The sequence below is a fragment of the Gasterosteus aculeatus genome, chromosome 16, assembly GCF_964276395.1.
Source record: "Gasterosteus aculeatus chromosome 16, fGasAcu3.hap1.1, whole genome shotgun sequence".
NCBI classification, from domain to species: Eukaryota; Metazoa; Chordata; class Actinopteri; order Perciformes; family Gasterosteidae; genus Gasterosteus; species Gasterosteus aculeatus.
The window spans coordinates 1,022,431-1,094,519 of NC_135704.1; the positions used below are offsets into that span (position 1 = coordinate 1,022,431).

Below are 72,089 nucleotides of genomic sequence, written 5' to 3' on the forward strand. Positions count from 1 at the left end.
GCAAGAATACAATATAACATTTTAAAGAATTGTTTGATGGTATTCTTTATTTCAGTTCATTGAGACTCAACAGTGGGTACAATTAATTATTTTAAAAATCACATTCGATCAACCGCAGGAAGTAAAATAAAACCTGGTAGTACTAGTTAGCGATCCTTGCTTACTAACGGACACATTTAAGTCACCCGAGTAAAGTAATGAGCAACGTATGGAATGCGTGAGGTGTGACGGTTCCCTTGCTTCTGATAGATGAGAGGCTTGTTGTTTTTGCATCGATTCGTTGCGTTTAGGGTATGCAGCACTGTTGTTCTGTGTTGTCAGTGTTTTTCTGATGGTCTATGGGACAGCTTGTGACTCATGCATCTCTAGATTTGAAGTGTAAATACTGTATTTTTTTTGTGTGTATGGCAATGGGAACCTGCCAGTGTGTGTGTGTGTGTGTGTGTGTTGTGTGTTCCTGTATGCCTTGCTGTGTGTGGGCTAGTGGGAACCTAAGTGTGCGATAGTCTCCATGCTAATTTCTCCTCCCTGTGACCTCACTCTCGTCGGTCCCCTCCGCAACGACAGCACTTCCTCAGGCAACAAAAGGACTATTTTAGACCACAATGATCTTCCTATGACGGAGACACAGAGGGTTAGAGAGAAAAAGTCAGACGGAGTGGAGTTAAAAAAAAGTTTAAAAAAGTAATTGATCTCAGAATAGCTGATCAGATTGATTGATTGATTGATTGATAAAACAATGGCTAATTAATTTTGAAACAAAAATAGATTAAATAAACCATGCATAAACCACTCTTGGTATTTCAATACTTCAATGTTCCTATACCATTAAACATTGAAGCGTGGCAGTGCCCTTGCAGTGCAGTAGCTATCGCTATCAGTATATGCATTTGTGCAATCCATGACGCATGATTATAATGTGGGGTTCTGATTGCAGGTTTTGAGAATGCAAAGTTGCACACACAGAGACGCGTGTGCATGCGCACACACACACACAACTACACTCGCTCACACCAACACGTACATCCCCACACACACATACATACACACACAGAGGTCTCAAAATATTGCTTTGCCCTTTGACTAATAAAAACAAGTTTTTGTTGAAGAAACAAAAAGTAGAGTTATTAATCATGTGAATCTGGCTCTTGAGGAGTACGGGCCGGCAAGGGGGGATGGTTCATTCTCCCACAATGCAACTCTCTGCTAGGGACTCAGAGAGCAAGAAATGGAGGACTGGGTGTTGCTCCTCAGTACAGGGATGGACACAGTGTTTGTGTTCTTTTTCCCAGAGGCTGCTATATTTATATCTATTGTTTTGGACAGTGAGCTCCACCATGTCTTTGTGTGTGTGAGTGTGTTTCTGTATGTGTGTGTGCGTGTTTCCACTGTCTGCGTGCGTTGCCAGCTGGCAAGAGTCCAGTGATGAAAACAACATGTTGAGCAAAGGATGACTGCGGCGTCTGAAGATGACAACGGTGACTTTCTTTCTCTGTACTTTGTTTTTATGGGAGTGAGACTGTGAGATTCCCACCATAGGTCACTGCAAGCTGACAGGCAGGAAAACAATGGCCAGTTAAGACCCCTGGAAGCAGTTTTCCTATGTGTGTGTGTGTTGTTTTTGGGGTCTATGCAAGGGCGTAACCATGCATTCTTTGGGGGGGTAGCGTCCCCTAAATAGAAAAAAAGACCTGAAAGTGAAAATATCAGTTTTGAATCTGAAAATATATGATTTGAATCTGAAAATATAAAATCTGCAACCGAAAAATATAATAGAGTGAATATCCCCAAAAATATATAAGTGAAGATTGAAAAAAAATATTTTATTGAAAAAATATATGAAACTGAGTCAAAACTATATTCATCCCGAAAATATTTTTCGTCTACTTATTTTTATTATGAATACATTGTTGTATTTTTCAATGTTCAACAATAAAACTTTTGATCTGGACACTTGAGTGTGAGACCTGAGGATATCCTAAAATGAACACTGTATCGCTGGCTTATCTCATGGGAACTCTGTGGGAATGAGAAACAGTCCACATTCAATGCATAAACACTTTTCCTCAAGAATGAGCTGTAAATACTTGAAAACCCATTTGTGACAACCCTATACTTACATTTAATATAGCATATGTGGCTTTTACACATGTAAAGTGCTCTATAATACATATGCATACATATTTAAAATACTTATCTGTTTATTGTTCATTATTGCTTGTATATTTTTATCTGTTTGTACTTTATCATATTTTATTCTGACATTGCACCAATCGCCAAGACAAATTCCTTTATGTGTGGCAATAAATAGCTTCTGATTCTGAAGTCCAATATTCATTCTCCGTCTCCACTATGCTCAATAAAGGCTATTCAAAGCATGTTAACAGAAACCCAGCGTGTATGTAACGGCGGTGCAAAAGTTGAGGTATAAAAAGGCTACAGATTTTATTCTGTTGTTTGATAGGGTTTCGGGGGGGAAATCTTTTTTTGAAAGGATATAGGATGTTGGACCAGTTTTTAAGCCTCCGAGGCCAGTTTAGTAATTGCAACATAATCAAGGCCATGATAAGAGACATTGGATTGGGTAAAAACATGACCACCCACCTTGATGATGAGCACTGTGTGTATACAGTGAACCACTGAGGGGACCCAACACAGATGTGAGCTGCCAGCCCTCACTGTTGAATGTTATCTCAGGACCCACCCGCCACCTCACACTGTGTCCAGCAGCTCAGCAGGGAATGGCCATGGAGTGGGGGTCTACTCAGAGGTCAAGCAATGGGTTGCCCTAATGGGGAGGACATTATCGTGTTTGTCTAGTTAGCGGGTTATTGTTTCGGGAGGAGCCCATTATCAGATTGGTGAAAACAACATTTTTTTGTGGAGGATGAGGCCATATGATGGCCCAAAGTAGAAACTCCAGGAGGAATGATGCCATCAATATTGCCCTTTAGACCTACATACACAAACAAATGCCTCATGCTGGCTAACTAAGTTAAAAAAGGAGGCAATACTTGAGCTGTGAAACCAAAGTCTAGCCTCTAATTTACTGTTGTGTGTGTGAATGTAAGATATTATCACGATGCATGTTCCCTTCATCCTGATCCGTCTCTCTGGACAGCATGCTGAGCCCCTCTCTATCGACCACTGTTCTTTCACCTCTGCCTGTCCTCCTTTACCCACCAATCTCTCCTTCTTGCATCATCCATTACCTGTTTGCACTTTCTCACTCTTTCATCCCCTCCTCACCAATTCCTCCCTTGATCTTCCCCCTTATTTATTCCTGTCTTGTCTTTGTATCTGCAACAGATAGGTTGTCTTTTTCCTCTGTACTTTCCCCTTTCTCTCCTTCATTACGCTCTCATTTCTCGGTCTATCTTTTTCTCACATGCCTTTTTACATTTCTCATTTTCTGTGAATATACCTTAGCTTTCTCAGCACAGGCCAAATTTAGAACGTTAATGATCTTACAAGAAAAACTTCTCCAATACAATCAATAATGTGACTTAATGCTAGTTAATGTGAGTTAATGCAACTCTGTGTGAAGAAATTCTACAAGCCAGAGGAGGAGGCCAATTGCTGGGTTACCTTCTTTTACCATCTTATCCGATTCCTATGATGACCAGTCTAATGTGAATTACAAGGCGATGCTGTCATCAGTAAGTGATCATCAGCTGTGCGGTAGTCAGACTGATGAGGGAAAAGCTTCAAAGTACATTTTTCAAATATAACTTTGTAGTCCAGTGTTATCTGCATGTCGGAGTTCCACACACTTTTCTTATTGCTAAGGTACCTTGATGTCCGATGAGCGTCTATGAATTGATCTTGTGTTATGCTACTATAATCCTGCTGATAAGCTAAATAGGCGAATCAGAAGATGGAGACCTACCTCATGGGCCTCTCATTTACCATTGGTGGAGTACGCCCACACCACTCGCCCAACATCAGCTACCGGTATGTCCCCATTCCAATGTACGTATGGTTACCTTCCACCTCTGTTTCCGTCCCAGGAGAAGGAACTATCGGCGAGAGACTCTGGGAAGGACCCAATTCCGGGACTAGGACGTTGTGGATCACTAGTGTTTTTGATTTTTGTCACACAGAATAAATATTTTCTGGTTGTACACTACCAATCCAGTCTGCGCTTGGGTCCTGTCTAAGCAAACGGTGACAGTTAACGTCTCTCTCCAGAATAGAGAGGGTTGTTGCTAACAAATACAATGTTCTGGTTGTCAAACAGTGTACAAGATGTTACAATAACTAATTGATGTTGCCCCACAGCTCAGTAGTATTTTACAGATCTTCACTTTCCCTTTCCTATTTCAATTGGCAGTCTTCACCAACACCTGGCTGGGCCACATATATGACTGTGGGAACCTTTTACACTCAAAGTCAAGGATCAACTAGTCGTGCCTTAGACGGACTGAGCGGTTTACCAGCGAGTTCGCAGCCTTTCCCTTACAACTTTAGGGGGCAGAGCAGCCGACAGGGGAGGGAAAGTGGAGGGTGGGGGTAATGCCAGGTGAAAGGATCTGACGATGGGGGCGGGTACTATGTCTGCTGGCCCTCTCTGTCCGCTGCGAGCGACAAGCATAAGTTCCCGCATTACTTGCCATGATGGCAAACAATGCGGGAACTTATGCGTAGGTGAATGGTAGGAGAAACACAGGTTTGATAGAAGAAGCCCCCTCTTCCAGGAGCAGCTACTTTCATTTGAATATGAGTTAGTGCATGGGCCCAGCTACCTCTGTTGTCTGGGTAAGAGAATACCAATGTCTTTCATATCCTGAAGTTAGCACACCTCCGGGGCACCTGTTGATCTCTCCTGTAGCGGGGGGGCAGCAGTGTTGAGATCTTGAAGAGACAACACGTGTCCATACGGATACTCATGAATAAACATGATTAGCCCAATGACAGATCATCAGCAGAATGAGTCACATGAGTTCATACTTGACGGAAGAGGTCATAGAGTCGAAGTTCAGGATCAAAAGCGTGTATTTTCACCAGTTCTGCTTGAGGATTCGTATGTTGACCATTAGGTGTTCTTTGTGGACTGGATTGATCCTCTATGCACCCCAAAAACAGAAACAAAGGGAAAGTTAGATTCATGCAGCGCTTCATTATGATGCCTTCATAGAGACACTTTTATTGCCTTCTGGTATTATCACCTAGAGGAAACCAGCACTCTTAATTAATAGTAATAACAAACACATTTTACTAATTCTATCAAATCTTACAAAACAATTTTTGAAATACCTAAAACCCATTTACATTACTGTTTCAAAATAAAATAAAATACATATTTACATTAAACGGTGTTTCCGTGTCCTATGTGGCTACTGTTTGCTACACACCGAGGCTTACTTCTAATAAGCCTTGACAAAGCGGAAGTTTGAGTCAATGGGTCCAACCTTGACTGAAGAAAGGGGGGGATAGATGGGCGTTGTGTTAAGCAAACTACAACTTCACCTTGAAGACGTGAAGTCAATCTTGTGAGTAACAACATTAAGAGTAACAACATTACCAATAATATGACTGAATATGGCACTTAAACAGTTGCAACATGGTTCTCACATATAGTACCAGCTAAAGTTTGGTCACATTCTCATTCAATGGTTTTTCTTTATTTACATTTTTTTTAATTGCAGATTAATATTGAAGGCATCAAAATGATGAAGGTACACATATTGACTCATCAATTAACGTTATAGTTTGATCACTGCCGCTTCTGTGTCTCCCTGTCTTTCTCTCTCTGACTGTGTCCCTCTACTTTTCCCTCTACCTATCAGAGACTCTTTTAGGCAGCAAAGGAATCCCTCTGCTAGTTTTGCTCAAATTATGGTATAATATTGTTTTTAGAACAATGTTCATGACAATTAACAGTAAACATAACCGTAAACAATACAGGGCTGCCTTTTAAGTATGTAATACGTTATATTACCATTGGCACCACAATGGTCCGTATATTTAACATCATCAAAATGTAGTTTTTATAATGAATACACTTTAGTATCATGATATTGAATAGTGTGCACATTGTTGAGGTATTTCTGTTATAAGAACAATGTTTAGTACAATTAACAGTCATAATGTCTTATTTACAAGAAATAAATGCCAAAATAATTTTCCACACTATATATATAACGTAAATATTGTTGTTTCACTGTCTCTTACTGTGTTGATTTGACAGTTTTTCAATGTAAATTTTGTAGATGTTAATCTTTCTAGATAGTGTAATCTTATTGAGACTCAAGGGAGTTTGTGTTTTCAAGCCTCTTTTCACTCGGCTTGTCTTATAAGTTCTAAGCAAAAACTCATTTTTTTCATTTGTCTCTATCCTCCTGCACGCTTATGGAAGTCATTGACGAGTCTTTCTCTCGACCCATATCTTTCCAGACAACTGGGTAGTGCTGCACTAGGACAAAACGTATAAATTATTTTAAATTGCTTTCCTGTTATTGCGTCGAAGCTTGACACTAGCATTGCATTTTTCAGAAGACCCACCAATGTGACTTTCCAGACTGGTTAAAAGACAAACACTTGTTGTTTGTTCCCTCTATTCGGTCATCCTGCTTGTCTCTACCTCCACTACTCGATCAGCAGCTCTCGCTCACTAAGTTTGCCTATACATTTTGTTTGGATGAAGAGCATGCAATGAAAAAACAAACAATATGAAAATTGACATTGACATGGTGCCTGTGGTGTGGAAAACTTTAACCGACAGTCACTTTGTTATAGTCACAAATAACTATTTAATAGAATTTGGCTGCTATCTGCGTTGGTTTTACTCCCAAACGTAAGGCAAGGCGAGGCAAGCTTTCAACAGCACCAGAGTACTGAAACTGCTCTTGTTAAGGTTTCCAACGAGAGCAGAGTTTCAGTCTTGATCTTAGAGTGGAATTTGTCACAGTCGACCATGAAATACTACTGGACAGACTAATCAACTGGACTCTGGCACGGCACTTAACTGGTTTTAATCCTAATTGAAAGATCAAGAATACTTTCTGTATGTAGCTAATTACACATCAGAGCTGAAGAAAGTGACATGTGAAGATCCCTTAAGGTTCAATACTGGGGCCCCTTCTGTTTAACATTCTGTATGACACACAAATCAACATAACTATATTCCCAATGGACTACAATCCAACGAAAGGGCTGGGTAAACGCATTGCACAAAACAACAACTGAATGTGCCAAAACATTCTTCAATTAAACAAAAATATGTGATGTTAAAAACCAAGCCATAAATCTTGGCTTTATTATAGATTTGGACCTTAACCTGGACAGCCATATCAACAGTTACAAAATCAGCCTTTTATCACTTAAAGAATATATCAAGGATTAGAGGACTTATGTCTCAACATGATTTGGAAAAACTTGTCCATTTGTCTTCACTAGAATCGACTACTGTAATGATGTGTTTACATGTCTCCTTGCATTTTATGCAAATATCTGTATTTTCTACCCCTGACATTTTAAAATAGCCTCATTACTCCTATTTCATTTCGGCTTGTCGTCGTTCAAAAACACACACACCAAAAAAATGAGTGCATTTTGATTGTTGTTGGATGAGTATCCAATAAACATGTACCATCCAGACACTATTGTTTTTTGCGAGATCAGATCAGAGTGAAGTTGTGTGCGAAAAGTGGTTGGTGGCACGTGGCAGGTTCCTTTGTCAGAACGGCAGGTTGGGTGGTCGGTGGCCTGAAAAAACGGATTATTTAGCCAGTGCTTTGATAACCGACTGCTGCCAGTTCAGTGTTTCCCATCATTATAACAGCCCCCCTCCCCCACCCATGAAGATGTAAAACCTAGGGGAGACACTGGGGAGACAACGTGTGTACGTCCTCCCACTCACTTAGCCATCACTGGAAAATGGGTTCTGGTTTTATCTGTTTAAGTTATATAGCCTGCGGGTGGATACATTTTTTTTCTTCTATTTTCCATTACTTTTACTTTTATACTTGTGGAGGACCAGGCATGATGCGGGGAGAGCGGGTAGATAGAGAAAAGGTGGAGACTTTATTCACCCAGCATTGGTAACAGCATCCAACAAAGGGAGAACTTAGACTAACTAAATAAATGGAACATAATTCTAACATGTGTCCGATCTCACGCATGGCGCGTGCCTCCTGAAAAACAAAAACCACGCTGATTTATTCCCAACGGCATCTTCATAGCAGGCTGGCCAGTCCACAGCTAATTGCAGGGTTGCTGGGTTAATTGCCGCCCTTCCTCCTCTGCAGGTTAGAATGCACCGGCCTCCGACAACACCCCTCTTCCGGTTGCAGAGTGGATCATTCCAATAACCCAATTAGGTCATCACAATTTAACATTACTTGCAGCCGCCACAATACTCTAAGTAGTTTTGAAACCAGTACTTTTATACTTTTGCCCAAGGAAAATGCTTGAGTCGATACATCAACTTCTACAAAGGTCTTTTCAAACCCTAGTATGTATACTGCTACTTAAATAATAATAATTAATGTGAATACTTTTGACACCTCTGGAAAGCTACATCAGATCCAGAACGCTGCAGCTTGAGTCCTCACGAGTACCAGGAATGTGGATCACGGAAAATTACAGGTCTGCTAAGTCCCTCAGCTCCTTTAAATCCAGATGAAATACTTTTCTGTTTGCTGCTGCCTTGATTGACAATTTTGGAATTGCCTTGCCTATGTCTCTGTCTCTTTTGGAGTGTTTACTGCCGTTATGCTTAAACGCTTTTTTAGAAATCGAGTTGTAATTGAAAAACGTAACTGATTTTAAAATGTACACTGTGACGAGTGTAACTCAACACAAAGTGATACTGTATTGAATGCTTTACCTTGACAGCACACAGGATGGATTTGTCGGATCATTTGTGGTAGTATCATTTTCAGCTGTGAAAGTTCTGAATGAACACAAAAAAGTGTAAACATATCCCGGAGACAAATGGGTTTGGGACCCGGCAGCTCTATTCAGGTCAACATAGAGGTCCTGAACAATTTAAGGATTCCTCCAGCACACAAGGCCTCCATACATAGCACGCAGGGCCTCCTGCTGTTAGCTGAGGTTCCTCTAGGAGAACCTGGGGAGGCTACTGTTGCCTACTGTCAGTGAGATGGATGAGGGGGGAAACACTGGTAGAGTGAGAGTCCACAAGCCTGTTGACATCTTAGACTGTTTGACACACAAACACACAATCTCTCAACCCTCCCAACTTCACTTGCAATGTGGACATATGGTGTCCCCTAACACTTGAAGACATATGCAAAATAAATTACATTAGCAATGACGAAATTACATCTGTCACACTCTCACGTGGGAATAGCTTTGGCAGAGGCGGATACACACATGTGCACACACACGTGTGTGCAGCACAAAGGTTGTAATTCTTCTCAAAAGAGTAAAGGATGGCACCATACTGTGCCACAGACAGAGTGATGGATATGATGGATCAATCACCAGTTTAATCAGGACATCAGTCACCAAGCTGAAAGGGCAGGATGGGAGTGGAGGTGGGGCTTGGCGTGTGGCGTGTGTGGGGGGCTGGAGAATCTTTAAAACCACATTTAACCATCCAAGAATGTTCGTGGATGAAAGAATGATTGTGTCATGAATTTAAATTGGCAACAAGCCCGAGCTGCTCATGCAGAGGCCTGTCCTGTTAACAAAGGAACATTTAAAAAAAAACTGTTCTCCACAGTCACATAGAAGGTTCGCTATTTTACATCGACGTAGGCAAAAATGATTCTTGCTGGGTTTTTTGTTTGGACTTTTCAAAATCCATCACACTACAGGGAAAGTCATTCCTTCTTTGTTTTGAATGAATTACATTATAATATACAAACTATAAAAAACGTTTTAATTCATAAAATAAGTTCATCACTTTACTTATAGTTTTATTACATGTTGTAAAAAAATGTTTCTGTGTCCAATAGACACGGCTGTGTGAAATCAGGGAAAGACCTGATGGGACTCACCCACGGTCCAATCAAGGGGGAGCGTGAGTGTCTGCATCATCCTTCTCAAATGTCCTCATCTGAGGGGTTCTAAACACAAGTGTGCGGATTTAGCATCCTCCAGCACCTTTCCCACGGTGCCCAAAGATTGTTTAACACTGCCCCAAACTCATGCAGCCCCTCCAGAATCCCGTCCTAAAGACTGGGAGCTGCTCATGTTAACCATCCACGCTGCCAGTGCTGCGTGAGAATGACAGATTGGCTTCATTTCACTTCAAGCTGATGTAGATAACCTGACAAAGACCGTGTTACCTGATCTACTTGCTATTACTCGAAAGATGTCAAACAATTAGAGTCTGAAGTATGAATAATTAGCGCTCATCAACCATGAAGGGATTCCTTGACAGCAGCCAGTACGTCCATATCTAAGAGGCCCTTAAACATGCATTTGCAGTCAGGCTGTATTCCAACGCAGCAAACTAGGGAGCTGCATCTTCCCTTGCAGATTGTTTTCACTATGATCTTAGAAAATTCAAATTGTGTACAGGTTTGTCAAGTTGAGTGAGTGAAGGTTGTGTAAGACCATGGCTCCTCCTATTCTTCGGTTTTTGAGTTTTCACACACAGGCGGCTCATGGGGACCCCAGTTGCAGGAAACTGCCATTGTTGCACTGGGGAACAGCTGTAAGCAAAGCCGAGTGACTTGTGAACGGTGTGTGTTTGGTGGCAGAAGGAGGGTGGGGGGGTTTGATGAATGTGTCCATCTTCCTGTTTGTAGTTTCTCAGGAGTAATCTTTTTTTCCATGCTGTGAATCACACGCACATGCTGCCCTGCCTTCTATGTGCAGGCTGTGGGAGACAAGCAGGCACAAGAAGAAAGAGAGGAGGAAGATGTAAGTGTGTGAGTGTTTGGCTTGTTTGGACCGATAATCCCAACGTCCACAGTGAACGTGGTCCAGTCCATTTGGTTCCAGATGGACTTTTCCCTTTCTGAAGTCACACTTTTTGTTTTAGCTGATCATTGTTCACTCAGTTCTGAATGGAAGGAAGGACCGGAGCTCCACGGAGTGTGGTTGAAAAAATAATATTACCAGCTATTCAGTCTTGAACTAAAATAAAGAATACCGTCAAAAATAACCTGTCTTTAAAATAAGAGAAAGTACTCCATTTCAACCCTTTTGATCATATTTTGATAAACATGAACACAGTAGATACAATTGTCATTGCTGAAAATGTTCAAGTCAAACACAACAATTCACAAGTTGTATCATCATACTGTTGACACAAAGAAATGCTTCTGCTGGTTTTGTGTGTTGGAAGCAACACTAACAGAAATGTCCTGCTGCATCTGGATCAATAGTTCAGCCGTGGAATACGCTACTGGACGAAGTTGCTATGAGTTTGAGAGAGAGAATAGAAGTGTGGTCGGCTGAGGTAAGCCCAAAGTTCGGGCTAGTTTTAGTTCAATAACAGCTTCTTCTTCTGCTTCAGGTGTCCAGGTCAGTTTGTCATGTGAGGACAGGCGTTTACTATGGAACATTGCTAAAAGTGACATTAGTCTACAGTAGCAGAAACGCATTCCTGAGAAAGAGTCTTTCCATGACTGGAGATGCAATGTCCTAAAAATGTTGTCTGTGGCTATACAAGCTGTAACTTAATAAGCCCGGCTTCATGGCCTTCTGCTGCGAGGTGTTTCATGAGTATCACCGTTTCTGTGGAAGGCATGTGTACAGATCTGATGTTACCAATTGCATCACAAGTGACACTTGCTAGTCACATAGTGAGTAAAAAGGGTTGACCTTTCTGCAATTTAATCTCAGTATAAACACACGTGCTCTGTGAAGGCCTCAGAGTTTGTAAGAGAGCGTTACTGAACAAAGAGTATCATGAAGACCGAGGAGCTCACCAAACAGCTTAGAGACAAAGTTGTGGCTACTGTAAGTATATATGAAGCAGTGTTAGGTTATAAAAAAAGATCCTCTCACCTCCCAATGTGGTGTCCAGTCAAATGCAGAAGGAGTTTCCTTCTGCAGGACCAGTTCACGGACCGCTATCAACAATCCTTCAGGGAACCCTGTTTGTAAAAATCATTTACCCTTCATGAACTAAAAGGAAGCATAATGTCAAACACAACTTGTCTTTAAAATGTTATATTGTATTCTTCCAAGATAATGCACAGTACAGAGTCACAAAGATTCTGCAGAGGTGTGCACTATACGGAGTGATCAAGGGTGGGGGTCTGTGCACTGAACAATTCTTAAGGCTTGTGAAGGTGTTATGAGAATATAAAATACACGTAAGCAGGGCCGGCTGGTGGATTCCTTTTGGTAGGGCCAGCCAATCAGTTTCAGTAAACAACAAAAATGATAACGTTTTTTGTTCCTGTCGCTCATAGTGGGGCCACGCCCCATTGCCCTCTATGAACCAGCCGCCACTGCATGTAAGATACCCATCTACATTAAACCAACAGTAAGATAGTAGAAGTATGTATCTTACTTCAGCATTTACACAATATACTAAGTACAAATATGAGTAAGTACAAATTTTTCCTTACCGCTGTGTTGGGAAATCTTAAATAAAAAATATATTACAATGTTCTGTCTCTTACTTGCAAGTTATTAACAAGGCACCGAGACAAGAAGAGAAGCAAAGCTGAGTCTGAGAGGAAGACAAGACTAGATCAGCTTGCCCCACTGGACAATACATCAAGCCTGACCTTTGCCCCCTCCGTTTGACTCTTCATAATCATCTGTCCTCCTCTCCCTCTTTGTCCAGCCCCCCCATGAAACACAATCCTCTGTGCCAGCACTTGCCAAATATACCTGTTGGTGACAACCAATTCCTTCAGTCTTTTGTCCAAGAGGTCAACTTTGAAGCTCTTCTAACACTTAATTATTCTCTGACTGTCCCATGCAAGGCGGACTTGAGTTCTTCGCCAGGCTTGACACAAACAGATCTTCAGATATTTGGAGAATCGTTGGACCCAATTACTGATACATACTGAAACACAGAGAACACAAACCCTGACCGCAATGTGACACACCACCAACCGGCTGCCAATGCAAATCACTACAGGTATGAATGCATTACATAGGCTGCTTTGAGCTGTCTCCTTGGGATTGGATCACCCAAGAAGCATTTTAAGGCCAGGTGTACACATGTATGTCATGTAAGAAACACTGTCACTGTAGAACTTGTTAATAATTAACTTTAGGCGGTAAGTGATAATCATCGCAGTCGTGTGCCGCTTTTGAATCAAAGCTTATCGAACAAATGACAAATTAAAAAATGCTCTATAAAGTGAGTTCTATTATCAGTCTGCAATGTTACAAATCTGAGTCAGACAGCTCAGCTATTTTTTTTTACAAGGGCACTCTATTATGTACGCTAGTTAACTCCCTCCACTTCCTCTTAAACTTTTCCCCGCCCACCACCTTGTCAATATCTTCGCCTTCCCCCAAAACGTCCGGCAGCACCAGCACCCCCTCTGCTCCTCCTTCACCCAGCCTGCAGCCTGAGGTGAAAGGAGTGTTCGCGGGGCAGTGAAGGCAGGGGAGGGGGGGGTGCTTGCTTTCAGGTCTCCTTCCTCAATAGCTCTTTATGCCAGGACCCCTGGGCCATCAACATGACAATGTGACAATGTGGTGGGGCTTTTTAAAGGGGATCCTGTGTTTGATAAGTGTGTTTCCCCCTGAAGACCAACTACGGGGCAGGGTCAGGGGACCTGAAAAGTGTCCGTGAAAGAAGAAGGCCAACTTTGATCACACAATGTGAAAGGGATAGACTTTTGATTAACTTCAGTTACGAGAGCCGGGTTGGCTTTCTTTGGGTTTTAGAGTGGATATGACTCTTTAATTCATTCAAATACTGTCAAAATAATGTCATTACTTACAATTCAAACGGGAATTTGAAATGATAAGAAACTTTTACAAATGTTTGGTGAGACTGGTGAATTTACTGAGGTTTATCTTAATTAATGGATACCACCAACATGCACATAAAGTCCCTGTAAAAGGCCGATTCATACTTTGCACATGTGTCGGCAAGAGTCCGCTTTGGTCCGCGTGATGTTAATGATGTTGGTCCGTCTCCAAAAGGACGTCTGTGTGCAGCTCTAGAAAATGTAGATGGCTTTCTGAGAAGAGACAGCAGACGCGAAGGATAAATGCTGTCCAAACATTATGATGAGGAGGAATGTCAACTTATCTTCACCCCACCCTGAAGATAAGTTGACATTCGTCACATTTCTTTGTAAACACCTTCGCTGTAGTGGATGTTTGTTAACAGGAAGTTCAGTAATCCCGTTACCTGGTTCGTAATGGAATTCATTATAGTGTCTCAATCAGTATCAGCGTCATTGGCTCATGCATTCATGGCATTTGGCTCCGTTTATTTCTTTCATTTATTTCAAAAATCTTTTATTCTGCATCTCCAGATCGGTGGCTTTTTTCTTTCCAACTCTGGAATCCTTTCTACTCTCCCCCATGAGACATTTTCTATTAGGAACGTTAAGCACCTCTCCCTTCCTATTAGACGAGAGAGAAAAAAAAATCTTGTTCTTTAATACCAATTTCCATTCGTGGGAACAGATTTTATACTAAAATAAATCACAACCACAGTTTATAGAAAAATGATTACTTCGCCCCGAGGGAAAGCTGTTCCTATATGGAACCCTCACATTTCTGGCCTAAAGTCACATCATTTCTTTTCCGCTTTAATTCTGAGGGCATTTACATTACTATGGCTGTGGTGCTCACCCTCAACCTGACAATACGTGTATCAATGTGCAGCAACGCAACACAAAGCTTCTTTTCCATCTGTGTGGGTAAAAAAGTGAAAGTGACGCATCTGAAAAATGCATCAGTTCAAAATAACTAAAGGTTTTTTTGATCTACAATTGAAGCTTCACAGCATGACTCTATGTGAACAAATTATTTATTTGACCAAAATTAGTTCAGGAGATGCTGAAAGCTGCAGGTAATTAGAAACAAATGAAATGACAAAAGATCCTTCTGAAGTTGGAGCACGTACATTTTTAGCTTGAGTGCTACGACCTTTTTTTAAGGCTGATTCACAGGGCTTTTGAGTTATGTGCTTTTAAATATAGTAATGGCAGTTTATTTTCAGCGCAGCACCCCGGGAGAGTTATCACAATGGCCTCATTTTGCTAGAGTGGAATGGCAATCTTTGAGTCCGGGACTGTGTCATTGTCAAGTTGTGTGTTTTCTCTCCGTCGTTGTGTCTGATGTTCTTGTTGCTATATTAACATAAGTCAGATCATTTTATCCCTTGAAAACATGCTTAAAAATACCATTAAAAACTGGACAGGCAGTCAAACATAGGTCAAAAATGGACAACTATTGCATTCTTTGTAGTTGTGGCCTGTTGGAAATTAAAAAAGGAGTCCAGTCTAAATAAGTTCTGATATTGAGCAAATTAAATCAGTGACATTTTCTGACACACTCTGACACTATAGTTACTGAACAGTAATTGATTTATACAAGCAGGAGGGCCCAGATGCACTGTACCTGGGAATATGAGGCTAACATTGTATGTGGCGGATTTTGTATCAATGATCTCTGTTTTGTATTTAAATGTAAAAGCTAGAAAAGAAAACAGGATTGAATGGAGAGGAAAATGAGGAAAAAATCACTATTTTGTACAATGATGTAACAAAATCTTTCTGAAATCCTAAATACACTGCAAGCTGCTCATTTAGCTGCTCACGACCATATTGTTGTGTTATCTTTGACATAACTCAAACATCTAATCAATGATGGTTTTCTGTCCTCTTGTTAAGTTGGACAAGACGCAACCATTATAGCATTATAATTATGAAGGGAATGCAGGAGTACAACTGAAAGGACTGCCAGTTTGGAGGACGAAAAATTACTTAAGTATAAATAAATTGAATAAATACAGGAATAAATAAATAAATGAATACATGCTGAAATAAATATGGAAATAAATAAATAAAAGAATAAATAAAGAAAAACATTTTTAAAAAGCAGGATTGGTCACAGCAGTGCGATCGCTCCAGGTCTATAATGCCTTGCACGTGTTGTTGAAGTTAGCTCCTAGTTGTTGTTAGCATTTGGCAAGGTGGTATTTAAATGAAATAATTTTTGTCCTCCATATGCCAGATATGTCGGTTTGAAATTTTTTGAAACGAGCTCCCCCGAAGACCTGCGATGAATGCCGAAACCCGAGGTGGCTTGTGGGAAACTACATATTAGACAAACCGCCATCTTTCTTTTTAGAGAGTTAGCAGGGCAAAATAACAACCAGTTTTGAATGATCATTTATACATAACTGAATCGTCGAAGAAATTCCTCTTCGTCATTTATTGTAAATAATACGTGTAAAGTGCTACGGGTGAAACGGAAGTCCAGATACTGGCCAAACATCAGACACAGTATTTGGGGTAAGCGCTCTGCTAACGCTAGTGGAGGTGGGCAACATGGGCCGATCTCGGAGCCGCAGCTCGTCGCGGTCTAAACACTCCAAAAGCAGCAAGCACAGCAAGAAGCGGAGCCGGTCGCGGTCCAAAGACAGGGAGAGGTCTAAGAAGCGTTCCAAGTCCCGAGAATCAAAAAGGAACCGTCGCAGAGAATCTCGATCCCGCTCCCGGTCCACCACAGCCTCGTCCCGCAGAGAAAGACCAGCCTCGCCGCCCGAGCGCATCGACATCTTCGGCAGGACTCTGAGCAAAAGAAACGCTTTGGACGAGAAGCAGAGGAAGGAGGAGGAGGAAAGAAGGGCAGAAATGGAAAGACACAGGAAGATGTAAGTGGATTTTAAGAAACTCCTTGGGAGCTGGTCGTAAAACGTTACATAAGGTTGTCTGCGTCGAACCGCAGTATGTGCTAAGCTAAATGCTAGGCTAGCTGCATTCGTTTGAGTAGATAACGTTAGCTCGCCACGTTAGCATGCTAGCCGCCAAAGCCTGCTAATGTCAGCGAGGTTCCACAAGTCCTGCGCCGGGACGTTGGAAGGAACGTGATCCTCCGTCACGGCGGACAGACAGACACCGCAGGGCCAGCGCACCTCGTACAGCTGGCGCTTTAGTTTAATCGTAAGGCCATTTGGATTTGAGATAGCTGTTGTTATTATTGGGACTAGAGAGCAGTGGTCGTAGCAGGACAGGCCGCTGGCCCTCAACTCAGTGCTTCAAGTGAGGAAACGTTACTGCGGTTTGCTTCGCTTCCAGCTGCTGTGTAACTGGGTGTAAGTCAGAGTGAAGACGTAGCTCTCAGGGTTTGAATTGAACAAGCAAAACGTTTATAGTGTCCATCCTCAGAAAAACTGTTCCCTTCTACGAATTGACCCATGAACAGGTTTTGAGTGCTTGTCTAATTTTAAAAATCCAATTTCACGCCCTTTACCCTCCATGGCAGTCCTACCCAGATGTGTGTCCCACCAAATGATGGTACACACCGCACTGCATGAAATTGAAAATCTCCTCAGGTTTTCAGTAGTGCATTTGGCCCGATCAAGGGAAGCAGGAAGCAGGTTTTCCTTCTTTGCTACCAGCCTAACTAGACATGCTAGAGCTGCACAGCGTGTCCCACACTGGGGGGACGTAAAGGACACTTTAGATGCTTAATAGTTATGCATGCAAAAAGCATGATTATTTTAAGGCTAAAAGACTTGACAACTGACATTGCAACGTCAGTGTTTGGGGTGTATGAGTTTCACAGAATGTAGTACGCTTTAAAGTTAAATCCATCTCCATTGTGTACTTTGGGAGTGAAACTAGGAGGCTGAATGCCATGCTCTTAAAGCATAACACAACATTGATGGTATCTATATGAACCGTGTGGACTCACCTGAAACACTGTTGGAGGAGGTCACAGTTAATGCACAAGGTGTCTGGTGGGGGCCAAAGAGGATCCTCCCAAACCGGGATGCCATCTCGGAAGTCAAATCCTCCCTGCGCACATCGTTCATGAGTAAAGTTTTATTTGATGTAGCTGTAAGAATATATCCTCCATTGGCATGTTTAGTCATCTGACAGTTACTGCAGGTGGGATTCATCATCTTTGTGTATATACATACATGCTCACACACACACACCCCAGCCACTTTCTTAGGTATGCCCTGCTAGTCAAAGGTTGGACCCCCTTTGCATCACGCAGTTGCTGCAGATCTGTCATCTGGGATGATTGTCCCGTTCCAGCGCGTCCCAGAGGTGCTCTATTGGATCGAGATGTGGTGACTGGAGGTCTTTGGGCTGCAGTGAACTCCTTGTCCTGTTCCATAAAGCAGTTTGAGCTGAGCTTGGTGACGTGCTTCATGATGCTGCTGGACGTGGCCATCAGATGGTACACGGGGTCATAAAGGGACGACCCGGTCGGCCACAATGCTCAGACTGCCCCACACCATTACACCATCAGCACCAGCCCCAATCAAGACCGGGTGCACCCATGCTTTCATGTTGTCTATGCTGGATTACTAATGTGTTGCTCCTCCCATTTGTTATTTCCCTCTCCTGCAGCCGGCAGCAGGAGATCGAGGAGAAGCTGATCGAGGAGGAGACGGCACGGAGAGTGGAGGAGCTGGTTGCCAAGCGGGTGGAGGAGGAACTGGAGAAGCGGAAGGACGAGATCGAGCGGGAGGTGCTCCGGCGCGTGGAGGAGGCGAAGCGCATCATGGAGCGGCAGCTGCTGGAGGAGCTGGAGAGGCAGCGGCAGGCCGAGTTGGCGGCGCAGAAGGCCAGAGAGGTAACGCTTGGTCGTTTGGAAAGCAACCCCCCCATGTCCCTCACAGCTCCCACAACGTTAACCCCTCACCCCATCTCCCACTGGGCTCTCCCTCAGGAACACACGGGGACAGTGGAGGTGGTACATCCCACCCCTCTCAATTTACTTCTCAGAAATCTGGCCATGGTACAAGTTTCACTCTAGGAGGGGGGCACACGCAGGGCCTGGACGGGGCGAACCCTGCAGGGGGAAACGTAACTACAGATTCAATCGTCAGTGTTGATATGGTCATCTCATATGTGAGATGGGAAACTGCAGCACGTCACTGGGGGCCGATTGACCAAGATACCGGAGCGCTGTGCTCTGTGCACAGACGGCATTTTAACCCTACCTGTCCTTTATTGTCATGCAGCCTCCCAACAGCTTGTGCGCTGAGGGAATTTGAGTGTCTTACAGCAGTTGTCATCCCTGAAACTGAAGTGGCAATTTGGGCTTTAAGGACGATGATTGCCTGTTCCACACTCAGAGGTGCAATGTGAATCTCTCCAGCCCTCGTTTTGCCGTCTTTCCTAAAGAGATTTCCTAAATTGCCAGTGAGAGTTTTACCATGGCAGAGTTCACTTTATTGACCGATGTCATTTTTTTCGAATGATTTCTTTCCCTGGTTCAGCTTGATCTTTTACTTTTCTTATCTTTGTTGATACTATGTAATAAACAGTTGTTTTCGTAAACAATGCTCATCACTTTGGCCTTTTGTTAACCAGCCAAATGCCTTTTGTAATATCAGAAACTCTTTTGGTCAGAAAAGTTAGTACAGGACTTTAGTTTCTTTCCTTTTGGCTTTAGAGAGCAGACGCAGACAACCGTCTGCCCCCCACACACCGCCTATTGAGCAGGGGGTTTGTTTATACAGTAATGTTGTATTGTGGGAGAGAAGGGCAGCTAAAGCCCAGTGACCCTGCTTGGCTCAGGGAGCAGCCAGTGGCTCGGTACTAATAGGGGGAGGAATGTAGTCCCAGCATGCCCCCTTTACCTTTGCGGACTTAGTCAGACCCCTCTGCTGCCATAGGGTCGTCTCCTAGTCCCCTACTTGGTCTGAGACCATCATCCAGCAGAACTGGTAGAACTAGCCGGCCTCTCTACAGGCAGCAGATGAGCCCAAAGGCTGATCCATCACATTTCCTCATTTCCTGTCTCTGATTTGAACAAATGCTCATCCCATATTTTTGAATTCAGACAGTTTGTCCCTTTACCTTCTATTTAATAATCCTTGTGTTGACCATCTTCTGCTCTTGGAAACATAACGACGGGCCGCCACATTTCCTGTTTGACGAGGTTAACTATCTCTGGTCTAACCTTTTTATCTCCAAATATCTAGCTATAGATACTCTTTTTCTAGTCATTGTTTGATGCCGTTCCCTAGAAAACCAATGTACTGTATTGTGTTTTGTACTCATGACTTGCTTCTCCCATAGGGTTGCTGCTAAGTTGGATATTGTTTTTAGTAAATATATTTTTGTGTTTTTTGTTTTTGGAAACTCAACTCACCAACTTCCTAACTATCACTTGACCTGAGCTGGCCTGCAGCCTTTCAGCTCCTGTGACTTGTGTCCTGTACTGTAAGTGGTCCGGTCCTCCTCGAGCTCACACAGGTGCCACTTTGTTGTGTACTCGTCTTCACCCGCTATGGTCTCAGTGAGGACTGAGCCACTGTAAAGAGAGGAAAACCCCTGTAAAAAGAGGGCGCTGTGAGCAGTACACAGATCAGAGTAATAAAGAGGAACGCTGCAGGCGCCGTATGGCAGAGTCCCCCCCATACCTACCCACCCACCCCAGGAGCGCTTCTGTCTCTGCAGGGGCCGCACAGTCCGGACGAGACAGTAAATATTCAACCGTTTAATGCCGAATGCTTTCACCGGTTGTGTAGGTACACAGGCAAGGAAAATGCGTAGGTATACATGCATTGGTGAGCCAAAACTATTCCCTCCTTTATTTGTATCCTTTTTTCTCTTGTTTATATTATGAAATCAGCAATTGTATTTCCTTCTAGATTGAACTGTCTGTCCTCTGTATCTCTCTCTTATGATGAGTGTGCTGAGTGGGTCTCCCCTGTTTGAATGTGAATGGCTTCCACAATAATTCAGCGAGTGCCCCAGATGTGTCAGGACTTAGCTTTTGTTCTTGGAGGGTATTAACCGCATTAAAGGGAGGGGAAACAAACAAACATAAGTGAGTACATTTTGTGTGTGCGTGCGTGCGTGCGTGCGTGTGTGTGTGTGCGTGTGTGTGTCACACACACAATGAGAGGACCGGTGTCCATCTACATGGACTGCTTTGTGGCTGTAACCTGTTTGTGCACTAACATGGAACCGTGTCACCCGTCTAGGAAGAAGAAAAATCAAAGCGGGAGGAGCTGGAGAAAATCCTAGAGGAGAATAACCGCAAGATCGCCGACGCTCAGGCCAGGCTGGTACGTCCCGCTGCTCTCATCCATCCACCCGTCTGTCAGACTCGCACGCTGCCACGGTCACATCAAAATGCCCATCGCCATTCATCCTCTCACAATACCATTTGGTTTAGAGGCTATTTTCTTACTAGTCACTCAGCCGTTACCATCAATTGGACAAACGAACGGCTCTGGTCCCGCCCACCTGCCCTGTGAGGTTTATGTGTCTTTAACTCCAAATGTGTCCTCTGACTGAGACCTACGAGTCAACATCCCAGTGGCTTCTTCTGCTGCCGCGTTAGTACAGGCGTGTTTATTTGATCCAGGGTTTGGACAGAAGCAGCCTGAGGCTGGAGGTGTCGGGGTCACGGGGCCGATGAGATGGGGTCTCTCTGACACGCCGGTGTGCTTTGTTCCCACAGGCCGAGGAGCAGTTGCGTATTGTAGAGGAGCAAAGAAAGATTCACGAGGAGCGGATGAAGCTGGAGCAAGACCGACAAAAGCAGCAGAAGGAGGAGCAGAAAATCATCCTCGGCAAGGGCAAGTCCCGGCCCAAGCTGTCCTTTTCTCTCAAGGCCACCGAATGAGACTGCTCCACCCGCATCCACCCGCCCTGCCCTGCCTCCACCCCGACCAAGCTCTCCTTCCTCCATCAATCAACCCCACCCCTCTTCCGAGGAACGCTCGCTTCGTTTTGGAAGTGCGGAAGGAAGGCCGAGGAAGGAGGTGCACCCCGGTGTGTGGACTCGCTCGGCCCACGTCGAAGAGGAGGCTGCTCATCTCCATTAAAGGACCCGACCGCTCCTTCCATCCTCCCGCCTCCCCACCGCACACATGACTTCTGCTTTTCTTTCTCCAGTTTTATTTTCATTTTTAGGGAACTCAAACTTTTGATGTAGAATGCTTTAACGTGTCCCTTTCTCTGGAAGTCTTAACTCGGTAACATCGAGCGACTGCGCCCTTCTTACGTGTCTCCACCGCCAGCCGACCACACTAGGACCAGTATGTGTGACGTTGTGTAGTTCAGTCTACTGTAAAAGCTCGTGAGCGGCTTGGCAGTTGGCCTGTGGTTCTTCTGTTTTCATGTTTCCATTCTGAAAGTGGCTGCAGCGTGGTGATGAATCCCAGCACAGCCCATCAAAGCACAGTTAACTTCCCGTCCAGCTGACCGGTCTGTGTCTTCCACCTCCGTCACCTCCATCACCATGTACGCCCACAGACACCTTTCTTTTTGCTTCAGCTCTGTCCACAGTGTATATATATCTTTTCCTTCTTTCTAAATGACAGCATTGTCTCTGGCTGAGGGGAAATGATGGAGCTCATGTTAGCCAATGGCTGAACCACGAGCCGACAGCAGGAAGCGGTTGTCGTCTACGACTGTGGGATGGTGGGGGACAAAGGGGGCGTTTCCTGTATGATGTAATTTTACTAGCCTTGCTGTGATGTGCTGACTCCCACTCCTCCCCAAGTTAACAAAAAGTCCCGGTAATGTTAAACACTTGGGTTTTATCCGACTCTTTGGGACGAGGCGCGGCCGTACGGTCCCGGTACCCAGTTTAGCTGTAGTACATGAACTTGGCAAGGCGCTACACTCGGTAAGTCTTGATTCGTGTAGGACGGACAAGTTCAGGTAAGATAAGGTTTGAGGTCGTGTGCATGTGAGTGTTTGAGTGCGTGTCTGTCTGAGTGTGTGTGCGCGCGCGCGCGTGTGTGTGTGTGAGACTGCGTGTCGGAGTGCGAGTGTCTGACCTCAGGTGGGTATAATGACTTTTTGTTATGTTGTGGGATTTTGTATTTGTCATGTAATATCCCCCCAATTGTCAAGGGACTAAACAGTTGAATAAATCCATTGAATGCCTCCACTGGTCTGTGTGTCTTTCTCAAAAACAAAGCCCTCCTGATGGTCATATACTTATAGTAGTTCACGTTGAAGCGGTTCCAGTCTGGGCTTTAGTCAGCGGTTTGTCACATTGAAGGTGACAAATCTGACCAAAAATTCCAGAGTCATCGGGTGAAAGTCATTTTCTATTATATGCAAAGATAATTTGATATATTTGATATTGTCAAACATCCACTATGACGAGACTACATATGTGTGTGTGCCTGTGAGCTGGAAGTTGGATTGAACTTTGCTCGTAATCCTTCATAACCATCCAACACGCATGACCTCCACAACTACAGATTCCACTTCTTTATCTGGAGACGCTTTGATGTAAACTGAATCTAATTGTGAACCTCAACTAGGAGGCAAAGATGATGTTATAAATGATTCAACAACCCTATTTGCAGACTTGAATCTCTCAAGACTAAACACGTGAGACCTGCGCGTGAAGCTGGTGAATTTTTTTTTTTAATATCCACAAATGACAAATTTGCCTCTGAGCGCTTTACAATCTGTACACATGCAACATCGTCTAACCCAGCACAGGAAACAACCTTTTGATGGTGAGAAAATAGGTAGAAACTGGCAGAGGAGGCTCCTTCTCCCTGATAGACAGACTGCAACTGACTCATGTGCACCGAATGAACAACATAAAAGATGTACAATATTTTCAATGCATATGGAATAAATTAAACCAGGCGCACGGCAGGACCACTGCAGGGACAACCACCATCAGATAGAACCACCATCCACAGAAGGGTCCAGATAGAACCATGGAAACCTGCGAGGAAAAAAAGCACACAAACTGTGTGCATTAGTGATGCGCATTTTTCCGGAGAGGAGCTCGGTGCGTCCCATGAAGTACGGAGACCTGCAGGCCAACAGGTCTGCTCACTTTAGAAGATGGAAGGCAGACGTTTCAAAACAAAGGAACTGAACCCTCCCTGTGTCGAAATTCCTCCCTCAAATTCTATCGAAAGAAAGAACTATCAAATTACAAATATGGTGTGTGACACCATTGTAGTTGAGTGAGTTTAACAGACGTGTTTTAGGTTTTTAACGTTGAGAAACAAGACAAAATACATTGTGCAATTATATTAATCTTCATAATCACCCTTTTCACAAATAAACAAATACATAAAATAAACTAAATTTGCAAGTCCTGATTACACCTTTGTAGTCACACACGTTTAAATACGTCTGCCCGTTTAATTAAGTAAGGCGGGTGTCCTGCTAATCTAATTCGCACATCGGTGACTTCTTCCGTTAAACCGTCTCGGTATCAAATCCACACCAATAAACACGCCGTCTGCGCGCAGAGCCGCGCCTCCTGCGGGTGTTTATTCCACGGCGGGAGGTGAGAGAAGCCGAATCGGACTCCTCAATTATCTCCCGAAGATCTATCAGCCCGACCGTCGCTACGCAAACGGCCGCGAGCCACCGCGCGGAAAGGAGCTCGTGATCGAATCAAGTCGTCGGGAGGTGCGAGAGGTTGGCACGCGCATTGTGCTGCTGGGGGCCGCGGGCGGGAGGCGTGAACGCGCCATTTCAATTAGGCTTTAAAGGTATTGATATGATGGTTAGTGGTTCAGGAAGCAATTCTAGGCAACGTGGATGCTAATAACTGAATAATTGGGGCAGAGGAAAAAAAAACAAGCCTGCTAAAGCCTTTTTTTAAAGTTACAAACTATTTGAACTGTCTACGTCAAGACTAAACGTGTTTAAATACTTGAACGTTCTATTGTGTTGGCTGTTGATGGACACAGTTGTGTGTTGGTGCCTTTACATTTCATATAAACAGGATGAAACCTTAGCTTCCGCCTCTCCTCAGTGGATCCTCCACTAGTGGGCGCTCTTGTCTTTCCAAAAACACGGAGAGCCCCGTCGCGCGCTCGCCGGAGACACATGCACCAGCACCGCGAGCGTCACGGCAGCCTGTGTTTCTCGCTGTTTTCCATCACGGGGTCTCAGACTGCGTTCGCGTGCGGGCAGCGCGCGCTGTGCGTTGTTTGGGAGCTATAAAAAGACGAGTCACGCTCAGCTTTTATCTTATAGAGGAAACAGGCTCGTGTCATCACCCATGTCACAACCTTTTCTATCATGTGAAGTATTATTGAAGGAATTAGATCCATTCTTATCACGTAGGACACTTTCAGCACTGGAATTCAGCCGATTCACTCCGTTCTTCCCATTTTGCTCCCCACTGGTCACCGCACAGAACCAGTTGCCCCGTTGACTGACAACAAAGCTCCCACTAACTTCACCGCGCAGCGACCAATCAGCGGCGGCGGGGGGCGGGGCCGTGCCAAACCAGCTCTACCAAATTCCCCGTCGCGGTGCTTGCAGTTACTTTCCATCCAGGTTTCAGAGCGGCGCTGAGGCACCATCCCTACGCGGTGCGCGGGCGTTTCGGGACGGATCTGTAGCATTCAGCCGCATCGCTCGTTGGAGACCTCTAGTAGGATAACTTCCATCCCCGCTCCTTTGATTTCGTTCATTCTCATATTTAATCATTTTCTTCATTTTGACCATTCGACCTCATTGATTCCTGCGTGTCATTTTTCTGCTGCCGTCGGCCACAGTTTGCTGCTGTCCACCAGAACTGTCTGAAAGGGGAATATCTGAGCATTCCACCCCAGCCACCGCTGTCCTACTCTCTGCTGCTGCTCTGGATGTTGGCGGGACTCCTGGACTATAACGCAGGGGGGATTTACAGCGGACACCGACACCTTTTTGTCTCTGAGGGATGTATTGGAGCGAGGTGAAGTCTGCGCTCTGAACGGGGGAGAATACAAAGCCGCTGTCCGCCGAATGAACTACTGGCGTGCGCCTTTGGCTTTTTTGGAACAGGTCTCTCTCGTGGAGGTGCTCTACGAGGTCTGATCGGAGTTTGTCCCCCCCCCCCCCTCCTCCATTGGATCGGGATATAAGGTGAAGACATTGCCGCGGTCAGCCTTTTCCGGAGCGCTTGTCCTGCGCTCTATTTTTGTGGACACATTTGGTGATTTCGAGGAGGATCGGGCACCAACTGGAGGCGCGCCGGCTAACCATGGGTGACTCGATGTGGAGATATTATTTTGGAGTTTTATTTATTGCCTTCGAAGTGGACTTGTGCCGGGCGCTGATCCTGGAGTCCATCTACTGGAACACAACAAATACCAAGTAAGTGAGACACGCCGCGCGGACACCTGGCCCGCGTAGCTCCGTGCGCGGGGCGACGATTCGATGCCAGACTCCGTGGAAAAATATAGCAATTTAATGTCGGCTTGCCTGCCTTTGCGGTATTTTATTACAATCATCTTTCAAATTCAGAATATCGCGAGTGGAACAAAGAGCAGTCAGCACCGCGTGATTTGCAACTGAATTAATATTCGCGTGTTATCGCCACCTCCTTTCTGACGCGCTAATGTGATTAAACGGGTCGCGAAAGTAATATTTTGTAAAAAAAAAATATAACTACAGTTCATATTTGATCACGCGTTTGGCGCGTTTCTCAGATAACCATAATACTCCGTAAACATCCGATATAAAGATCTGCCGTGCAGCTAAACTCCCAACCTGTTTGGGTAACTGAGAAGAATTGATGTTAACAACACGGGTAATATGTCGGGAATTATACAGACATCATCCACGCCAGCAGCCCGTGTGGAAGCGGCTGTATTTAGACACGCTCATTGCTTTACGGCTTAACTGATTTTCCGTTGCCGTCTCGTTGTCGCCGTTGGGGGATATTTACGCGCAGAGCGCAGCGAGGGCCGCTCCGCCGTGCGCCACGAACACAACACACCAACCCGCCGCACTTTGTGCGCTTCATTCTTTGGGTGTGTGGCTAATTTTGGGGGCTTGACGTGCGTTCAATGTGAAGGTAAATTAGCAACTTGGGTTCCAACTCCTAAAGGCGTATTTATAGTTAATATCTACCAGTAAAATGGCCGAATCAATTAAAAGGGCAGACCTCTGAAACTGCATTGAGCTCTTTAGCAGCACATTTCTCCCCCTCGCTATTTGTGTGGCCATATAATGTAATATTGGACATCATTTATGAGGTCAGAGGGAGACGGTCCTTGCTGAGCCGGGCCTTTGACGCTCTGTTGCGGGTTTCCAATACGCACTGTGCAAATAATGAAATAATGAACGAGCATATATTCAAGGGGCAATTTCTATGGAAAATATAGTGGGTGAGACGAAAACTTTTCAAAGGACGCCCCCAACCCGCCATTTGCTCCTGCCAGAAGCCCAGTGCGCTGCGTCCGGCTTCAAGGCTCCAGGGTGGCCACACACACTCGCGAGGACTTGTGCAAAGATACTGCTATGACCACTGGTGGGCTGTTATTCGGAAGATACTTTAGACACACATCGGCCTTAATATTCCTATAATGTCATCTGGAAAAAGATATATAATCCAGACCGCATATGCACGTGCCCACCAAGAAAGGCAGTTATTCCCCCCAAATAAAAGCTATCTTTCTCCTGGTCTACACCCCGGTCTCAGCCCGGCGGGGGGCGCCCCTCTTTGTGGCCATTTCACTCTCACTCACTCAATAATGCAGCTTTTTTCACCCCCCACACACACCCAGACACACACACTGTGTCCATATCTTGCCATACCTTCTTGAAATACGCACAATGCTACCGTGATTGTTGTCTAACAGGTGTGTGTGTGTGTGTGTGTGTGTGTGTGTGTGTGTGTGTGTGTGTTGATGCGTGGCAAAGATCTTATTAGTCCGCCGTGCCCCGGATGTGACCGCGCGAGGACACAGCGTTTGTCCGCAGCTCCGCGGCCCTCGAGCCGCTGCGTCCCAACGCGCCTCATCCTCATGACGCACGCGCTCGTACGGTTACCTTGAGGTGGCTCTTTTCACGGCTCTGTGGTCCGACATGAAGGCGCGATGTAATCACGTGTGATGAGCGCGTGGCTCTATGAGAGAGATGAGACAACTAGACAGGCAACACTTTCATCTCAGATGGAGACGTTTAAGTGCAGATCACACACGTATCAATGTATTTTATATATAGAAATATATTTTATACAAATACATATTAATACATACACGTACATAAGAATATATTAAATAAATGATTGAAATAAAACATTCTACGCAGAGACTTCAGTGTGCTGTCTCTCTATGAAGGAATCACCTAAAGTCCTTTTGTTTTGTCAAAATATCTTCCCCGTTGAGAGAAGATGAAACATTCTCCAGCTTGACGCTAACTGTTGTTAATAGAATTTAGACGACAGAACCGAAAGCGAAAAAAATGCTTCCCGCTTCGGAGCAAGTAAAGCACTCAATACAAATACAGCAGAATTATCGTGTGCATGTGCGGGTTTTTGCGTTCCGTCGGGGCGCAGAGAGGTCAAAGGCCAGAGAGCAATATCATTTTGTGACCGGTCACTTCAGTCCCTTTTTGGTTAATACCACTATGAGCGTCCACAACAATTACTTTATTGTGTGGGTCAAGTTCCCTGATGGAAATGAATGTTTTTTTGTAGCAAAGGACATTTGGGACATTTCACGTGAAGACTTTTATCTTTCTCACTGCTTCTCGGTATTATCCCGTACCAGGAGGAGCACACAAAGTCACATTTTGAGGTCAGGGTGGAAAGCGGGCCTCTCCTTTTCAATCCAGCAAACATGTGATAACTCTTTCCGTGAGAGTTGTGCCCTTTGACAGAAACCCCAAAGTGTGAATATCTTTACACTTCAGTCCAGCAATATGCTCAACGTCCCAAGTTGTTCCTGCCTCTGCGTCTCTTCTTCTCTTTGACTATTCAAGGAAGAATGAATGTTAGAAATGTGGAGGCTTTGTGTGTGTGTGTAGGCCGGGGGAGAGGATAAAGAAGCAGCTCGGCTCTCTCTCTGTGCCCAGTGTGTGTGCAGCTATTCCACACGGACCTGCCGCTTAAACTTCATTGTCGTTTGCGCTCTACGACTTTACCGGCTAATGCGTGAACCGACCACAAAAGAAAACAGCACAAGAACGAGCCCACCGCCTCGTTCCCCCCAATCTCAGCATCACAGCGGACACACCTCCTTCTTGTGGTAATCCGTTTTGTAGTCGCTAGCAGAAACAAAAGAGAGGCCTGCTTTACATGGTTTATGTAAAAGGAGCGCTCCCTCTCCTCCACTGCAGTTCATTAAGAGATTACATAGAAGCCCAAAGGCTCCTTGTGACCGGGCAGTGAGGGGGGCACCTCTGTGGGTCCTCTTTTGTGAATGTAGGGGGCGGGGTTTTCATCATGAATGACTGACGAGTCCGTGTGCTGAATGTCGTGAAGAACCCCCCCCCCCCCCCCCCCTCTTCCTCCGACCAGCCGTCCCTCCATAACTCCTCCAACTTCCTCCAATTTGGCCGTTTCTCTGCAGAGAGCGAGACCACTTCATTTGGCTACATGGATCAGCGTGCACGGCGACGGGAAAAGTAGGAGGTCACTGCCAAGGGGAAAGTTGATCATCAAGAAGCGTGAAAGGGATGAAATAGAGGGGGAGATGGGAGGGCATGGGGTCCCTTGGGGGGTGGGGGGGGGGGGGGGGCGGAGGGTAATTATGTAGGCCTGGATTACAGGATGAAAGGTAGGCCGAAGCAGACAGAACGATGAGGACGAGGGGGCTCCGGGTGACGGCTGGCGTAAAGACCCCTGTCCCCTCGGCCAACAGAGGCCGAAAGCCGGGGCGCCGCTGGATTAACCCTCAATCTGCGCCGGCTCGGCCTCTTTTGTCTGCTGCCTTAATAAATCCTTGCGCCGCAGCTGCAGATTCAACAGTTGCTCTTGATCTGCAGTAAATATTCCCCCTCCTCTCACTCCGCTTGGTTTTCTCATAACCGTGGGACCACACAAAGAGAACCTCGGACTCTCCGGTGCTCCGTAGTGTCACACGCAGATCCATGAATCCAACGTGTGGAGGCGAGCTGAGGGAGGGCGGGCTTTAATATATGACGTGCAGCGGCACAAGACACACACGTCTTCTTTTATTGTTTCGAGTTTTTTTTCACTGGCAACAGATGCAGCAGTCATTACCTCGGCCCCCACCGCCGACCCCCCCCCCCACACACACACACACCAAAAAGACACCAAACTTGAAAGGGAAGTAAGGTGGTTGGAAGATGATTGAGAAAACACATGTCGCATGGCAAATTGAGTTTGGAAGTCTGCAGGAAGCGTCTGCAGGCTTAGTCACACACGAGGAGGCCGACGGCTGCTTTAAAAAGATCACTCAACTCAAAATGTCGTACAGTTCCATATTTAAATATGTGGCACAACATATCATCTATTTAATGTTCTATCACAAAGCACACAAGTCTACGATGACTTATTGTTCAAAGAAACCAGCAGCTGTCTGATTTCTGACAGTTCAATATCAATAGCGTCATTTTGAATAAAAGCAGGAGCCGGTCATGCGCCCGTGTCTGCCCTCACCTTTCCCCCCAACGGGCTGGAGATGAGAGGCGCCCGCGCTCTGTCTGAGCGCTGCGTGTGTTGGACGGGGAAGTGCAGGAGGTAAACGGAGATGAGAGGAGGGAGAAGAATGGTGCCACTATACGTCTCTCTGTCGTCTCCCTGCGTGTCATTAGACCTTCTGCGGGAGTGCACTGTTCCAGCAGTGTTGCAAGGACAAAAGATGCATTTCATTATTAGAAACTGGGCTGCTGCTCATGATGTCCATTATTTTTATGGAAGCACTGATACAGCTTTCTCAATTCCAATATCGATGGATCAGCTGGGCTTTGGGTGTTGTTTCTAACTGGTTGATGTGGAGGGAAACTTGAACATTTCTTTCTTAACTTTTCAAAACAAAATACACACACTGATGTAAATGCAGTGATTGTCACTCTAAATGATTACAATGATAAATTGTGCACTAGCAAATCTTGCTTCAACGACTGAATTGAAACCAATTTACTTTGTCTACAAATTAACTAATGAACTCTGAAATATTCTAAAAATTGTTTTACATTATTCTCATTTAAAAAAATATTTTAAACAGATCAGGAATCAGCTGTTCATGCACTAAATACTTCGAGCCGCCTCAGTTACCAACATTAGTCACGTCAGGAAAATCTGTTGAGCAAAATGACGATTAATTGCCGAATGATTATGAAGAATGTGTCACTGCCGTGTGACGTGGTGTTTTGTAGGCTTTCAGTTTGTTCTCTTCCATGTATTGTTTTAAAAACGACGTGAGCTGAAAGAGAAGAATTACTCTTATAAAAATGCGCTTTACATTTTATATTGATGTCACTTTCAAGCTCTGCAAAGCGCTGGTGTCCCACAGGACGATGGTTAACTGTATTTAACAGACAATTAGCTCAGTGAACTAAACTGAGTAAATGGAGGTCTCCACATTACATCACTATAGTTAACATTGTGATGACAGCCTTTAATGTGTCTCATGCCTCACCTCTGTGATAAAGGGCTGTTAAACAGGACGTTTTATGGAACTACAGAGGGGTCTTTTGGGGGGGGGGGTGCTTGCCCTGAGCTAGTTGGGGACCAAATGCATTTACGATCCTGAGATGATGGGGCTAGCTTCTGTTTGTCTGAGGGACCTCGTGTACCAGGTGTTTGGTTCTGATGGCTGCCATTGGTCCAGGTGTCTGGTGTCGGCAAACACACACACACACACTCGTCCATCGAGAATAGCACGGGCACACGCATGCATGCTATCATCCCCCAAAGGGGCTTAGACTGGATAAATGTGTGTCCACGCTGTCCCTGTCTTCATCTCCTCTCTCTTTGTCAGCTCATGTTTGCCCCCAATCAGCCTCTTGGCAGCTTTCCTTTAAACACACAGCCAAACTCTTTTTCTTTGTTGCCATTTATTGAATGTTTTTATTATACTGCACTTTGCTGTAAATCAGCTGACTCAAATACAACAGGGTAGGAAAGAGGATGCTGTGTGTTAGTCTTCCTTTGCTAAGGCAGATCTATCATTTTGAACAGTAAATACAGCATATATTATATTCAGAAAGAGAAGCTCTTGCATGTGTGTGTGTGTGTGTGTAACCAGCGCTCCCTGTTTTGTGTTTGCGTGACGGGTGAGGGGTGATAACCCTGATGCCAGCAGAGCAGCAGCTCCATAGTATTGTCAGAAAGGTGTTGCTGAATGATTCACCTGTCCACCCTTTATGCATGTGTACAGTAGGCGTGGGCCTCGGTGTGTGTGTGTGTGTGTAATCACGGTTTCACATCATTCCATTGTTGTGTTGTTTAAGCAACGTTCACTCCTCCCTTATGTCTCATTGCCCACGAGCTGATGGAATAAACAGTTTAAGGGCTGCAGCTAAACCCTCCGGTATCTTATGAAGTACGGGTCATACGCACAACAATTCAATTCAAACCTTACCAAGATGTATTCTTTAATGATGTTGCAGCAGTGGAATTCTCTTTTTTTGTTTGAAGCTGAAAGCCTGGCCAAGTATCCGGCAAAATAAACCCATTCACAGTCATCGTCAGCGTGTAGGACACGGTTTGGGATGCAGCCGTACTCTCACACATCGGCAACGTGTGAGCGGGTACATTAGGATGTAAATATTGTTTTGTTGGCATTAGGACATTCTTCATGTGCTTGGAAACAGTAAAGATGTTTTAGTATGCTAGTATGGGTGTTTGTGGCCCTCGCTTTATGACCCCCCACCTCCCCTTCACTCCTCACGGGCCCCGGGGCGTATATATATTTACGGCCCTGACTGAAGCACTTCTAGTTTGATTAAGTTAAATAAAGGGCCCCACAAGCTAAGCTATACACACACACACACACACACACACACACACACACACACACACACACACTCTAACACTAACATGCACATTCGCTGAAAGATAGAATAAGCACATACACGCATGCTTTCACCCTCGTATAAACACACATGCCCGCTTGGAGGTATGGATGAATGCTTCCAACCACGCACACAATGTCAATGCAAAAAAAAAGCCCCCATGTGACGTGGGAGGACTTCCTCCATCTCTCTCTCGGCCCCCTTCTGGCAGATGGCGCTGCGGTGCCCGTCCGTACCCTTCCCCTCCCTCCCTCTGTCTCCCAGCGTCCATCACTGGGTACACTGTACACCACTGAGTGTGTCCCCGGGCGGCGGAAAAAATACTCGCTCGGCCTAGTTAGCCGCTGCGTGTGCACGCGTGACTTTGTGCGCTCTGTGTCTGCGCGCCCGAGATCCCGCCGGAAGCAGAGAAGATGATGCGTGCTGCCGGAGGAGGAGGGAGAAATAATGCATGTGTCTGTGTCCGTCCTTCTGAGAGGCAAACAGAGAGTGTGACAGAGACACAGAGTGCAATCTATGTTTATATGTATATTTACTCACAAGGCGGATATAATTGTACAGCCGGACACCAACGTTCGAGTGAAGGGAGAAATTAGACGAGTAAAGAAGATGGAAACAATGAGTGTGAATACAGATTGAGATGAGGAGTATAAATCAGTGATTACTAGCTTTAGCCGTAAGTCTATTTACTGTGAAGAACAGAATATAGTCATTTTTAAAATGTCACAAATCAAAATAATTACAATACGATGTCATCAAACGTTTTGTTTCAACCAATTGTCTAAATCCTTGAAATATCCACTATCACTTAAAACATGGCAGCAAATCCACACAAAGAAGGGAAACAATTCGTCAAAACTAAACGTTTAATCAACCCATTGATCCTGCACATCACAGGGATGAAGAAAGAAAAACCCGCCACTGTTTTTGCTCATTGTACAGAAACATTGACAAAACCACAAGTGCATAACGATCTACATGATGTCCACTTGATATTCAGTCAGTCAGTATCAGTCTGTTACCTGCACTGGTACTCAGTATTTCATTAGCCGCCTCCAGGGTTCCATAGTTAATATTTTAAATTGTATCAAAGCGTGGGGCAAATTAGTTTAGCAGATGAATACAAGCTTTTACCTCCGACCCGACTGCGAATGTGTGTGTGTGTGTGTGTGTGTATGTGAGAGAGAGAGAGAGAGAGATGCAATCACAGGAATGCTGCAGGCGCTCTCAGTAGTCAGATACTAAATGGCAACATTATTTTACTTTTGGGAAGAATTTAGGGAAATACAACGGCACTCCCAGACAAACCCCTGCAGGCTGTGTGTCTGCTTGCATGTTTCTGCTGCAGCTCTGTTGTGATTTTGTCTCAATAAGCTGGGCTTTTATTGTTTTTTTAATTTTCTGTTTTGTATGGCAACGCTGTTCTGCCATTTCACTGGCGCCGGCACGTTGTCTTCTCCTCATTTATCCGCTTCATTATTCTTCTCTCACTGTCACAATAAGGAGGAAAAGCTGTGATTTAGTCTTCAGATATGGGGTCACTTTGAACCACATGCGCACACATGTACACACATCACGCATTCGATTATCCTTCATCATCTAAAATGAATGGACTCAATCAGTAATTATCACATCAATAATTAAGCCGACTTGTCTCGTTTTGAAATATATGGAGAGCCTCAATGGCAAACACTCCCATGCATAATAAATGACTTATCATCCATTTAAATAACTCTTTTTTTCCTCCATCTCCTTTCAGATTCGTGCCAGGCCAAGGCGTGGTATTGTACCCCCAGATTGGGGATAAGTTGGACATTGTGTGCCCCCGCGTGGACAGTGGGATGGGCGATGCTGTGGAGTATTACAAGGTATACATGGTGCCTCGAGAGCAGCTGGAGAGCTGCACCATCACCAAGGCCGACACGCCCCTGCTCAACTGCGTCAAGCCCGACCAGGACGTCAAGTTCACCCTCAAGTTTCAGGAGTTCAGCCCCAACCTTTGGGGCCTGGAGTTCTTCAGGGGCAAAGACTACTACATCATCTGTAAGTACACGCCCCTCCCTGAAGGGGTCAATGACTAGGCTTGTGCCAGCCGGCGGTGACATACCTTGAATTGTTGTGTTTTTATTTTTTTCTCACCACTGGTCAAACAGGTCAATTGTTTTCTTCAGCTTTATGTGACATCCGTTCAAGGTTTACAATTTATATCATCAATTACAATTATTATTGTCTCCACCGTCATACGTTGTTTCAACCTCCTTCATGTTGAGATATAAAGGAAATATATTGAGGGGAAATTGATGACACTTCATTAGCGGATTGTATTAAACATCACAGATTGAAGCTATCCAAAGGATTAGCGATGCACCGACAGATATTGGGTCTGAAGCTGTGCTCATGTACATATTCATATAAAGCTGTTCTGATGCAACCGGATACGATATCACCACGGCAATGTGCCATTAACCTTTCGTGAGGTGAGCCTAAGCTGCTCAGCACAGGTCGTGGCCATCTGACCGGACAGTCTCTGCAGTGTTGAAGGGCCACCAACAAAAAAAAGTGAACAACATCTCATGAAAATAAAACAGGATTTCGAAGTCATTGTCAGTCACTGTAATTTGTATTCAATAGATATAACGGTACTAAATATGGAAGTACTTGGTACGGATATTAGGCTACAATCCAGTCAAAATGTAAGGTCCATTTGTAGTTAAAGTCCATCCAAGGGAATCTGTAGTGTAATCAGAGTGTTTGGTCCAACACAGAACTCTTCAAAGACTTTCCTGTGAGACCTTTGGCGGTCCGTACTGTGCACAGTCACCCGTCAGTCTCCTGTTGCAGATGTGGCCCCTCTGCTTTGCTGATTGCCTGTGATGCATCGCCGCCGTCCTGGGAGGAAGTTCTGACGGGGTTTAGCGACGGCCCCCTGGTTTGAAACACGGGAGGTGGACTGAACCATCTGTGGGGCGCTGGTGGGGGGTGTACCGCTGATAGGACCATCTGTGAGGTTCTGCCACAGCCATCTGTGAGCTGTCACAGTAGGCGAAGGCCATAATTCTGACTGAGTAGAAGGTAGAGGATGAAAGGAGAGTGAAGAGTGGAGGAAGGATGAGCGGGACACATCGCGTCTTTTCTAAAGTTCTTTTGCTTGACAGGAAGTTGTCAAGTATTTGTCAAGGTAACAACTAATGGTACTGAGTGGTATCCTGACTCCTGGGAATTGAAATGTTTTTCTAAGCTTCACAGTACCCAGAAGTCCTGCAGAGAGCTTTCAAGCAGCTGTATTGCTAAATCCGGTTTGCCCAGACATAATGCTGAATCAGTTCTACCTACGGTGGGTTAAAACCAAACAGGGAGCAGTAGCTGCTCTGTCACTCGTTTTGTGGTCTTGCTGAGATGTTTTTGGTGCATATAGAGACCTGCCTTAATGGCCTTGCACCCTTATAGGACTAATTACACTCGGTTAAACTGGAAAATAACGTTTCTGGAGCTACCTGGCTGATGAGCCGGGTGCAGGATGCAAATGAGCATCCAAACCCAAGAGCCATCAGATGGTGTGTGTGTGTGTGCTCAAAGACTACAAAGGCTCCCTGGTGAAGAGGCACAGGCACCATCACTCTCCCCTCGTCTGCCTCCACCCAAACGGAGCAGTTCATTATTGAGGAGCTGAGGGTGGTGTTTACTCACCCCGGTGGTATCGGTGCTCTGCTTCCTCTGAATGGAATCACCGTGTGGTGGATTTCAGGTTTATGCAGCACATGGATAAGAGAGCATGGACCGGCGCAGACACATGGAGGGGGATGTGTGGTTTGGAGAGACGGGCTGATGCATGTGCGAAAAGGCAAACACACGCAACGACACACACGGACACACACACACACAGACACACAGTCCATCGGGAGGCTGGAGCTGCAGCTTGAGGCATGCAGACGGAGCTCAGATCCTGTTAGGCAGACAGTCTTCTATTTCTCACCGCCTCGTGTTAAAACCCCTCCTCTTCATCAGCCTGCCGAGTCGACAAGATCGAACAGATAAAGCGATGCAAAAGTTTAAATGAGAACTTCAGAAATCAGAAAAAAAAGAGTTGTAAAGTCAACACTCCCTGCCCCCCACCAACCACGGCCATTCCACCTCCCTTCACAGCTACCCCAAATGCTAATGTGTAGCTAAAAGGGGGAGTAGAGGGAGCTGTTTCTCCATTGGAGTGTGTCAGGTTTTTGTTAATTGCCTCTTCTCGGCCAGCGCCGGCCCCATTGCTGCTGCTGCTGCTTCAACAGCCCACTGCAGTTGCATCACATGTTGTGTACTCTTTCTATTTGGTTGAATCAAACGGTTGGAGAAGCTCCAGCTTTGCATGTGTAAACATCAGGAATGAAGCACACACACACACACACACACACACACACACACAAGAGACAGAAAAGGAGAAATGCGCAGAGGTGGGCGTATGTGGAATCAGACTGCTGGTTGTTTTTACCTGTTGGGCAAATGAGCTCTGGAAATTCTTACATATCTACTTATGGTTTGACTTGGCCTTAGTAGCTCTCCGTGGAAGCATCTCCTCCTTATTCACGTGTGTGTGTGTGTGTGTCTGGCCTTTGCCTGCAGCAGTGCTGTCCAAGATGCATTGAAGTGTGACGCCGCCTGAGAAAGTTCATCGTGAGGATTTCATTAGTCTTTTGGAGTAAGCACTCAATACGTAATTAATGGACCAGCGTTTAATCCTCCACTTCTTCTCACAATTGCCCCCACATCAATACTGTGGCGTCTAGACCAATTGGATTAGTGCAGCCCTGTGTTGAGTATTGTGAGGCTAGACCTAGATTAGATGGGTATGCCCCCCCCCCCCCCCCCCCGGGACTTCAGAACCACCTATTCAAGTGTCTTTGACATTAGACGATCTCTTCCTGTACTGTCCTGCAGCACAGACCGGCGGCCGATGAAGGAAGAGGATCCTTGTGATTGTGGATGTGTGGGGGGGCTCGCGTGCGTCGCAAAGGGCTAAACGTGGACGCGCTTGTGTATTTTATGCCAGTATGTGTGTAATTCTGAGTGCCTTCTTTTTTTCACATGAGCAGATGAGTTTGATGTGATGGTTTGCGGCAGCGCGGCCTGCAGCTGAGAACGTAGTGAGCTGGATGATAACATGAGCTAAAGAGAGAGAGAGAGACAAAGAGAAAGAATGGCAGAAGCCAATGAGCGCTAACGAGAGAGGATAAGAGGGAGGGAATAGAGGAGGGGGGGAAAAGGGCAGAAGAAGGACATTAATTTGCACATTTCATCAGTCTGCCTTTGCTTCAGTCACAACAGAAAATAGTCCCGTTAGTCGGTGCTACTCGGATTGTCATTAAAGTTGATCTGGATTGAAAATGCACTTACGGTTATTTTTTCACCCCAACACACCCGCGATCATAGTATGAGATTCAGGGGGACATTATTATTATTATTATCACATTATGGTAATAGCAGACAGGTTTATTCAGCAGCAGTCAGCGCTACTTTGTGCCTGCACGGCTGAAAATCTGGATATTTTCTCTACAGTCCATCAAACTATGCTTTTTTCACCCAAAATTGTAGTTAAACAAATATCTGCTGTAATAATTACGTTTTAACTTCAACTTTAAGTGGATCTAAATAATGGATTGGAAATGTTTGTGTTTTGAGAGCCGTAATGGTGATTATTAGACAACTTTGTGTCTTGTTGTGGGTCTCAAGGGGTCCGTCGACACGGAGGCGCCCCGTGTCTCGGGTGATTAGCGCACACTGTGATGGAGCGTATTAATCAGCCAGTAACCTCTGTGATCCACAGCAACCCGTCGGAGGGCAGTCATTGCTCGTGTTTAGATCATAGCTGCCTTTGTCTCTTTCGGGGACACGTCCTCTCGCTGTCCCCGCATTGTCTTGCTGTGTGCAATGCACTCTCCTTCGTGAGATACATCTTAAGGCTCTTGTTGCCATAATTGACAATGTTGGCGAGGTACAGGTTGAAACTGGACTACACACCCTTCAGCACATATTCGTTCGTGTTATTTGCCCGATTTGATATAAAATGAAACTGAAACATATATTTACAGCTTATGAAAATGACCAAAGAGATATTAACCAACACCACTCTTTAAATGCAACATTAGCTTAAACACCACTCTGAAACTAGCTCTAAATGCTAGCACAGTTATTTATTCCTATTTGAATGAATGCAAGACGGTCCAATCTCTTGATTTGACATCGGAGAATGATGCTAGGTAGAGTAAATGAAGCCGTGGAGGGTCTTGTGTGTGTTTACAATGCAGGGGGGGGTTGTATGCTAGCACTCATTTTACACATAGCTCTAACACACACAGATGGACACTCAGAGGGAGTACAGTTCTTTTTCATAGAACCATTGGTTAAAGACTGTGTCCTGTGTTTGGTTGAAGGCGTGTGTGTGTGTGTGTGTGTGTGTGTGTGTGTGTGTAACCTTGGTCTCGAGCAGAATAGCCCTTGTCACGGCCGGTGAGTGATTCTACCGGATAACCCCTGTTCCCTTTTGCAGGGCCTGTTTTCTGGCATGTATCTTTGTGTGTATGTGACTGTGTTTGCGAGTGTGTGTGTCTGGGGGACACTTGCTCAGACAAAGTACTCCATCTCAACCACATAGCTAGCGCGAAAGGAGTGAGAAAATAGCCAGTGATTCACAGTGTGGATGGGTGAACGGTGAGGGACAATCCAGTGTAGCCTCTCCTTTGTCCCTCCACACAAGTAGTGCTGTAATCTCTCTCACTATTTCTTCTCTTTTTTCCTTCTTCTACTCTCCGCCACGTCTTTGAGCCTCATCTGGATGCTAGTTGGTGACTAAATGGATTTGTGGTATTGAATAAACCCGGTCCCCCCCTGGGTTACGGATTAGTTGGTTCTTAGTTAACTCTAGCCAACTAGTCGGTCATCCATTCCAGCCTGACCTCGCCCGCCTGGGCTGAGGAGGGCCCATTCAACTATTACATTCTGTTTAAGTCAGGCTTGCCGGGTCTCCCGAATTGGCATAGTGAGTGTGTCTTTCACTCTGCATTCAAAAAGGAAGAATTTAAATATCCAAATCACTGCCGATTTAAGAATTTCTTCGTTTTCACCTCAAGGACACATTGGAAACAAAAATAAAAGGTGGATTTTTGGAGTTTCAGTTTAGGCAAAGGACAGAACAAATACATTACTTTTTTATACAAAAACAAAATGTTTGGCAGACATAGAAGTACCTTCTGTGAAGTCCTCCCCTGAAGTGCTGAGGAGGCATGCACCTCCACATCCCATGAACCACAGCATCACGCAAACACACCGCCATCGTGACAATCCCTACAAAGTAAACAGCGTTAATGATATCCTGCAGGATTGTTGAAACTAATGTGTGTTGTGCTAACAGGTTTACGAAATGAACACATGCAAGCACACAGACACACACACACACCGGCACAGGAGCACAAGCCTTTAAGGAGCTTTGTCTGTAATGTGCTTTTCGGTCTCCACTGGAAAAGCCATAGGTCAGCTGGAGGAGGAGACAGGGGGAGAGATGCAGGGTGGAGAGGAGGGAGGGGGCGAGGGAGTCCTTGTTAACATGCTCTTTGTGTCCGCTGCCATCACCGTCTCATTGATGCAGGGGGAGTCTGGGAGAGTGGAAAAGGAAGGCAAAAAGACAACTGGGAGGAGGAGAAAGAGAAAGCTACTATGCAAAAAGCTTCATTTTTCAAAGCTGTTTCAGTCGAGACCTTTGCACCTGCGGGTTTAGTGGAAGCAAAGTGGCCGCCCACGAGAGAATGAAGCTGGGGATGATGGCGTGTTGTTGGAGGAGAACGACTCGGAGAGGCTAGAGAGGAAGCAGCGGGAAGGGGAGGCGATGGGGGTCAGTGTGGTGGGGGCGGTCGTAGTGAATGCGGGCCAGCGCCCGCTGGTGCGAAGCCAAGCTGCTAAGCTCTGTCAGCTCGTTAGCCTCTGTGTTACTGACCTGATAGACCACAAGCTCTACTCCCCCCACCTCCCTCCCTCCCTCCCTTCTCTCCTGTTCCCCTTCGCTCTCATGATCCACGCAAGCTGCATTGCTGCCAGCCACCTCAAGGGGCAGCGCAGATAAAAGCAGATGAGCAGAGAGGCGGGGTAGCAGCTACGGGGCTTGATTGAGCTTGGATGGGTAGCCTTTGCATATTGTCTGTCTGTGTGGATCCCATCAGTAACAGTGAGATACATCCAGAGACGTTCTTCATTCTTTAGCATTGGCTTACCAGGTCTGTTTTGTTCCTCATGTGGAACGTCTTGCTCCCTCCTCAAGATTCCCCTCCCAACATCTGGCGGGGTCCCATAACCAAGTGTTAAGGGGTTAACTTCTTTGTTCTGTCTTTAAATGTTTTATCAGACCCATTAAGCTCTTTATATCCTATTGAGGTGTTCATTACCTCCCCATGTTTTACCGTTTCTCCTGGAAAAGTGCTTGTTTATATTCCTGAATATTTTTTCTCATGTGGTCAGCAGGCTTTTCACTCTTCTTAAGCCCGGCAGCGAGTTTTTTTTTTCTTCGCATTCAAGCTTTTCAAGGCATTCAAAATCCAAAATCGGTGTTCTTTAATGACTGGCTACCTCTCTCTGGAGTGTCGTTAGCGCTAATGCACCCTGAATTCCCCGTTGCTTGCCAAGATGGCCGCCATCATGGCAGTCATTGTTGTTTCCCTCTCTGTCTCCCCTCTCCTCACTTCCCTTAACTGCCTCCTTCATGAGGCCCATCAGCACAGTTAAAGGTTTTACAGTCACAATTACTCAACATAATTGACTTTGGGGATGTGAAATATTACGCCAGAGCGGAGCGTTTGAGGTGAAGAACAGGTGAATTGTGATTTTAAGAAAGGGGATATGAATCACAGGATGATAATACAATTTCCCCAACACAGCTTTTTTTGTACTAGGTGCTCGCAGCAACGGCTAACTGTAACCTTGTCCCTTTCTCTCCGCCCGCTGTAGCTACATCTAACGGCACCATGGAGGGCATCGACAACCAGGAGGGGGGCGTGTGCAAGACCAAGTCCATGAAGATAATCATGAAAGTGGGACAAAGTGAGTATTGTATTATTGAATTACGGCGGTGAGTGCCTGCGGGTGTGAGCGGGCAGCCACAATGCAGCCCTAGCAAATTGTGAAAAACTATGTGAGACTCTGAAAATGGCTTAATAAGGTCATAGGAGGCTGTGCAGCATACTGCTCTATCGTCTCCATGACACCTGGGGCTGCGAGGGGCCAGGAGATGTAATCTAGTGGAAACGCACTCACACACTATTGCGTATGCTTGCATGCACACGTGCACTGGAAGCATCTGCTGTTATACACCCTTTTAACTAGAAGGATTTTTACACATGCAAATCTAGTTACTACGAACACACGAACACATAATTGTCATGTGTGTGACGCACAGGCACACGTTGCCCCCGAATTGGCAATCGACACTTGACGTGTGAAGTACACATGCACAATGGAGCCCCATGAAGTCACACCAGACGGACTGGACCAAATACTTAATCCCAGCGATAATTATTCATGAATCAGTTGCCATGAAAACCATTTCTGGGGGTCGGACCTCTCGTCAAGACCGGCTCCAGCCCTCGTGACGATCCGATAATTAATCAAAGCTGCTGCCCTCCGAAGAAGTAACAATAAAGAACAAGTGCTGAAAATTAGGTCTGCCGCTTAATAGAAGTGAAGAGAAGTTTCTCAAAAATCAGTGGTTTTACAACATGGCCACGTCCTCAGGGGAAGATGAATTCCCCATCAATTTAATGTGTCTTTTTTGCATTTTTCAGATCCTTCGGACCCTATTTCACCCAAAGACAACCCCACCAGGGTACCCTACTCGCCCAAGAACAAGGAGGAGCCCTTCAACACCAACGATGTGATGGAGAAACCAGGTGAGTTTCCCAACTAAATCCAAGGAAATTGGTAATTGCGGAGAGGAATTATCAACACAGTTTGGCATGTGGGCGGTAGATTGTTCGGCATGCTAAAAGCAGATAACGCTAAGTAGAGGAATGTGTGAGTATGTTACTGAAAGAGTGGTGGTGGTGTGCATGTGAAAGCGAAGGAAAGAAAGATCAGCTATTCATCAGCCAGTAATTGAATATTGCCTATAAAAGTGAGAGACATCTCCGGCCTCTCAAGGACTTATAGGTATCTGCACACTGGCCACATTACAGCCTCAAATTACATTTTCAGTAAATGATCGGATCACTGTCTGCCATCTTAATAACAAACTGCTCTTTGTACAGACGTGCACTTGTTTCTACACCCAATGACAACTGTGGCTAAGTGCAGGCCGCTCTTATCTCTACTATCAGAATGCATTTAAAAATCTCCCAGGAACTATTTCTGCAGTGAGCTGTTCTCAGAAAAAACGAAACAGGAAGTGCCCATGAACAAAAACAAGCTGAACTAACAATCTTCCGTTGCTTCCCACTCGTGTCCTGGCTAATTCAAGGCGTGGCCTCACCCAATGTTGAGCATGCAGATTGTGAATAATAATATATTTTATTTTTTTATGCCTCTGACGCTCTGCCCATAGTACTCTGATGCCCAGTAGCTGCTGGGATGGAGCGTAATCTTTATGTAAAACGCGAGCTTTCTTGCTTTAGTCCGCCTGCCATCCTGTATCCACTCCGCCGACCACAGCAGGCTTCTCAGGAGAACAGCGGCAGACGGGGAGACACAAGAAACCACACCCCTCCTTGAGGTGTTGGATGTCAACCTGAATGCCCATCTTGGGTTTCATAATTAATGCCGCACAAGGGCATCAAATCTGTTCGGTCATATTTACCCTCTTAGCTAGAAAATGTTGTACTTTCAAAATCTAATTGATTTAAGTGCCATTTGCTTACCCCAGCCATGGCATCCCCTATCAGGCTTCAAGGTTGAAGGCTTTTCCGGCAGAATTTGAATAGCCATCGATCGTGACCTTTATAAAGAAGCCCTTTATCGGCCGTCTCAGATGCTGTGATGCTGGCCAGTTCAAGACAACAACCTTAACTGTGACAGGATGAAACGATTGGGAAGAATGAGAGAGAAAGCCAGGAAAAGACAAAAAAGCTGCTTCCTTTTCTTTCCTCGTAGGCGCCAGTAGAATTCTGAACAGAATTAATTTTTCAAGCCTAGAACTGGTATCTGTTGTCAGAATTGTGCACCGGTGAATCACTAGTTTTGTAAGTTTCTAAATCCTCAAATCACGTCTACTTTACGCGGCAATTGATAAGAGATTGACTCTCCTGACACGGTGATCTGATACGTGGACAGCTTCATGGAGAGATCGGCCTGGTGCCAGTATGTTGTTATCCCCATTTGGATGCTAATCAACTCTCCATTTAATGCCTTCAGACATGATGGGACAAAGCGGTTTGATTTGAACATACCCCTTGACTTTCAATATAGTTCCAGGTTTACAGGTCTGAACACACAGCTCATTTTAATCATTTTACTCACGTTTGCCTCTCTCTGTCTTCCAGGTGTAGCGTCCAGAGAAAGTGAGAATGCCGGCGGGAAGTCCTCCAGCATCATGGCCTCCGAGGTTGCCATCTTCATTGGCATAGCTTCAGGCAGCGTCATTTTCATCATCATCATCATCATGCTGGTCCTGCTACTGCTCAAGTACCGGAGGCGGCACCGCAAGCACTCGCCCCAGCACGCGGCCACACTGTCTCTGAGCACGCTGGCCACGCCCAAACGGAGCGGAGGCGGTGGGAACAATAACGGCTCGGAGCCCAGCGACATCATCATCCCCCTCAGGACTGCTGACAGCGTCTTCTGCCCGCACTACGAGAAGGTCAGCGGTGACTACGGCCACCCGGTCTACATAGTTCAGGAGATGCCGCCACAGAGCCCAGCCAACATTTATTACAAGGTCTGAGGTGGAACTTTTCAAAACAGGATACAAACTGGAACAATCCCAGGCAGAGAGAGTTTTTAGTTTCGGCTGGCGCCAATCGCACGTCCGCATTCACTCTCGCTCCTTCTCTATTCGTCAACACCTCCTTGTCTCCGATTTTTTGTCACAACTTTCTTTATCAAAGCTCAATGCTGATACCTTGTCGCTGCCGTTTGGTCCCAGTTGTGTGGACCGGATGGATGAAGGACTGAAGAGATGTCTACTGCTGCTGCTCTCTGAGGCTCTTTGGAAACAGACAGGACGATCTCTTCTTTCCCCGATGCTGCTCTTGGTTTTTGTGGGAGCAGGAGAGTTGTGGGATCAGAGTCAGATGGATGCACAGCTTTTTCTTTGTCTGGGATGGAACGGATGGGCAATTTTATGAACATAAAGGTTTGCTGGCATGAGAGGAGGGGAAGGAATATGTGGCTTCACCCTAAGAGAGACTACTTCTTGTAAAAAGAGAGAGAAAGAGACAAGAAAGAGTGAGGAGATGTAAAGGAGAATACTGGCTGACTGAACATACAAAATGGCCGCCCTCCCACTACCCAGAGAGACTCTGAGTTTATCAGTCGGACAAGGAGGAAGGAGAGAGATTCTCTCTAGAACTTTCCTGACAGACTCAGAGAGATCACCATTCACCTGCCACCCACATGTCACCATCACAAGTACACACATTCACCCACATGCACAGACACACTGTCCCACCAGTCGTAGTGAACTGTTGGGGTCGAAGTGTGGATTGCACCATTCCTCTCAGATATGTTTTAACAAATCACTCCTTTCAAAAGATATTTGAAGGTCTGAAGGAAGATTATTATTTTTTGTACTGTAAGCATTTACTGATCTTGTGTTTGGTCGTATGGTTTTCATATCCATGTGTAGTTTTTTTTTCTTTAGTGACAAGTAAAGTTACCAGTGGCTGTCAGGAGCGGCGAGAGTGTGAGCAGGATTTGTTTCAATTTGCGCACCCTCACCAGGGAATAGGGCGTGTGTCAGCTCTGTCTGGAAGAGTGGAGGACTTTCATATGCATAGAGCTGCACTTTTAACCCCATTTTGGTACCTCCACTCTTCACAGCAGTTGGAGAGAGACACGGTGACAGCTTGAGATGGGTGAGCAGCTGAATCCCGTCAGATTTACTAGAAAGGGCTCGCCTCAACTTCTCTACTACCTGGGCTTTTCAGACGAGAAAGTATTGTGGGCAATAAGAAATCCAATTCGCCTTACTGCCATTTTTCGCATCAGTTGAAAAAGAGACCCGAGATTAAGTTGAAGTTAGCGTAGCTGGCTGAGACAGCTCTAGGTACTGTAATGTTTGCCCCCAGGGGTCCAATGATGAATCAGGGGCCCCTCAGGCCCCAAAATCAGCGTAGCCGGTGCTGTCCTACTCTTGTTTTAAATAAAGCACAGGGACGTCTTTTACATTGTCACTGTTTCCTTCTCTCTATTAGCATTTCCATATTGTGATTATTTGATTTACTTCTCTCTTTTTCACATAATTCATGTACATAGAAAAAAAAGACATTACGAAGTAGAAATAAAAAGCAGAATTTATTTAAGATAAACACAGAGCACAGGTGTTGTCAGGCCGTCTGGAGAAGATGAAAAAGAATAAGAAGTAATGTTAATATATTATAGTAGAAGTGCACATTATGCAATCTTACGTTTTTGATTATTTCATATCTCCCACATTTTCATGAGCTCTTGTCCACAGACACAGAGGCTGGGAAAGAGGACCAGGGGTGGGGCCCCGAGCCGAGGAGGAGTAGACCTATCTGTCCCGAAATAGCTCACATTGGTGTACACAGGGGCCGAGTAGCTGGTCTCCCACTCTCACTCAGTTTAGCATCTCCCAAAGGAACGCCCAGCGCTCTCAACTCTCCTCATACACACCTTTCATGTTGTCTTTTCCATGTGTGCACACGCGTGTTGAACAAGTCCATATTTCCGGGAATTTACATCCATTAATATCTTTGGCTTAGGATCATAATCATGATGTAAGCTGTTTCCAGAGGATGCGATGCATCAGCCCATCATCATCATTTGTTCATAAAGAACTTCAAAATCTCACCGAAAAGCCAAGCCTTGTATGATCTGAGGTTTGTGCCTCTGAGAGGCTACAAAATCTGCAAATATGCAATTTTTATTTATTTTTTTAATCGATTCTGAGAAAAAAAACACCCATGGAAAGTGTTCTTAACCACTGAAAGATGTAACAACAAACAAATGACACAAAACTAGCAAAGTATGTCACACAAGCCTGCTGTTAGTTTTTCTTTCCTGCATTATTTGTAGTGTTATTTTAACCTTTTTCTTTTTGAACTATGTGCCGTAGTACAATGGTAAACTGTGAAAGATGAAACCATTAAAAAGCATATATATCAAAACTAGACAGGTATTCAAAAAAAGATGGAAAGAAGACACACACACACACATACCACAAAGAAATGGCTGTTTAGTTGCTCTGTCTGCGGCAGAATATGACAATCTTATTAGTTTATTTGAATCTGACGTCCTTTTCTTAGCTGCCACTCGACTAACGCTCTCCCAACATTGACCAGGTTTGATTCGACCCATTATGAAATGTTGTAGCGATGCTGTGAGAGTCTTAGTCCTGAAGGCTGGGAGAAGCACCTCAGGCTACTGTAAAATGCCTTGCTCGTATGGTAAGCCCTTGGTCACTTGACTCAGTAATTTTGCACCGTACTTCTGTAGGTAAGAAACTGTAAATACATTAATGTTTGTATTGTATATGGATCCTGGGTTGTTACAATAGCCTTATTCACCTTTTTAGGAAAGTTAATGGAGAAAAATAGTGCAGAAGAATGGAATACACCAGTAAAACAGAGCATACTACTTTTTTGGTATATAGCTTATGTACATATTGACCAGAAGAACCCAATAAAAACATTTTTTTATAAACTCTTAAAGCAAGATGTTTTGTATAAAATTTGAATTTTTTGCTATGTATTTTAGCTAGCGCTCGAGCCCGTGTCCTCCCCACTCCCTCCCCTTTTGCACTGTTTCCATGGTAATTTGGTTTAAAAAAAAAAAGAGAAAAGTTGCCAAACTGACTGCTGCATATTTGTGCCATAAGTGTGTACCATAAATATTTATTGAATTAGTTCATTTCCTTTCTTTTTTGTTGTGTTTATGATTTAACTTCAGTCCAGTTTTTAAGTAACACAGTATTATATATTTGCATTCTTTGTTGGTCCACCCCTTGTTTTCTTTAGTCACGTCATGGTTACCGGGTGGCTGTAGCCCTGTTTTTCCTTTCTTTGCAGTGTGAGATGACCAGGCGGGGAAAAAATGGTTTTAACATTCAACAATTTAAAACAACTTCAAAGTGAGAATAGATGACACACATTCCACCAGTCTGTTACAAACTGAAAATGTTTTTCAATAAAATGTTTTTCCTATGGACGCGCTGTATGCCTGTGTTGCTCTGTTCCTTCCATAACGTTTAATTACACAATGTCTATTATTTACATTTTGACACCTAGAAGTAGAATAATTGAAAATACAGATTCATTTACTTATTTATCTGAGATTAAAATTGCGTCATGTGGCAAATAATATTTACAGAAGATATTCCTCATATTTGCCCTGAATGTTTTGTATTCATAAAAACTCAAGTAAGAAACCATGTTTTCCCACAAGATATTGAGACCAGGCTGCAGGATCTTCTCCCAGTCCCAAAACGTCTTTACGGAGCAGGCTTTGTGGTCCACAAACTGTTTCCACACTTTTGAAAGCAAACCATTGTAAATAGCAGCATTGAGCACTTTCATTTTGTAAAGTTGGGGTTTGAAAACTCCAAAAGATTTAAGGCAGAGTTGTATTATCTGACTTCTGGGGTGATGCCTCCTACACTTTCCACTTTCATTTAATTTCACTCCGTCTGATAAATACCCATGTATTTCAGTCTCCATGCCCCAGGTTTGTAAATGGGTTCTGCCACCAGACTTCATGTTAAAGTCATGTAAGTTTAGACTTAACATTATCCACAAAAAATCACACAGATATACGACATGTTTAGCGATGAGGGCTGCATCCCATGCCGACATATTTGAGGCCCTCAAAGTGAGCCCACAGTTTAATGCTTGTAAGCCTTATGGAAGTTATTTTTTTTGTAAGATATTCCATATTTTTAGATCTATACATCATAATGAATCTATCGATGTTCTGGCCCTTTAAGTTTGTTGCACTCAAATCCGTTCTATCACCTGGCCCCCATTACTCTGTTCAGCCATAGAGTACAGGCCAAGTCAGCAGAAAACAGGCAAGATAATACCTGTGACGGCCAAGCATCCAGCTATCCAGCATTCTTCCCCAAAGTCTAGCTCAGCATCAACACTATGCCATTGGGTTTGTATTTGCTTTCTGCCAAATTTTGAAACACTGACCTTCAGATTAAAACCTTGTGACGAGGTTGGAAGTATCAAAAATAAGGTTCCTTGAACTCCTGCAATATTCTTTGTTTTTGTATAACTCCTCTCATTGGCCATACCTCTGCTAATGTTGTGGTAATCAGCGTTGGATGGTATTTGATATTCAGTACATTTAAACTCTGAGGCCATAACCGTAAAAAGCTCTTTAGTTAATCCTGAGAGGCACATTATGGCTAAAAGCTGCAGTTAAAAATTCTTAATGGAGAGCAAAACCACAGTTTCTTTTTTTTTTTTTATTACTATTGAATACAGCGATCTTTTCTTTGCCACATCACCAGTATTAGAGATATTAAAGCCACTGGCTATGAATTCATCACTTCTAACCAGATTGTCTTCATAGCCCTCTGCTGCAGCTGAAATTGAAAACATTTCCACCCCACTGCATCTCGGTTCCTGCATGTTTATCAGAAGAAAATACTGCCTGAGAAGCCACTGAAAAAAAGCAGAAAAGCAGGAAACAAAAAGAGAAAACCAATTGCGAGGCTCCCATCGCTCGTCATGGTTGTCTGTCATTCCATTGCGTCTTGCTCACACACTTTAATGAGAAAGAGGAAAAGAAGGGGTGGGGGGGGGAACTTTGTGATGTTTTTCCTATTTGACGTTTCGGTTTTATCTCCCTCGCTTGCTGTTGAGAGGCGCCCAGGCGTTTAATGTTTGTTTTTTTTGCTTTGAGGAAGCTGAAGGATTTAACATTGGGTAGTAGTCAGGTTTTTCAGGCCCTTAGCCTCTCTCAAGATGTCTGTTATTTAACATTGTGCAGAACCAGAGGGCCAGAGTCTGGCCCAGGAGATTCCTGCGTCTACGTTGATTATGTTTAGAAAGAACCCCACTGGGACTTTTGTTGGAGTAGCTTGTAGGCTGCTCTGAATGACCTCTGTTTGTGACATACTGTACATGTCTTTTTGGGGGGTAAAAAAACCCCCAAAAACCTCTGAGAACTGTTTTACCAACACACCCTCGTACGGTCATGTTCATCACTGAAGAAAATTCCAGTGTGATTCAAGATAGATGCTGGAGTTGACGTTTGTCAGCAGGGTTCAAAACATTCACATTTCCAACTAATGCAATTTTCTCAGGAAAATATTGTGGTTTGGGTTAAAAATGAGTACCTCTGTTACGTAACAGGCGCGTCACACAGGATATGAATGGTGGGGGAATGTCCTGTGTTTGTTTAACCCCTCAAACCTTAACTCCCGGTGGGCCTACACAGTCTTTTATTCATACACTAATATATATATAACACAAAGTCAGTTGCTCTGACCATAATAATGACACGACACATAGGATGTGGTTGAAATGCAATGCTAAAGGGTGCCACTGAACCAGCCACTGGGAGTGAGAAGGGATTCTTGTGAAATGTGAATTGCTTCCTAGTTTGTCATATGTAAAAGGAAATGAGTGAGTAAACCAATAAGTCATGTGGGTGCACCGACCGATTACAACGGGAAGATAATCCACACAGATACCTGTCCTGAGTGACTCAGAGGAGTGTGGATTCCGCCTGTGGGTGTGCTCTCCTAGGAGACGGGTGGCCCTGTGCATGGCAATGTCAAACACTAGCACACTGAAAGTCTCAGTTACAGTATCGAGATGCTGGGCATTAATCATCACACGCCACTGTTCTTACTCACCCAATGTTTGGGTGGTGGCAAACTTGTTGAGATGCTGCAGAGGTATGCAAATACTGCCAACACCTTCAGCTAAACAACGCAAAAATGTGTTTCTATTCCTGGCATGAGAGCCTCCCTCACCTGTTGCTCTGCGCTTGTATTGTGCAGACAGCCAGCTCCACCCTCTCCTTTGTGTGGATGAATGGAAGGTGTTAGCGTTTATGGCTTGCAGTATTATGTGTAGAAAACGGAACAAAAGAAGAAGCTTTAAAATCCCTTAATCCTCTCACCATGACGCTTAATCTGGCTTTACCTTTACCCAGCCTGTAATTACATTTTCTCTGTCATCCTTTCAGGTTTCTGCCATTTTAATCTTAAAATACAACACAAAATCATCTTCTATCTATTTTCAGATTTTGACATACAACATAGTGACACTTCCTTGGTGATTTAGTAGTGAAGTCACTAAACACACCTATGTTTGCAGTCACTGTATGTGTTAAGCAAACTTAACGTTTAGTAATTTTTTTAAGAAAAAAAACATTGAATTGATTAAAATAAATTCCATTTTCTGGGGAAACAGCAGCTGTCGGTAAGTTACTTCCACCATTCTTGTCTTGAACGCAGCCTCAGAATGAACTATTCGTGAAGTAGAAAGAGTTACTAATGAAAAACAACAAGCTGGATGACATAGCTGTGGTTTCTGGAGACAAACTGGATTATTTGAGCACCACAGAACAACAACAGAAATGTCAAAAAATCTATCTGCGTGAAACCTTTGGTGCAGTGTCGGCTGGTGGACTTTTTTTGTTGCAGTCTGAACACAGACCGAACAAAGGGGCAAATGCAACATTGTATCATATTACTTCTGAATCAGCACAAAGCAAAACAACTACATCAATAACCTGAAACACTGCAACAAAGTTAGAACAAACTCCAGTTACATCACTTTAAAGGAGTAATAAGAAGGACGAGGACACACACACAGGCTCAGAGGCAGATTGCATCCTATTCCATTTACAATTAACCATACATAGCGGCTAAATGATTTAAAATCAAAAATGTTACACATCACCACTGATCATCAGAGGTAGGGGGATTTGAAATGACTTAAACACAGTAAAGTACAGTAAAGAACTCTATTAGCAAGACCAGGGATGCAGTGACGTCATCGAGTCAGCTGCCGTTCCAATTGCGGAAATGACCGTTCTCCGTTTGTTCTACCGTACTCGTAAGTCAGGACTCCTTGGTCCGTCTCCAGAGTCTATTCTCCCGCCGTCTTAGGTGTTAAGAAAGGATGTCTATCCAGCGAATAGGGTTGAAGATGCGCTTCTTAGAGCCATATACCGTCGGGGAGTTTGAAAAGGAACGAACGGACCAAAATCCGAAGCATATGGAAACAGTTTTCATGTTTTCACACGCTTTGTGTCACACGGCGAAACCGTGAGAGTTGGCAGCTCTGTGTGCTGCACAAACTAGGCTAATGTTAGCTAGTGTGTACGTAAAAAGAGGGGTTTATTTATTAATTAAATTGTTCATTTTTTATTTTAATCTTGTAAAGGGTAGTTTTATAATTCATGTCTCTTTTTTGTGTAAAAACCCTATTGATTTTTTACAAATGATGATTTAACATGAATTATTATTTTCGTCAAAATATCCACCAATAGTTATTACAAGAGTTATGATTTTATAACTGAGAGTGGGACTTTGAAATGAACCACATCACCATCATATCAATCACACAAACCATCAAACAAATCACGGGGTGCATCGTGCTGGAATCCCCTCGCTGTCCATGACAACCCGGGAGCTGTCAGTCATCCTGGTGTCAGGAGACTCTCCTCTCTTGAACCGCTCAGCTTTGTTGCCAGAGTTACAGGAGCATCATCAGAACCATGTCAGTTCCACCATAACGTACCCGAGGAGCCAATGCTGTTTGAACTTCGCTGTGCTCTGAGGCCGTCAACAAAAGTTACGCATGTAACTACGGTTCTATGAATACTAGATGACTGCCAGAGTCTGTACTTAACACTGGATTATCTTCTGTCTCAAGCTTGCACAGGTCAAGTCTTTGTACCAACAAAGTCACCTGTGATTTTGGATGATCCCCGTCGTCCGTAAGTTCCGGTGTCATCCTGAGATCGGTCCTATGGAATCTTCTCGCAAGTTGACGGGATTCTGAGTGACCAAGAACTCGGTCATCCAGGATTCATAGAACTGTAGTTAAATGCAAAACTTTTGTTGTATTTCATCCTTACTCACTTTCAGTCAAAAAAGGCTGCATCAACCTTGTTCCAAAAAGTGAAATTTTATAATATTTGTGTTCTGTGAAAAAGTATTCTTGACTGGAAAAAAAAGACTCCCCATTAATCAAGAAAAGTGTGTGTGTCGACCTACTCAGTGATTGTAATAGAGAAGAAGAAGTATTATTTTACACATACAGGAAATTGTTCTCTGCATTTAACCCGTCCCACACAGCAGGAGCAGTGGGCTGCCAGTAAGGGCGCCCAGGAAGCAGTTAGGGGTTGGGTGTCTTGCTCAGGGAAACTTCAACATGGGACATGAAGCAGCCGGGGTTCGAACCGCCAACCCAACCATATAATATCAGAGGGAGAGGAGGAAAATCTGAAATATGATGGCAGTGTACATGCAAATGCATTGTTTAAAAACTGTAAACTGCTGGCGAAGAACTTATGTTTCTGAAATTGAATTTGACCACTGCATTGCAGTTTGGGAAGGAAAATAAATTGGATCGGCATGTAAAGTATCTGAAATACCTTCTTGTCCCATCAGCATTCCAAAACTAATCTCCATCACCTCGGAGAGGAATGGAGAGGATGATCTCACAGCATCGAGGAAGAAGGAATGCTATTCAACTACTTAACTTTCACTCTGCTGCTTCTCCCGATCACTTCCCCCCTTCCTTTCCAAAGTGGATTGACCTTCTTACTCAAGTCAGCACAGCAGAGTCACCCCCCTTTCTATCTTCTATTCTAGGCTCAAAACTCATCTCTTCAAAAGAACCCCATGCTGCCATTTTCACACATAATCATATCCCTTCAGTTACATCTTCCTATCCTACTACTTCTAATGCAATCCTGATGGAAGAAAAAATCCGTCCCATCTTTCTTTTTTTTCCTATTCACGCAGACACACAACTTCTCCATTCAGATGTCTAAAAGTTAAGCTTAGTCAGCTTAGCCCGACTGTTTAGAACTAAGCTGTTCTTTAGGCCCCTGCTCAAGAATTGCATACTCATGACAAAAAGGTTATATCTCTGCAATCATGAGGTATATTTGAACAATCTGTGTATTATTATAAAGGGAACACTTGTGAAGTTGTGTTCATATACAGTGTATCCGGAAAGTATTCACAGCGCTTCACTTTTTCCACATTTTGTTATGTTACAGCCTTATTCCAAAATGGATTAAATTCATTATTTTCCTCAACATTCCATTTACACACAACAACCCATAATGACAAAGTGAAAACTTTTTTCAAATTTGTTAAAAATAAAGAACGAAAACATAACATGTACATACGTATTCACAGCCTTTGCCATGACACTCAAAATGTAGCTCAGGTTCATCCCGTTTCCACTGATCATCCTTGAGATGTTTCTACAACTTGATTGGAGTCCACCTGTGCTAAATTCAGTTGATTGGACATGATTGAGAAAGGCACACAACTGTCTATATAAGGTATCACAGTTGACAGTGCATATCAGAGCATAAACCAAGCCATGAAGTCCAAGGAATTATCTGTAGACCTCCGAGACAGAATTGTATCGAGGCACAGATCTGGCGAAGGGTACAGAAAGATTTCTGCAGCATTGAAAGTCCCAATGAGCACAGTGGCCTCAATCATCCGGAAATGGATGGAAATGGAAGTTTGGAACCACCAGGAGTCTTCCTAGAGTTGGCCGCCCAGCCAGACAGAGCGATCGGGGGAGAAGGGCCTTAGTCAGGGAGGTGACGAAGAACCCGATGGTCACTCTGACAGAGCTTCAGCGTTGTTCTATGAAGAGCAGAGAACCTTCCAGAAGGACAACCATCTCTGCAGCACTCCACAAATCAGGCCTGTTTGGTAGAGAGGCCAGACGGAAGCCACTCCTCAGTAAAAAGCACATGACAGCCCGCCTGAAGGACTCTCAGACCATGAGAAACAAAATTCTCTGGTCTGATGAAAAAAAAGCTTGAACTCTTTGGCCTGAGTGCCAAGCGACATGTCTGGAGGAAACCAGGCACGGCTCATCACCTGGCCAATACCATCCCTACAGTGAAGCATGGTGGTGGCCGCATCATGCAGTGGGGATGTTTTTCAGCGGGAGGAACTGGGAGACTAGTCAGGATTGAGGGAAAGATGAATGCAGCAATGTACAGAGACATCCTCGATGAAAACATGCTCCAAAGCGCTCTGGACCTCAGACTGCTGAACACCGACTGAACACTTTCCTGATGCACTGTCTGTATGTATCAGTATATATGTTGCATGTTAAGACAAAATAAAGATTGGCTCACAACTGCTAGAATGGAATGTGAACGCTGAGTCGGAGATGCAATTTCATCTTCGATTTCTTCCAGTAACTATTATCGCATGGCTGCTTAAACAGCAACTTGAAGATTTTGTGTTCCCTCAACTGAAAAAGTGTGATCCTTCTGGCAAATCTTTTCAGCTCGTCTCCTTGGCCTATGTTGCTGTCTGGCTCTGATTACTGCTGTCATTTCACCAGGAGGCATTTGTGAGAAACCCGCATTCTAATTCAGGAATCAGGAAACCATTTATTGCCATAATATGTCAGATATACGATATTATTATACTATATTTATTTCTTCAAATTTCCTGTTTTTGCTTAATTTCCTCTTTTCTTACTAATTGCTCAATCCATGCTGTAAAATAATGAGGACACAATATGCATGTATAGTTAAATATCTAAATACATTCATATAAATCTCTGAAAACAATGAGGATATGAAAAGGTCTGTCTTATCAACTCAGTGGTTTTGTTATGTACTAATGTTCACAGGTGCATGACTGCAGCACAAAGGTTCTGATAATCTGAGGGTTATATAAAATAAAGAAACTAAATAAGCCACTAAAATTCCTGTTGCATTGTTTTTTTTTAAAGGTTTTGCATATATAAATGAGTGAATTAGTTTGTTTGGCTCAAATAATAACATGTTTGGTCCACTGTGGTGGAGATGGAAAAGGAGGAACCACTCCAAAAACAATAGCTGGCTTTTCCTTGTTAATGCTTCAGCTGGATCATTAGCACTGATCCGTATGATTAGCTGATGATGATGGGCACACACAGGACGATCTTGGATGCAGCTCCAGCCACACAAGGTGCAAGACAATTGGATATTATGGTACAATAATGGGAGAACTTGTTGATGACTCAACCATATTCAATATAGAACTTGTTGATGCGATCAACCACATGGTTGATTAGTAGAAATATCATTCGGTTCAATGTTAAGTACCTGTAAAACTCGACAGCAAAGTTTCCCTGACTCTCAACATCACTGCAACACGATCCTGTAGATACGCGCTCTACAACATCAGGAGAATACGTCCCCTTCTCACTCAGAAGGCAGCGCAAGTACTGATTCAGGCTCTTGTCATCTCCCGCCTGGACTACTGCAACTCCCTCCTGGCAGGTCTCCCTGCTACCGCCATTCAACCTCTGCAGCTCATCCAGAATGCAGCAGCTCGACTGGTCTTTAACCTTCCGAAATCCTCCCTCACTACTCCACTCCTCCGCTCTCTTCACTGGCTACCGGTGGCAGCCCGCATCCAGTTCTAAACATTGGTGCTCACGTACCATGCTGTGAATGGATCGGGTCCAACTTACATCCAGGACATGGTCAAACCCTCCATCCCGACCCGCACTCTCCGCTCTGCATCTGCTAAACTGCTCGTCCCTCCCTCACTGAGAGCAAAACACTCGACTAGATGACGACTCTTTGTTGTCCTGCTCCGAAATGGTGGAACGAGCTCTCAGAAGACACCAGGATCGCAGAGAGCCTTCACATCTTCTGCCACAAACTAAAGACACACCTCTTCAGACTCTACCTCGACTGAAAGAGTAACAAATTGTAGCACTTAAATTGTACTTATCAGGAATCAGGAAACATTTATTACCAAAATATGTCAAACATACAAGGAATTTGTCTTGGCGGTTGGTGCGTGGCAGTAGACAGTGTAACAATAGACAAGACAGCAGTGCACAAGTAATAAAATGCTAATGCAATGGGTCAGTAGAATAAGGCTATGGGTTAGTATAAAACAAGGGAATAAAGTTAAAGTTAAAAATTAAAAATATTAAAGTAAAAAAAAATATTAAGCATAAAGTGCACTAGCGAACAAGTAACAGAGTGACGACAAAGTGATAAAATTACAGTTAAAATGACATGTGCAGTATGAAGCAGAGTGACCGGTGGAATGTTATAGTCCGTCAGTGGGGGACCGGGCTCTGTTGATGAACCCGACTGCCGACGGGAAGAAACTGTTCGTGTAGCGAGAGGTCTTAGTCCTGATGGACCTCAGCCTCCTGCCAGATGGAAGGGGCACAAACAGTTTTTATGTCCGGGGTGAGAGGGGTCGTCTACGATCTTTTTAGCTCGCTTCAGAGACCTGGAAGCGAACAAGTCCTGCAGGGACGGCAGATTGCAGCCGATCACCCTCTCTGCAGAGCGGATGACACGCTGCAGCCTGCCTTTGTCCTTGGCTGTGGCTGCAGCGTACCAGACTGTGATGGAGGAGCAGAGGATGGACTCGATGATGGCCGTGTAAAAGTGGACCATCATAGTCTTTGGCAGGTTGAATTTCTTTAGCTGCCTCAGGAAGAACAACCTCTGCTGAGCTTTCTTTGTGATGGAGCTGATGTTCAGCTCCCACTTGAGGTCCTGGGTGATGATGGAGCCCAGGAAATGGAAGGAATCCACAATAGTGACAGGGGAGTCACACAGGGTGATGGGGGAGGGTGGGGCTCTGTTCCTCCTGCACCACGACACCAGATGGTCAGACTCCCACCTGTAGGCGGACTCGTCCCCACCAGAGATCAGTCCAATGAGGGTGGTGTCATCCGCAAACTTCAGGAGCTTGACTGACTGGTGACTGGAGGTGCAGCTGTTGGTGTACAGGGAGAAGAGCAGAGGGGAGAGAACGCAGCCTTGGGGGGAACCGGTGCTGATGGTCCGAGAGGCTGAGACATGTTTCCCCAGCTTCACGTGTTGCTTCCTGTCAGACAGGAAGTCAGTGATCCACTTGCAGGTGGAGACGGGCACGTGCAGCTGGGAGAGTTTGTCCTGCAGCAGAGACGGGATGATGGTGTTTAAGGCAGAGCTGAAGTCCACAAATAGGATCCTGGTGTAGGTTCCTGGGAGTCCAGATGCTGGAGGATGTAGTGAAGGGCCATGTTGACAGCAGTAATGCCACTTATCCATAGCAAATTGTAAATTGTCATATTTGATTAAATTGCACTCTTGTTTCTTGCTCTTCTGAGTTTTTATCCCTATGGTTGAATGCACTCATTGTAAGTCACTTTGGATAGAAGCCTCAGCTAAATGACATGTAATGTATTTACAGTGTTGTTTTCTCTTGTTTTACCAATATTTTCCTATTTCATCATCACAAGTTTTACATATATGAAATATCTATGTTCATCAATTGCATGTACTATTTTTATGTGAGGTAAAGCATTTGGATGCTTAATTGGTCAATTTAAGCAAACCAATCAAATGAGCCATCCTTGGGAAAAGGGTTGGGCCCTCCAACTTTGCCAGAGAGCACTTGGACTAGCGAGCCCTTCTGGAAGTCCATTCTCTGGACAGATGAGTCCAAGATTTGGACTCATCTGGACTGCTTTGTTTGGAGAAAAAACATCACTGCATACCAAGAAAAGAACCCCCTCCCAACAGTGAAGCATTGTGGTGGAAATATGACTGTCTGGAGCTGCTTTTCTGCTTCTGGACTGGGACGACTCCATATTATCCAGGGAAACATGAATTCTTAGAATCTCCGGCCATCAGTCAGGGAGTTGAAGCTGTGCCAAAAATGGGTTTGGCAACCAGACTACAACCCAAAGCATGTCAGCAAAACTACCAAGGAATGGCTTAAAAGAAAGAATTCATACTCCTGGATTGGGCTAGTCAATGTCGGGACCTCAATCCAATAGAAATGTTGTGGCTTGACCGAGAGGAGATGTCCCTCCAACCTCTCTCAACTGGCTGAGTTCTGCAAGGAAGGCAAAACTCCCCAACAGCAGATACGAGAGACTGGTCAGTGGTTACAGAAGACGTTTGGTTGAAGTAACAGCTGCAAACGGAGGGGCCACAAGCTACTAACTAAAATGGTTCATTCATACATTTTCAGCTTTAGTGAGATAAACAACTTTTGTTGAATAAATAGCAACAGCAATGATCTCTGTATGAATGCTGTGGGCAGATATGCATACAATTTAAGATCATACAAAAACCACTCCACATTTGAGGCACATGCATCTTTTCTACTAGAGTAAATGTACATTTTGCTGTTATCAGTTTCTGACAGCATTGCAATGTCAATTTGAGTTAATCCTAGCTTTTCGTTCATGTGCACAGTAAAAACAAATTGGCCCTAGTGAGAATAAAAGGGGAGGGGTTAGCATGCTTAATGTTAGCATTAAGACCTTAAACGGGTCGTTTTGAGCAGAACTGTTTTAGGGCTGAATAATGAGCCTTATGGGATATTGAACGATTATGTTTTACACATTTTATTCAGATCCACTTTTGGTAAAAAGGCATTATATGCCCCCTTTAATACTCCATGTGAGAGGGGACCAGCTGCATAATAAAACAATGACAAATTGAAACTAAGATGAAAAAGTTGACACAAGACATCCCATTGTTTCATGAGGAAAGGTTTCTTAAGGTCATGCTTAAAAGTTTTCTTGGTTAACTGTAAATAAGCAAAAAACACTCGTGACAAAACTAGCGGTGACTCTGGTGGAGAAGGAGACGGGGCTGCCCAGCACGCCTTCACAGCAGGGGATCATAGGCGATACATGAAGGAGGAGTACAATGTTGAATTCTGGTACCGGGTATCTTGATGTTTTTAATTGAGTTTGGCACCACGAGCTGGCAGCGGGGCACCGGAACCAGAATGTAAATCCTTTTAAAGGTGCTCCGGTAGAAAAAGGTTGTTTTGAATATTTCAAAAGTGTAATTCTTTGCCTTGATATAGGTAGGAATTGAGTATTACATAGAAAATAGTAAGGGAGCCAAAAAGTTGCTGTGTAATCTGTGATTTTTGTGGACACTCATATCTGCAGATGCTCGATCATGCGGTCCCTTTCTCTTTTATTAAGTTGGGACTATGAGACTGATATGAACTGACACTGATATTGACAGGATGTGCTTGGAGAACAGAACATTGACAAAAAGCCTTTTATTTATGGATCCTAATTTAGTTCGGGTATGTGTCTTTGATATTTCGGTATGTGTTGAAGACTTGAATCAAGCCAAAATGCAAAAGTTATGACTTATGTGACCTTCCAAAACAAAAATGAAAGTAGTTATAGAAGAAACAAAGCAGGTTTAACAATGAACAGTATATTATGCATGTGTGTCTGTAAAAGTGTGTTTTAAGAAGAAGGAAAACATTTTTTGTATGATACCTGTAATGAATTAGTAATTATAACCTGTTTGGATGTTCCGAACTTTGCCGACGTCATCACACCAAGTGGCGTCTCTCTTACATAGCCTTGGCCCCCCTCCACCAAATGCCACGCCGAACACGCCGAAGCACTCAACTCCCAAATGCGCTGTAGCCGGTTGCACACTTTCACACATCTCTATACATGGCGTCCCAGCTGTAAAAAAGCACAATAACCAAATGTCCAAAGACTATGTCCCGGCAACGGTTTGCAAAAATCATTTTGAAACCGAGTTAATAATTTAATAATGCTGGTCTTGCGCTTTGATTGGTCTGGTTTTGAGGGGCCTTAAAGAGACCGGTTCTAAAACGCAACATTTTGGACAGAAGGTGGGTATAGGGCTATTCACACAAACAATATGAGAAAAATTATATGCTTATTTAACAGTTAAGCATGTAAACATGTTAATGTGGAAACCGTAAATACAAGTGTGAGTCTTAAAATGAACCTTTGATAGATTACAGTGATATCTATCTTGGCATTGAACTCCCATTTCCCATACAGATCTTTTCCCAGAGGAGAAATCAGATGAGGCTGATTACCCTGAGGGGAGCTGGCATGTGGGAAAGAACAAAAGGACAGGGGTGGGGAGAAAAGCGAGTGTTTTATCATTTCAAAAGGCTCTTGTGAAGGTGCAACTTGCAGCACTTGGGTACACATACATAAATATAGATAGTATGCATCAAAGGAGTCTGGAGAGACACACCGAGGTATAGGGAGGGAGAGAGATGGATGATCCTGACCCTACAGGGCTCATGACTCAAATCACAATAGCTACTTACGTATAAGCCTAAACTTTGTGTTTGATAGTAATGAATGCCGCCTGGGAGTTGAGATTAATCCCCTAGCTGATTTATGTGTCAGGCACTCTCTACGGCACTGTTAAAGGGGCACTTCACCAAATTTACAGGTCAAAGTCAATTTACGCGTTACTCCCAGAGTGAAATAATTGTGGTTGTATCCCTCATGTCTGAGAAAATAACTCAGTCATAGCGATGTTATCAGCCTAGTTTTTTTTTTGGCTAATTACTAACAGAAAGCATGCACTGACAGTGAAAGCACTGATACACGTGGACTCTTTTAGTGTGATATTGGTACTGAAATCAGCCTGGGGAGAAACAAGATGGATTACTTATGACAGATGAGCACAGGGTGTATGTGAAAGTACAGTAGCTGTGCAGTTGTTAAAGGAAAGGTATTGAAAAAAATAGGTTATTATGTTACTGTTTTGTATTACTAAAAAGTGTCAGGAAAAGAATAGCCGATATGCAGTTTCCTTTGAGCTATAGAGCTCCTGTTGTCCAAAAACAGTGAAGCACAGTATTACCCTAGGTGATATGCTCCTTCATTAACACACACACACACACACACACACACTAGTTAATTGTGACCAAATCCCACCAACACATCTAATCCTAACTGCTCACATCATGACTGTTTATCAGATCCCATAGAAATATTGTGAAAAATAAGCAAGAGGGCTTGAATAATCTTCCAAGGTATTTTACTTAATTCCAGGTTCACATACACACCAAAGATACATGGTCATCTCTTAAGGCAACGAAAGGGACCTGTTAAGCTAAGGAAGGAATTGTTGTTTGAGATAAAACTCGGGACATGAACAACGGTCTCCTGTGTGAAAGTGTTGTTTACCAATCCAACCACTCTATGCTGCGAATACTTGAAATAGATTAAATGATGATGGTTCCATCTTGAAGACGTGACTTCTTTATCCACTGAGAAAAAAGAACATCGGGTTCCTAGTTTTCTCTGCTTTTTGTATGTTTTTGTAATGGGTCATTCAACTTTTTTTCCCATCTTTCATGCACATCCTCATTGTTTGGGGCACTCTGGATTGTAAAGGGCCGTTTTTATTGTGTAATGAAATAACTGAAAAAGTCTCAAGGACGTGGTATGGTCTGCTGGAAGGGATGGCGAAAAGAGAGGGCAAAAGAGAAGTAATGTTTAATTTCCCACTGCGGCCCCGGACTTCTCCACATCATAACCGAGTACAAGTGCTTAGTAGGTGAAGTAAGCATGCAGCCTTCGTAACAAAACCCGTCCTTTGTAAATCTCCCTTTGCCCCTGAGAGTTTCATTTATTTTTACACCTCTCATCATTCCATCTTTCGTAAATTGCATGAGCAACAGGAAACTTGGCAAAGTGAGTGCAGCAAAAGCAGAGAAGAGAGTAGGAGGAAGAAAACAAAGCCAGGCCTGTGCAGCAAGCAGTGATAGCATCAACCCTCCCAGTCAAAGACCCACTCTGTCTTCCTCGACTCTCAAAAGCCCAGAGAGAGAGAGAGAGACAACACAACACTGAGTTTGGTACTGAGACAGTGAGTCCAGATTCTGTGCACTCTGACATGGTGGTGATGACACTTCAATTATCATTTTGTTTGAAAATCCATCTGTTTTGCCCTCATGTTGACAAGGAGCCTTCATCTCTGCCATGGAGAAGTCAGCAGCTGCGTACCTTGTAACTCATGTTAGCCACGAGACCCTTAGCAAACAGTCAAGTGGTGGAATAACTATGAATTGTTACAGCACAATTAAAAAATATTCCATTACTAGTAAAAGTTATGCCAGTTGTAGTTGAACATGTACATACTATTAACTAACATTCTGTAGCTATCATGGTGGAAAGGGGTTAGATATTCACCCAGCCAGAGACACAGAGACACATTGTCATTCATGTAGTCTCTGGGCCTCTGACAAATGGAGGTTCATTATTCACTCACTGTTTTTGCTATGGTATGGTCCCTGTCAACTCTTGAGTGAAACTTGTGGTTGTTCAGCCGCTAAATGCTCAGGCATGCTCACCAGCTGTTTCTGTCTGGTGTTTGGTGCTGAGGAGGTAGTGCACAGTAGGTTTTTATAACTTTCTTCTTGAGAGCCTAAAAGTGAACAAAAATATAAGTTGTGGGTACTCTGGGGTTTAATTGTTCTAAAAAGCATTAACAGCCGTGTAAATACAAACCTTTCTTCAGTATATGTGCTTCTACTTTAGGTGTGTGTGTGTGTGTTCTGCCTGATGCATGCTGCAGCCTGTTGTGGTTGCTCTAGTCCAGGGGTCTTCAACTTTTTTCAGGCAAAGGTACCCCAAACTGATGGCGAGATGGAGCAGGGACCCCCTATTCTACGGAGTTTGGTCCGCCATCTTTTTTTTTTTTTGAGCTTCGCGCTCTTTGAACGTGAGCATAAACACGATCTGATTGGCTGTCGTATTTGCATGGAAGGTGCTGTGAGTGAACTGGTGCCCAGCTTGAGAAAGCTGCTGTGTGTGTTGCGGACTGAAAGATAACGTCTTCTCCGTCAATTTATCAGTTCGTTACAATATGTTGGATTCATGTTAATGTGTATTTAAAGACTGTTGAAGACCTCTGACATACAGGCTAAAACTTGGTAGTTGGTGGAATGCCTGTCACTCTCTAAAACGTGCACACCAAGCTGCTCCTCCTGCAGACAGACTTCTTGAAGCAGGAATTAGCTATCAGTACCTTAATTGTTTTTCCTCAGCTTGAGTCATTGTGTGAGTGAACAAGCGGAGCTCCAGTTGACTATCTGTGTCCTGTCTTTTCAGACGCTGGCAGACAAAGAAGTGTGTTCATCTCCATCAAAATGTGTGCTCTGTGCAAAACCTCTTAAATGCCCATTTACTTAATTGGTCCAACAATGTACGTCCACACACAATGAATACTAACAAAATGGACAATTTACTTAAATACCCTACAGCAGATGATGTTCATTTCCTCTCCAGTCCTATTGGGAAATTCTAACCCTAATCCTATTTCATAATTTATATTTAGGGGAATCCAGTACTTTTACCATACATCCTCTATCAACGTCCTTGTTTCAACCATTTCCTGCTATATAAACTCAGTAGAAAATTGAATATTTAGGCTCAGTGAACAACATATTACAAAATAATCCACCAATCAATCTGCTAAAGCAATCATTTTTGAAAATATTGGGTATTGAGCTCTAAAATATCACCTTGTTCCCCTGAGTGCTGTTCTTTCTTTATCTTTTTAGGCATTGGGACTACTGGTGCTCAAGCCCACCGGACAATTGTTACTCTACAGTTTTTACTTTTTAATTTTTATTCGAATGTTTGCTATTTACAATGAGCAGCTATAATTGGTGCCGCACATTGGCATTGAATTTGATCGTGGTGATGTTGGTTGGTGATGTCTTTAGGCATCGGGATAGTGCTCCTCTCTGTATTTTTTGCTGCTCAGAGGTGGCAACCTTTTAATGGTCATGCCTACCAGCTGGTTCCACGTAATGGGATTTCGGTTTTTCTGATTTTTTACGCTATGTTTAACCAAAGCGTATCAATGCACTCTATTGTAAAATACAGCCAAAAAGGAAGTGAATTGTTAGAAACACTCAAAAGTTCACCTCCTGCATCGGTTTAATTTCTTCAAACTGGCAAGGGGACGGATTAAGGTGACAATTATGTTTTCCAATCAGCAGGATTGCAAAGGTGAAAACTTATTAGCAGGCCGTAGTCTAAACCTCCATTCTTCAATATGAGCAAACAATAAATCAAAATGCCTGTTTATTTTAAGTACAGATTGCAGATAGATACTTAGACTCCAAGGAAATTAATAAACATTTTCTAGTGTGTGCAATACCGACATAAAAACAAAGCATGACTTTAAGGAGGGAAATAATGCAGATGTGAGTTGCTCTGAGTGGATATACATTCATCTGAAGAGGTATGGGTGTGTGGGTGTATGTAAATGTGTGCAGGCGGATGAACCCTGGAGAGAATTTATTGTTTGCGCAGTATGACAATAGGCTTTACCTCATTTAATACAGCTTTCTGTGGAGCTGCTGCGCCATGTTTATACGTCTCGACTAATAATTATTCACCTAATTTGTGCAATATTTGTGCCTGCCAATAACAGACATATTTAATACGGTACATGCTGTATGTATGTCGATGCTTTGGTACTTAAGCCTTACTGAGCATGTGTACGCTCTCATTGCCCACGTTTCCTTGTGTGTGCGGTTAAAGTGTAAAGTGGGGGTTTCTTTGAGTGGTTCCGTGCCGTAGTTGTAAGTTGATGCTGGTGGACAGATAAGGGTCTGTTTGACAAAGACCTCCTTTGTGTGCCAGGATTGCTCTCAGCCCCTGCAAGACGATCTGCCCCAGTCCCTTGGAGCATGAAAATCCTGCCGTGTCCCAAACCGAGTGAAACAAAGTGGGTCTAAATCCTCTAAAAAGAGCGGGGAGCCAATTCCGTACACTGGGGACCAGGGTTGGACTGGGAGGACAGAGTGGGTGAAAGACCTTGTTTTTTGCCCTTCTGCTTTAGGGATACCCATCCCAGGTTGGTTGGTCCGCAGCTTTTGTCCCTTTGGTCCAGTGTGAAATGTCTAAACAACTGTTGGATGGTTGACCAAAACATTTGGTTAGGATGGCCCCCCAGAGGGACGATGCCCTGAAACAGGGACCCATTCTTTTACTCCCAGCTGTTACTGAAATTTTTCAAGAAGGGCAATGCATCTCCCATTTTACTGAAATCTCTATTCTGGTGGTGTCCTGTTCAGTAGTCCTGTGTGGCCGATTTTGTGAACTTTTTGAATTCAGTAATCATCAGGCCCTCACTAGAACAGGTTGGTGGGCTTTGAAATATAAAATATAGCTTGTAAAATGTAATTTTCATTGTATTGGCCAATTACATAATTTGAATTGATATGATGCTTTGCTCTTTTTGAACATCTCGCTCTTTTCTGTTACAGAGCACAGATCCTCAAGAATGCTCTTTCATCTATCTCATTTGGGCTAATATGTTGCCACCACTTGGCCATAGTTTGGTGGCTACAAAAATGAAGAGGAAGTTATGAATCAAATTTTGAAATACTTTGGATATTATAGTCTTTATATAAACCAGTTCATTTCATTTTGAAATGCTGATAGTGTCAGGGATGCGTGGGGAAGGCAGGACTCAAATGCAGAGTTTAACGCAAAAAGACTTTAAAAGTCATAAACTCCAACAAAGCAAAAGGCCAACGGGCAAAAAACACATACAAGTACCGGGGGGGAAAAGGCTGGCAGGAATGAGGAAAATCCAGGACGAAAGACAAGGAACGTCCGAAACAATAGACAATGACGGGACAAGTGACAGGAGACACACACTGCTTAAATACACTAGGGAGGTGCAGGTGATTGGACACAGGTGGAAACAATCAGACAATCACAGACGATGACAGGACAAGGCAGGAAGTGAAGTTACCCAGGGAGACAAGATGCAGAAAACTACAAACTGGACAAAATTCAGCTGCTGGTGAGGAGAGACAGAGACTTCTCTAGACTTCTTCTCCGTTTTGTGGTTCACGGAGACGTGGCTCTGCGGATCGATACCGGACTCCGCGCTCCAGCTGGCGGGCTTCCAGCTGCTCCGAGCGGACCGTGACACGGAGCTCTCCGGCTAGACAAAGGGTGGAGGAATCTGCTTTTACTTCAACAGGTGCAACGACATATCTGTGATCCTAAAACACTGTTCTCCTGATCTGGAAACTTTCTTCATCAACTGCAAACCCTTTTATTCCCCCCGTGAGTTCGCTTCATTCAACCTGGTCGGTGTTTACATGCCGCCGGCGGGAAACGTGCACGAGGCACAGCGGACACTCGCCGACCAGATACGGCGTGTGGAGCGGACCAAACCGGACTCTTTAGTTATTGTCCTCGGGGACTTTAACAAAGGAAATCTCACACACGAACTTCCTAAGTACAGATAGTTTATTAAATGCCCCACCAGAGAGAACGCTCTCGATCACTGTAACCCCACAGTAAGCCGGGCTTATCACGCCGTCCCTCGTGCTGCACTGGGACACTGACCACGTCATGGTCCATCTGATTCCTGCATACAGGCAGGAACTAAAGCTCTGCAAACCTGTGGTGAGGGAATTAAAGAACTGGACCAGTGAGGCGCTGGAGGATCTTCGGGCGTGCTTTGACTGCACAGACTGGGATGGTTTCAGGACTGCTACTAACATTCTGATGAGTTCACAGAGGCTGTAACTTCCTAAATCGGCTTCTGTGAGGACGGCTGTGTACCATCATGCACCAGGGTGAGTTACAACCACGACAAACCCTGGTTCACAGCGGAACTCAGAACACTACGCCTGCAGAAGGACCAGGCATTTAGGAGTGGGGACAAAGACTTGTACACAGAGTCAAAAGAATAAGTTTAGCAAGGCGGTGAGAGATGCTAAACGACTGTACTCTCAGAAACTCCAACAGTTCTCAGCAAGTGACTCTGCCTCGGTTTGGAGAGGCCTCAAACACCTCACTAACTACAAGCCAAAAAAAAACCCACTCCGTGAATATCCTCTGCCTGGCAGACGAGCTGATTGTCTTTCGAATCTGCAGTAGAACTCAGTGTGTTTACATTATGGTATAATTGGAATCTTTGCTTAGTCGGACTATGTTATCTTTCGGGGCAAGTGCTATTATCCCAATATACATGGCAGTAATTAAATCAAATCATTGGCCGAAAGCATGTCATATCTGATACGATAGGTGGCGCTTTTATTAGAACTAGTTGTGATACAGCCATTTCCGCTTGAGCTCTTCACCACTACCAACAACAACAACAACATCAACATTACGAGAAAGATGGCGAACGGAGAGCAAGGTGAAGCTACATCCCTCTACTATTTTTGCATGATGTTAATAGGAGTACAGCGAATGCGAATGGCGCTATTGGCTGATTTGATAACGGAGAGAAGACGCCGTCGGGATCTCAAGCATGCGCAAAGACGCAAAGTCCAATTCCTTATCCAATTCACCGTTTCATGCCGCAATAGTCGAACTATCAACTGGATCGGATCGAGTTATTCAGGGGTGTTAGTCGGATTGTAGTGGGACCGCACATAGTCGGACAAAGGTGTTTACATGAAACGGATAATTTGATTTCAGTCCGACTAAGCCAGTTATTGGAATCCATGTAACCACGGTGAATGTCCTGATTCCATCCCCCACAGCTCCACCAACCTGCCCCCCTTCCTCCCCCAACCCATCAGGGGCTCACGCCTCTTCATCTATATCACCTTCCCCTCCCCCACCAGCAACAACCCTCTCTATTCTGGAGAGAGACGTTAACCGGCTCTTTAAAAGACAAAATCCCCGTAAGGCAGCCGGCCCGGACTCAGTTTCCCCTCACACCCTGAAGCACTGTGCTGACCAGCTGTCTCCAGTGTTCACTGACTTCAACACCTCCCTGGAGACATGCCACGTACCAGCCTGCTCCAAGGCCTCCATCATCCCTGTTCCCAAGAAGCCCAGGATCACAGGACTCAATGACTACAGGCCCGTCACCCTGATCTCTGTAGTCATGAAGTCTTTTGAACGGCTAGTCCTGACCCACCTGAAGTCCCTCACCGACCCCCTCCTGGACCCCCTGCAGTTCGCCTACAGAGCCAACAAGTCTGTGGACGATGCTGTCAACATGGCCCTCCACTTCATCCTCCAGCATCTGGACTCCCCAGGAACCTACACCAGGATCCTGTTTGTGGACTTTAGCTCTGCCTTCAACACCATCATCCCGTCTCTGCTGCAGGACAAACTCTCCCAGCTGCACGTGCCCGAATCCACCTGCAAGTGGATCACAGATCTCCTGTCTGACAGGAAGCAGCACGTGAAGCTAGGGAAACATGTCTCAGCCTCTCGGACCATCAGCACCGGTTCCCCCCAAGGCTGCGTTCTTTCCCCTCTGCTCTTCTCCCTGTACACCAACAGCTGCACCTCCAGTCACCAGTCCGTCAAGCTCCTGAAGTTTGCGGATGACACCACCCTCATTGGACTGATCTCTGGTGGGGATAAGTCCGCGTACAGGTGGAAGTCTGACCATCTGGTGTCCTGGTGCAGTCAGAACAACCTGGAGCTCAACGCTCTGAAGACAGTGGAGATGGTTGTGGATTTCAGGAGGAACAGAGCCCCCCCGTCACTATTGTGGATTCCTTCCGTTTCCTGGGCTCCATCATCACCCAGGACCTCAAGTGGGAGCTGAACATCAGCTCCATCACAAAGAAGGCTCAGCAGAGGTTGTTCTTCCTGAGGCAGCTGAAGAAATTCAACCTGCCAAAGATGATGATGGTCCACTTTTACACGGCCATCATCGAGTCCATCCTCTGCTCCTCCATCACCGTCTGGTACGCTGCAGCCACAGCCAAGGACAAGGGCAGGCTGCAGCGTGTCATCCGCTCTGCAGAGAGGGTGATCGGCTGCAATCTGCCGTCCCTGCAGGACTTGTTCGCTTCCAGGTCTCTGAAGCGAGCTAATAACATCGTAGCCGACCCCTCTCACCCCAGACAAAAACTGTTTGTGCCCCTTCCATCTGGCAGGAGGCTGAGGTCCATCAAGACTAAGACCTCCTGCCACACGAACAGTTTCTTCCCGTTGGCAATCGGGCTCGTCAACAGAGCCCGGTCCCCCACTGACTGACTAGAACATTCCACCGGTCACTCTGCTTCATACTGCACATGTCACTTTAACTGTAATTTTTCACTCGTTACTTTGTTGTCACTCGTCACTTTGTCACTTGTTCGATAGTGCACTTTATTTTTTTATATTTTGTATTTTTTGCCTTATTCTATTGACCAATTGCATTAGCATTCTATTTTATTACTTGTGCACTGCTGTCTTGTCTATTGTTACACTGTCTACTGCCGCGCACCAACCGCCAAGACAAATTCCTTGTATGTTTGACATATTTTGGCAATAAATGTTTGCTGATTCCTGATTCCTTCTCTATCAGATTTTCCAGGTACAGTAATCGTTCAGCTATTAAAATATCCAGCATCTTCAGTAGAGGGGTGCTATGACTACCTAAGTCTTCCTCACTTATGCTGAATAATAATTCAGCTATATATTCAACTTTTTTACCACTGATTATGTATCATGAGTTTTTCAGATCGTTTCTGAGGTGTTCATGGGTGTGTGTGTGTGAGAGAGCCTACAGTGTGGACTGAAATCCCAAAGTGGAGGGGAGATTCAGAATCTGGTTCAAAAAGATTTCGCTAGCATATCCACAATTTTTACTCTTCCTTTGTTATTTAGGGATCAAAGATAGCAACTCTCGTGCTGGTCGTAGAAATGTGTCTATGGAATCTAACAGACATACTTTTGGCCACAGCTCCATAGAGACCAACTCTCGCTCCATAGAGACCAATGAAAATATGGTATTTTTTTTTGAGGAAGCAGAAGGTAAAAGCTTTTGAAACTACATGTAATTTGTATTTCTGATCGCAAATACAAAGTATAACAAATTAATACTTATGTCTATAGTAGTATAACATATACTGAGATTAGGGGGAAAGGTTGAACATATTGTAAATCTTTTACATTGTTCATTCTGTACACATGACATCATAGCAGTTTGTCCATCCCGGGAGAGGAATCCTCCTCTGTCGTTCTCCTAAAGACTTCTTCATTTTTTTCTCCCTATTAAAGTTTTTTTTTAAATCTTTGAGATTTTCCTGTGCTATTGTGAGGATGAGAGGATATTGCATTTGTACAGACTAAATCCCGCTGAGGCAAGTTTTTAATTTGCAATTTTGCGCTATACAAAATAAGATTAATTGAATTGAACTCTGCATTCAGCAGTCTTGGGTCTCTCACAATATCCTTATTTTTTGGATTGGACTGATAGTTTTGCGTGTAGAGAAACTTGGTTGACGCTTGCATTCTAGGTATATTTTTGTTATTGTCTCTGCCTTTTGATCAACTCGTTAACGATTACAGCTGTGATATCACTGGGACAACCATACAGACACCGGCACTCCCCTCATTCTCTGCCCCTCACACAGGGGATAGCATTAGCTATTTAGTGGAGTCACATGACTTGGAGCTATTTAGTCCTATCAGGCCGACATCTTGCAAACCCCTCCCTTAGTACGCCCTCCCTCCCAACAAACATTCTGATTGCGTCTCCTCTCCCCTTCTGTCCCTCACCCAATCCAATTATTTCAAAATAAAAGCCCCTTGGAGGAAATTAAAACATTAATCTTTGTGATGAGGCCTTTCATTTAATAACCAGTTTGTATGCCAAGCATTTTGATTCGGTCTCCTCTCTCCCCCACTCCCAAACTTTCAAAACAAAACATGGAGGGATTTCTTACTATAAAGCGTGTGATGGGGCCTAGTTTGGAAGCTGAACATTGTTTCCTAACCCCCTCTCTCCCACACACAATCCCATCATTTCAATGTAAAAACCCCATTGATTATAAGTACCTTGACCATACTCTTTCAAATACTACTACTAGTAATGATGATTGATGACAGGAATATGATTAATATTTAATTTAGGGCAGGAAAAGGGTCCAGATTAAACCATGATCCATGAAAACCTGTGTGGTGAAAATGCACAAATACTCCATGGAAGTCAGTGATGCAGTGATGTTTACAGCAATAAAAATGAGAATGTCATTGGTGTTAGAAGCGGTAGGTGTCCGCGGGGCCAGGCAGCAGTCAGGACCAGAGAAATACTTTAAAGCATCGAGCTTCAATGACCCGCCCTGTTGCACTCCCACCATCATAAAGTGCTTCGAGAGGCTGGTGCTGGCTCACTTCAAATCCTGTTTGCCACCCACATTGGACCCCATACAGTTTGCCTACCGCAAAAATAGAAGTATGGAGGATG

General features: G+C 44.3%; 2 protein-coding genes across 2 annotated transcripts; both read left to right on the forward strand.

The window, feature by feature from the left end:
- The first annotated feature begins 15,961 nt into the window (after positions 1-15,961).
- arglu1a (arginine and glutamate rich 1a) lies at positions 15,962-22,952 on the forward strand. Its single transcript, XM_040202551.2, has 4 exons — positions 15,962-16,732; positions 18,444-18,669; positions 21,035-21,118; positions 21,517-22,952. Exons 1-4 carry the CDS (start codon positions 16,407-16,409, stop codon positions 21,679-21,681), a joined length of 801 nt encoding a protein of 266 aa, XP_040058485.1. The 5' UTR covers positions 15,962-16,406; the 3' UTR covers positions 21,682-22,952.
- A 2,355-nt stretch (positions 22,953-25,307) lies between these two features.
- efnb2a (ephrin-B2a) lies at positions 25,308-48,098 on the forward strand. Its single transcript, XM_040202553.2, has 5 exons — positions 25,308-26,138; positions 34,513-34,796; positions 41,730-41,822; positions 42,563-42,667; positions 44,252-48,098. The coding sequence occupies exons 1-5, from the start codon at positions 26,026-26,028 to the stop codon at positions 44,650-44,652; spliced, it is 996 nt and encodes a 331-aa protein (XP_040058487.1). The 5' UTR covers positions 25,308-26,025; the 3' UTR covers positions 44,653-48,098.
- The last annotated feature ends 23,991 nt before the right edge of the window (positions 48,099-72,089 follow it).

What these genes read in the sequence shown, in the direction of transcription:
- arglu1a (XM_040202551.2), top strand. Translation starts at nt 16,407, where the DNA reads ATGGGCCGATCTCGGAGCCGCAGCTCGTCGCGGTCTAAACACTCCAAA. An exon ending in ATGGAAAGACACAGGAAGAT is followed by an intron (nt 16,733 to 18,443) that starts GTAAGTGGATTT and finishes CCTCTCCTGCAG; the next exon opens with CCGGCAGCAGGAGATCGAGG. An exon ending in CCGACGCTCAGGCCAGGCTG is followed by an intron (nt 21,119 to 21,516) that starts GTACGTCCCGCT and finishes TTGTTCCCACAG; the next exon opens with GCCGAGGAGCAGTTGCGTAT.
- efnb2a (XM_040202553.2), top strand. Translation starts at nt 26,026, where the DNA reads ATGGGTGACTCGATGTGGAGATATTATTTTGGAGTTTTATTTATTGCC. An exon ending in AATCATGAAAGTGGGACAAA is followed by an intron (nt 41,823 to 42,562) that starts GTGAGTATTGTA and finishes TGCATTTTTCAG; the next exon opens with ATCCTTCGGACCCTATTTCA. An exon ending in CGATGTGATGGAGAAACCAG is followed by an intron (nt 42,668 to 44,251) that starts GTGAGTTTCCCA and finishes TCTGTCTTCCAG; the next exon opens with GTGTAGCGTCCAGAGAAAGT.